Here is a 72,089-nt window from a genome sequence, read left to right on the forward strand (position 1 = left end):
TGGGTTTTACTGTTGGGGGTTGTTTGTATTTTTTTTACAGGTAAAAGAGCTATTTTGGTAATAATTGTAATTTTTATTTAGAATTTTTTTAATTATATTTAAGTTAGGGGGTGTTAGGGTTAGACTTAGGTTTAGCAGTTTATAACTTTAGTATAGTGGCGGTGACGTTGGGGTGGCAGATTAGGGGTTAATAAATGTAGGTAGGTGGCGGCGATGTTAGGGGCGGCAGATTAAGGGTTAATAATATTAAACTAGTGTTTGCAATGCTGGAGTGCGGAGGTTTAGGGGTTAATATGTTTATTATAGTGGCGGTGACGTTGGGGGTTAAGTGTAGGTAGGTTGCGGCGACATTGGGGGCGGGAGATTAGGGGTTAATAAATATAATATAGGTGTCGGCGATGTTGGGGACAGCAGATTAGGGCTTACTAAGTATAATGTAGGTGTCCGCGATGTCCGGAGCGGCAGATTAGGGGTTAATAAATGTAGGTGTCGGCGATGACGGGGGTGGCAGATTAGGGGTTAATAAATGTAAGATTAGGGGTGTTCAGACTCGGGGTGCATGTTAGGGTGTTAGGTGTAAACATAAATTTTGTTTCCCCATAGGAATCAATGGGGCTGCGTTACAGAGCTTTACGCTGCTTTTTGGCAGGTGTTAGACTTTTTTTCTGCCGGCTCTCCCCATTGATGTCTATGGGGAAATCGTGCATGAGCACGTACAACCAGCTCACCGCTGACTTAAGCAGCGCTGGTATTGGAGTGCGGTATGGAGCTCAATTTTGCTCTACGCTCACTTCTTGCCTAATAACGCCGGGTTTAGGAAAACCTGTAATACCAGCACTGTAGCTAAGTGAGCGGTGACAATAACGTGCAAGTTGGCACCACACCCCTCATAACGAAAAACGCGTAATCTAGCCGTATGATTGTTGCCTTTCTTACTATTAAGCTTCTGTACCTCTGTTCTCTGGATATTACCTTTTGCAGTCTTACATATATATATATATATATAGCAAAACAGGAAACAGCACTCTCTGGACTTAAGTAAAAAACAAGTAGTTTATTCAGTAACGTTTCGGGGAATGCTCCCCTTCATCAGACCAACAACATACAAGTGAGACAAACATTTAAGCATACACAAACCCCTCCCCCTAGTGCAAAAAACCGCCAAAAATGGTTGCCATAGCAACCAAGCAACCAGTTCAAAGTAAATACATTTACCAATGCAACAATGACATCAAAGAAACCAGATCATTATGGTTAATTAGCATCAGGTCAATTAGCAAATCAACACATCATCCTACCACATAATACACCTGCTGTATATTAGTACTTCTAATACCCCAGTGGCAGTGTGTCCTTTTAAAGAGACATATCACAATATTATTAGCTAAGTACAGGAACACAAGAATGTGTAGAAAAAAGGGGTTGAAAAAACGTTTAGTTAAACATCGGCACCTCATCATATTGAAATGCAATTCACGTAATGCACTTATAGTAAATGCCTAACTCATAATACCCGTACTGCATAGTCAAGGGTCATGTGTACCATAAATGCTATAGAAGCAAATAGCAGCAAACTCGTTATACAGATACCTCAAACGATGTGACCGTATTACATGCACAAAGTGTAGCACGACCTATGTAATCACCCTGTTCAGCATCGGACCAACCTCGCGCTGAATCTAGCACAGTTACTAGCGGAACCACAAGGGATATGCGCATGCGTGGAAACCCGGCGCAGTCCAGCCCCCAATGCTCCAGCTAGGTACCCAATAGGATAGAAAGGACAAGCCCCCACACAGGACAAACAGAGTTATTAAAATGGCATGGTAAGAGGGCCCCAAGGTACTACTAAGGGAAGGAAGGGTCCGGGTCATGAACATAATAAATGCAGCAGGATATGCAGTAGATAGTACAACACCCCTAATACCCAGATATCAGGAGTCACCCACTTAGGTCTCGTAACCCAGCTAGTTCAGTCTGACATACACGATGAGAAGGGTATATGCGTCTGTCATTTCTAACCTGTCAGCACCGGTCTTGCGGTCAAGGCACCTATTGTCCGTGCATAGGCAATTTTACAGGGTCACAAAAAGGATGTCTATAAGTGTGCGCATGCGTGTAAGCCATGCCCAGTCAATTATTACTGTGTAAGGCAAGGTCCCTGATAGGCCGTCTGGGACAAGCCCCTATCCCTGTGTGAGTGACAGTTTTGCTATGAGATAGGGGGGCAGGGGTCCAAAGTCAAAAGATATGTCGGTCACAGTATGTTTCAGGCTGATGCTGTGATTACAGGTTTGCTAGAGCCCGGTGGCCCAGAATTATAAGGATCGCTATAAAGGAAAAGAGACCCCTAAACTAATGTGAATAAATACATAGTACAGGCAGGTCCCATCCCCCTAGATACAGAAAATACTAGTGCTAACAGGGTTCAGTAGTGCAAGGTTAGTAGCACCAGCACTCAGTGATGTGTCAACACTACGGTGTGCATCAAAAGTAACATCCACTAATGTACATAACAGAAACAACCTAAATAAGGGTACACCCATTGGGCACCCCTCCTGGAGGATAAATATGGGCAGAGCCTACAGCCAATCAGCAACCAGACTTCATGAACCCACTGTGGATAAAAGAATGCAAACATAGTATCAGATACTGTACAAACTAAATTAATCCCCTTAGACAGATACAACCAGATACCTTAGAAGTGTACACAGCTTAGTTAAAAAAAAACATCGGCACCTCAATATGATGAGGTGCCGATGTTTAACTAAACGTTTTTTCAACCCCTTTTTTCTACACATTCTTGTGTTCCTGTACTTAGCTAATAATATTGTGATATGTCTCTTTAAAAGGACACACTGCCACTGGGGTATTAGAAGTACTAATATACAGCAGGTGTATTATGTGGTAGGATGATGTGTTGATTTGCTAATTGACCTGATGCTAATTAACCATAATGATCTGGTTTCTTTGATGTCATTGTTGCATTGGTAAATGTATTTACTTTGAACTGGTTGCTTGGTTGCTATGGCAACCATTTTTGGCGGTTTTTTGCACTAGGGGGAGGGGTTTGTGTATGCTTAAATGTTTGTCTCACTTGTATGTTGTTGGTCTGATGAAGGGGAGCATTCCCCGAAACGTTACTGAATAAACTACTTGTTTTTTACTTAAGTCCAGAGAGTGCTGTTTCCTGTTTTGCTACATTTCAACTACTCTAGCACCCTGGCCCTTGGAGAACTGTTTGTGAGAGTGCAACTGACTCTTTTTGCTTGGATACCCTCCTGATGCACCCACCAGCAAGTGACACATCAGATCCCTCACTCTGTTGTACTACCGGACTTGTGTTTTAACATTGTATCATCACCACGGTGTGGGTATTCACTGGGGACTAATTGGTACTACTAAAGCAACAATGGAGCACATTGAACCCACGCAGGCCACAGCCACTATTCCAGCTGATGTGGAGGGTGCAGAGACACTATCCATGAGTGACTTGGATGCAGCAAGGATACTGTTTGACACCTTACTACCTGAAGATCCAGCGGAAAATGCTGTGACTGTGTACAATCAACTCATCAAATTGAAGAAAAAAGAGGTGGATCTTAAACTTCATGGCATTTACCTTTCTGAGTACCATAGGAAGAGACTCATACCTAGAGGCTTTAGAATCAACAATGTGCCCACCATAGGCAGACAGAACTCTGACTTCTGCAGGAAATGGGTAGCGATATTGAATAAATGTTCCCTTGATTTGATCTTGCTAGTGGTCGAGGAAGTCAGATGTCAGATGCAAAAAGCAAAGGATGATATCAGCATTTTGGAGGAAGTTAAAGGCCAGATCCTGATGCAGGACAAATCAGAGAACTGGATGGACAAGATTAACACACAACTACGGGAATACAACAATGCCTTAATTGCCTTCAAAAACAAAAAACTTGGTTATGTTATGGAGGATTATAAGGATAAAAAGGTTTACCGATGGACACTTGGACCGGTTGAAAGAGCCCAGTACCAGCCAAGAAGACAAAGAAGGTTTAGAACATATGCACACCGACAACTGAACACGGTGGATTCAAGTTCTGGCTCTGACACGGATTACTCGGGTGACCGGCCACAGGAGAATGAGAACCAGCACAGCACTCAGCCTTTTTTAGGCATTACCACCCGCTCCAGGGGAAGGGGCGAAGACCGCATACACGCAGGGGCGGATTTTGGAAGAAGACCCCCACTACCCCGCAGGAGGAGGAGGATGTAACGGTCAATCTTAGCCAGCATGTCCTGAATGACAACGAAAGGCGGGTACTTATGAAGGGCCTCTCCTTTGTACCCACAACTAAGGCTGATGACTTCACTACTTATATTGACAGTATGCGTTTCCAGAGGCAGCTGAAATTGGGTGACTTTTTCCAGGGAAAGGGATTGGAAGAAAACAGACACCCCTTTAAGAAACCAAGTACATTTGAACCACCCACGACGAATCCAAGTATTAGAACTTATACTCGCCTTATCCAACAAAGATTGGGACAGAGGGAGCAAGGCCTAACTAGAAATAATATGACAACAACTGACTGGGAAGCTGTTCAATCCCTTAGAAATGACTCTACCATTGTCATACGCCCAGCGGACAAGGGTGGTGCGGTTGTTCTGCAGGATTATCAAGATTATAAGACTGAAATAGATAAACAACTGGCGGATGTCTCAACCTACAAAGCCTTACCTTGTGACCCCACGATTACCTATAAAGCACGGATTGACTCAGTTATTGAACATGCAGCACAAATGAACTGGATAGACCCTACCACCAAGGAATGGCTAACCACTAACAACCCAGTCAGGCCAATTCTCTATACACTCCCCAAGATACACAAACAATTGGTACATCCACCTGGACGCCCCATTGTCTCAGCACGGGGGTCACTCCTACAACCCCTGGCTAAATATGTTGACTCTATGCTACAACCACTGGTTGTAAACATGCGCTCATACTTAAGAGACTCCACCACACTCATTGCATATCTCACTGACATATCTGACATAGAACCAGGAGACGTGCTTGCCAGTCTTGACGTCACAAGCCTCTATACTATTATACCGCACGAAATGGGGATGGAGATAATTACCAACTGCCTTGAAAGATGCCCATATGTGGGTCCCCCTACCAGCTTTATTATTGAACTTCTATCTCTATGTCTTAAGCTGAACTACTTTAAATTCGAAAGGAGATTTTATCTTCAGCTCATGGGAACGGCCATGGGCTCGAATATGGCACCTGCTTTTGCAAACTTATTCATGGAACATATGGAGGAAAAGGTGTTCAAGGTATATGACAATCAACAAGTACGCTTTTACAAGCGCTACATTGATGATATCGTTGTGGTCTGGAGAGGCACGATTGAGTCCTTTGGCGAGTGGGTCAAATCCCTGAACACAATAGGGGGACAGGTTCAATTGAAGGAAGTGTCCAGCTACAATGAAGTGGATTTCCTGGATCTAAGAATTTATAAGATAAACAACAGATTGGGTACCACCTTATTTAAAAAGTCTACCGACAGAAACACACTGCTACATGCTTCTAGTTACCATCCAAGATCACTCATAAAAGCCATCCCTAAGGCACAGCTGCTGAGAGTCATCCGCAATAACACATCAGAGGAAAACCGTGAGGTACAACTGAAAGAAATGGAATCAAGGTTTTACAGCAGAGGATACAATGGTAACACTATAAAGGAAGCAAGGGCCCAGTTGAGCATGAAAATGCCAAAAAGAGACCAACAGAAGAGGATGAATTTTGTCACTGCATACACCCCTAGCACGAGAACACTAGGAGTTACTTTAAAAGAGAAATGGGATATTGTCCAGACTGATCCATCATTACCATACCACGACTATGGACCACCCAGAATTGGATATAAGAGGGGAAGAAACCTAAAAGACATCTTAATGAACACTGATCCAACTGATAGCTACAGCAAGGTCAAGACAAACACCAAAAGGGGCTCCTACAAGTGCCCGAGTTGTGTAACGTGTAACGCCATGCTGCAATGCAAGCAATTCAAACATCCACACAATAACACGAGCTACAAGATCAAGCATTTCCTTACGTGTACCACAAAATTTGTGGTGTACATGCTGAATTGCAACTGTGGCCTATTCTATATAGGTAAGACGTCAGATGACATTAAGAAAAGGATGGCTAATCACAGGAGTGCCATCCGGACGGCAATTGAGAAAGGCAAGAGTGACCAACCTGTGGCCAGACATTTTATGGAGAAGGGTCACTCTGTGGCGGACCTGAGATTTAAACTCATCGATCATGTACCCCCAATGCCTAGGGGAGGTGACAGGGACACCCGTCTCCTACAGAAGGAGGCCGAGTGGATTTTCAAACTTGGCACTATACACCCCAGAGGTTTGAACATGGGGATAGACTGGCATTGTTTTTTATGAACTAAGCTGTGTACGCTTCTAAGGTATCTGGTTGTATCTGTCTAAGGGGATTAATTTAGTTTGTACAGTATCTGATACTATGTTTGCATTCTTTTATCCACAGTGGGTTCATGAAGTCTGGTTGCTGATTGGCTGTAGGCTCTGCCCATATTTATCCTCCAGGAGGGGTGCCCAATGGGTGTACCCTTATTTAGGTTGTTTCTGTTATGTACATTAGTGGATGTTACTTTTGATGCACACCGTAGTGTTGACACATCACTGAGTGCTGGTGCTACTAACCTTGCACTACTGAACCCTGTTAGCACTAGTATTTTCTGTATCTAGGGGGATGGGACCTGCCTGTACTATGTATTTATTCACATTAGTTTAGGGGTCTCTTTTCCTTTATAGCGATCCTTATAATTCTGGGCCACCGGGCTCTAGCAAACCTGTAATCACAGCATCAGCCTGAAACATACTGTGACCGACATATCTTTTGACTTTGGACCCCTGCCCCCCTATCTCATAGCAAAACTGTCACTCACACAGGGATAGGGGCTTGTCCCAGACGGCCTATCAGGGACCTTGCCTTACACAGTAATAATTGACTGGGCATGGCTTACACGCATGCGCACACTTATAGACATCCTTTTTGTGACCCTGTAAAATTGCCTATGCACGGACAATAGGTGCCTTGACCGCAAGACCGGTGCTGACAGGTTAGAAATGACAGACGCATATACCCTTCTCATCGTGTATGTCAGACTGAACTAACTGGGTTACGAGACCTAAGTGGGTGACTCCTGATATCTGGGTATTAGGGGTGTTGTACTATCTACTGCATATCCTGCTGCATTTATTATGTTCATGACCCGGACCCTTCCTTCCCTTAGTAGTACCTTGGGGCCCTCTTACCATGCCATTTTAATAACTCTGTTTGTCCTGTGTGGGGGCTTGTCCTTTCTATCCTATTGGGTACCTAGCTGGAGCATTGGGGGCTGGACTGCGCCGGGTTTCCACGCATGCGCATATCCCTTGTGGTTCCGCTAGTAACTGTGCTAGATTCAGCGCGAGGTTGGTCCGATGCTGAACAGGGTGATTACATAGGTCGTGCTACACTTTGTGCATGTAATACGGTCACATCGTTTGAGGTATCTGTATAACGAGTTTGCTGCTATTTGCTTCTATAGCATTTATGGTACACATGACCCTTGACTATGCAGTACGGGTATTATGAGTTAGGCATTTACTATAAGTGCATTACGTGAATTGCATTTCAATATGATGAGGTGCCGATGTTTAACTAAACGTTTTTTCAACCCCTTTTTTCTACACATTCTTGTGTTCCTGTACTTAGCTAATAATATTGTGATATGTCTCTTTAAAAGGACACACTGCCACTGGGGTATTAGAAGTACTAATATACAGCAGGTGTATTATGTGGTAGGATGATGTGTTGATTTGCTAATTGACCTGATGCTAATTAACCATAATGATCTGGTTTCTTTGATGTCATTGTTGCATTGGTAAATGTATTTACTTTGAACTGGTTGCTTGGTTGCTATGGCAACCATTTTTGGCGGTTTTTTGCACTAGGGGGAGGGGTTTGTGTATGCTTAAATGTTTGTCTCACTTGTATGTTGTTGGTCTGATGAAGGGGAGCATTCCCCGAAACGTTACTGAATAAACTACTTGTTTTTTACTTAAGTCCAGAGAGTGCTGTTTCCTGTTTTGCTACATTTCAACTACTCTAGCACCCTGGCCCTTGGAGAACTGTTTGTGAGAGTGCAACTGACTCTTTTTGCTTATATATATATATATATATATATATATATATTCATTAAAATTATGGGGGGAGATAAAAAAACTGAAATTAAAATCCTCCATTCTCAAAATTAAATCAATGTAAATATTTGCATAGGAAATTAGCACATCTAGGCAAGAATCCCCGCTTGCTTTTCCTCAGAAATACCTCATATACAATGTTACCAATGCACAAGAGAATTCTGGGTAAGTTATGCAAATTAGATATGCAAATTCTCATTTTTTTTGCTTCAAAAATACTGTTTTAACACAGCTATCCTTTTAACAGGATTATTGCAGCAAATCAGAAATCACTCACTAGACAGCCTGTTTCGTTCTATTTGGAACTCATCAGTAGGAGATAGATTTCTGGTTGCTGCATTGATAAAGCTATTTTCAAGGTTAAACCAAAATTCATTAAAATTATGGGAGGAGATAAAAAACTGAAATTAAAATCCTCCATGTCTCAAAATTAAATCAATGTAAATATTTGCATAGGAAATTAACACATCTAGGCAAGAATCCCGCTTGCTTTTCCCCAGAAATACCTCATATACAATGTTACCAATGCACAAGAGAATTCTGGGTAAGTTATGCAAATTAGATATGCAAATTCTCAGTTTTTTTGCTTCAAAAATACTGTTTTAACACAGCTATCCTTTTAACAGGATTTTTGCAGCAAATCAGAAATCACTCACTAGACAGTCTGTTTCGTTCTATTTGGAACTCATCAGTAGGAAGATGGGAAATTAGGTATACAGGGGAATATAAAATAATCCAAAAAGGAGAAAGGAAAGAAAGAAAAAAAGGGGAATAATATTAATGACAAAAGTGTGGACATAGGCTTACCTGCGTACCTATGCATAGAGAGTGTGGAATATACAATGTAATTGACTACAGTATGAAATGGAATTTTATTCATTTTAAACAATATACAACAATAATAATTGGGGACTCGCAGGACCCCTGCACATTGTGATACACATCATATAAATAAGCACTTAAGCATGAGACATGCAACTGATACATTCAAGGTTAATATAGTCAAATAGACTAGGACAAAAATGAATGACCAAAAGCATTTCAAACCTCAATTATTTAAATGAATACATCTCCTCAATTTAACTAAAATCACTCATGAACAATCATCTTAATATAGGAGAAAAATATTAGTGAACCTCTTTTCTTATTATTAATAATGACAATGATATATGAATTAGGTATATAATGGAGTAATATAGTTTACACAAGAGCCATTTTATATTTCTTAACTAAATTACAGTTAGAGTATGGCCGTTCACTTCCAGCTAACATAGTACAAGCAGCATGCTTAATATACCTCTATATAACATAGATGCCATCTTCCATGAAAAACACTTATTTTATTAGTCTATGTTTCCTACATAGTTACTGTCTCTATCCTCAATAAGACACCAGAGGAGGGAAAAGACATAAAAAGTAATAACAAGTAATCTAGATGATAGAATGCTAAACAAAGACTCTAGAAAATTCTATAACATGTCTAGAGGTGAACTGGCTATAGTAATGGGTTCAGACTCATATAATTCCAGTCACAGTGTTCAATAGTGGCTAATAAATGTGAGGGTAGCACAGGCCCTCCCAAGTGGTTTAACCTATCCCCACCTTCCAGGTACTAGGCAGTCTTTGTGGTTTAAAGCATCTTACCCCCGTATGCATGGAGGAGGGACACTGAAAGTGTGGGGAGACACTCTTTATATCCATATCTAAGGCTACCTTGTTCAAGGAGGAGTGTCCCAAGGCCAGATCTCCAGATCGCATCTGCTGTGCGTAGTATACTTGCCACTTTATACGTTGCAGCAGCTGTCCCTTTGTCGTTACGGACAAGAATTCAGTGGCCAAATAAAAATTTCCTGCTAGTGCTGCTCCAGCGCCATTTGTCCGAGCATGGTAGTCCAGATCTGACATTCCCATGTAGGCTCCGCACTGTGTCTCTGGATCAGCCGCACTTGTCTGTACGGTATTAACCGGTATAGCAATCATCCCAATAAAGGCAGTGCTCACAAGGCATGATGCGGCTTGGGAGGGAAGTCTATTTAACATGGTCAGGTTTGGTAGCATGGCACTCTGTATCCAAGCTGGCGATGGGGTCACATCTTGCCGGGTATTCTTTAGGGTGTGGGACCCTGATGCCTTCACCTCAGGGCTCGACTCCGCCGGCAATTGCGCCCGGTCTGCTGTCTCCCACTCTGGATCACACGGGCCTGCAGTGAGACCCTGTGGCGCAGCAGCAGTATGGGCCCTGTAAATTTGAGCGTGTGGATGCTCCGACCCCACTTGCGGTTGCAAAAGAGGAATGTCCATGTCCCTCGGCTGGCAGCAGACAGTAGGCTCTGTGAGTACAGTAATATGGTCATTTGTTTCAGTGAAAAGTAGCATGCTGAGATCCTTTAGCAGCTGCTCGTAAGATTGCTTGATCGCGGTCTCCATTTTGCGCTCCCATACGCCCACTGCATCCAAGGCGTCCATGATAGGAAGTCATTTGCTGTAGTAGTAAGTAGTACTACTCGTAACCCCAGTCTCCTAGGGGGGGAATATGCAGCAGCCCCGGCTCCACAAACCGGCAAACACTGTGTGAGCGCAGCAGCCGTGAGGCCTAACTGTAGAGCATAGGCAAAGATTAATCCTGAAAGATCATCCCAGGGTTGACAGATTCTTGAATCTAGTAGTGATTAGCTAGGTTTTAGCTGTTAATTAAACTCAATTCTAGAGAAAGGCAATATAATTATCAGGTGAAACTCCAGAATAGAGCCAGGAGCTCCCTCAAGACACGTCTTGCCGCTACAGCTGTAGGCTCTGCCCCCCTTAGGGAATGTTTTTATTAGTTTTCTAAGTTGCAAAGTGTATTCCTGGGTGGGATCCTTTTCCAGTTTATTGAAATAAGTTTGATCTGATAATTGTCTATTTCCCTCTGTGATGTAGTCCTGTGTATTCATGATCACCACTGCTCCTCCCTTCTCCGCAGGCTTAATGGTAATATTTTCATTGTTTTTTAAGTTTTTTATAGCGTTTTTTTCTAAATGTGAAATGTTATACATTACTTTTTTCTACTGTGTGTTAAGCAGGGATGCTGTTCTTAACCGGAAGCTTTCACTATAGCTGTCCAATTTTGTGTTGCGTCCTGGTGCAGGTGTGAAGATTGTGTTCTTTTTCATTCCATTGTAGTCCTCCATAGTGCTGGTATTTTCTTTGTCATAAAAAAAATTATTTTAGCCGCTATTGTATATATATATATAGTCATATAGTCATCAGTCTCTGAAGAAGATGGACATATTATAAAGTAATCCTTTGAAACGCGTTAGTCTAACCAAGCTTTGATTGTTTTATACCGGATGACCCGGTTTGCTTTGAACTGCTTACGCTTATTTGGAGGCATTGGAAATTGCTATAAGTGATTGGACACTTGTCTCTGTAAACTGCTTAGTACGGCTTTTACAATACCTCATATTTGTTTGAGGATACTAAATGTAAGCAGGCATTTTATTGTTTTTATTGTGAATAAAGTGTGTTGTTGTAAACTGTATCACACTATTTGTGGCTTTTCCTTTTCATATTTCTAACTTTGGGAGAAAAATCTTTGGGGGCTCTATCATACTCTGGGAGAAAAAGATTCCATATCCGAGAAGAAGGAAAGTTACTGATCCATACGGTTAATCTGGAAGCCTACCATATACCAAGAGGGGAGTCGGTTGCATCTATTCAGATAACAGCATATACCACGGAAGTGCCCCCCTGCAGTGCTAACATCTTAGCTCATAGGATTGAGGTTATATCTTGTAAGTGGGAAATTTAGAGATATATACAGGGAGTGCAGAATTATTACGCAAATGAGTATTTTGACCACATCATCCTCTTTATGCATATTGTCTTACTCCAAGCTGTATAGGCTCGAAAGCCTACTACCAATTAAGCATATTAGGTGATGTGCATCTCTGTAATGAGAAGGGGTGTGGTCTAATGACATCAACACCCTATATCAGGTGTGCATAATTATTAGGCACCTTCCTTTCCTTTGGCAAAATGGGTCAAAAGAAGGACTTGACACGCTCAGAAAAGTAAAAAATAGTGAGATATCTTGCAGAGGGATGCAGCACTCTTAAAATTGCAAAGCTTCTGAAGCGTGATCATCGAACAATCAAGCGTTTCATTCAAAATAGTCAACAGGGTCGCAAGAAGCGTGTGGAAAAACCAAGGCGCAAAATAACTGCCCATAAACTGAGAAAAGTCAAGCGTGCAGCTGCCAAGATGCCACTTGTCACCAGTTTGGCCATATTTCAGAGCTGCAACATCACTGGAGTGCCCAAAAGCACAAGGTGTGCAATACTCAGAGACATGGCCAAGGTAAGAAAGGCTGAAAGACGACCACCACTGAACAAGACACACAAGCTGAAACGTCAAGACTGGGCCAAGAAATATCTCAAGACTGATTTTTCTAAGGTTTTATGGACTGATGAAATGAGAGTGAGTCTTGATGGGCCAGATGGATGGGCCCATGGCTGGATTGGTAAAGGGCAGAGAGCTCCAGTCCAACTCAGACGCCAGCAAGGTGGAGGTGGAGTACTGGTTTGGGCTGGTATCATCAAAGATGAGCTTGTGGGGCCTTTTCGGGTTGAGGATGGAGTCAAGCTCAACTCCCAGTCCTACTGCCAGTTTCTGGAAGACACCTTCTTCAAGCAGTGGTACAGGAAGAAGTCTGCATCCTTCAAGAAAAACATGATTTTCATGCAGGACAATGCTCCATCACACGCGTCCAAGTACTCCACAGTGTGGCTGGCAAGAAAGGGTATAAAAGAAGAAAATCTAATGACATGGCCTCCTTGTTCACCTGATCTGAACCCCATTGAGAACCTGTGGTCCATCATCAAATGTGAGATTTACAAGGAGGGAAAACAGTACACCTCTCTGAACAGTGTCTGGGAGGCTGTGGTTGCTGCTGCACGCAATGTTGATGGTGAACAGATCAAAACACTGACAGAATCCATGGATGGCAGGCTTTTGAGTGTCCTTGCAAAGAAAGGTGGCTATATTGGTCACTGATTTGCTTTTGTTTTGTTTTTGAATGTCAGAAATGTATATTTGTGAATGTTGAGATGTTATATTGGTTTCACTGGTAAAAATAAATAATTGAAATGGGTATATATTTGTTTTTTGTTAAGTTGCCTAATAATTATGCACAGTAATAGTCACCTGCACACACAGATATCCCCCTAAAATAGCTATAACTAAAAACAAACTAAAAACTACTTCCAAAACTATTCAGCTTTGATATTAATTAGATTTTTGGGTTCATTGAGAACATGGTTGTTGTTCAATAATAAAATTAATCCTCAAAAATACAACTTGCCTAATAATTCTGCACTCCCTGTACACAAAGCAAGTTCTCAGGCTCACATAAGAGTAGTAATTGGAAATATCATCTAGAATATTGTATAGAGAAGTTTTATTTGACTTTATATCTACACTGAATAATCGTCTACTTCAAGTTTCCTTTTAACTCCATTGTCAATACTCAGTTATATATATATATATATATGTGCTTAGATTAACATTCCAACATTTCTATCTTTTATATATCTTTTTATTATATATATATTTGTTATATATGTGTTTCATTTTCATTTTTGAGAGAATTTGCTGGAATACTTCATTCCTGCATATACTTTCTCTTAAAGGGATAGCTGCTTTAATTTCCAGTTATTTTTAGATAAACAATTACATTCCTCTTTCTGGTTCCCTTGTTTTTGCGCCCTTGCTTCCTCTTTTAGTCCAATATATATAGTCATACATATATATACATCTTTAGACATGTGTATGTATGTATCTCTATGTTAAAGCTATTTGCTTGTCTTTCTTTTTTCTAACACCTGAGACCTCATATCTTTGAGCCCTTATATATATATATATATATATATATATATATATATATATGTGTGTGTGTTTGTGTGCCTGTGTGCATGAGTCTGTGTCTGTGTGTGTCAAATTGATATAGCTCAAATGCTTATACTCGCAGCTTCACAGTAAAAATCTAACTGTGACTGTTGTTACCTGGCTGCTCCTGCTGGCTAGCTCCTCTATCAATGATTGTACTGGACCGGGCCCGGTGACATCATGACAGATGCTGATGTTAGCAGCAGCAGCTGAGCTTTTTCACATATGCAATATACACTTCTGTAACAAGGCTGTTTAACACGTTCACACACTAATGGCACAGCCGTGGCACCCCCCAAAAGGCCAGTCACCTTGATGTTACAGTTAACCTCACTCAACTGTCAAACTCACAGGCACTGCCCTCCCCACTTCCCAAAATTATTAGAGACCTATGTTTGCCAGCATGGAAATGCGGTATGGCTAAGGGAGTCAACTGTCAGCTTCCAAGATGGCGGCACAGTGCAGACTTCCTGATGTAGCAGCAGACTGCTATTCTTTAAATCTGTCTGAAGCTGCTTCATTCATCAGTAATGGAAGGGAAGGAGGGAAGTAGAGAACAGCTGCTGGTGTGACATGCAGGACAAAAAAGAAGAAGAGGACAAGAAAAAAAACTGCACTCTGACAGGCCCCTATTATGTGGTTACCTGTGTCATCCCCTGATGGAGGCCCTGGCAGCACGTCAAAAAGTGCCCTCTTCTCATCTTCCCTAAATCTGCTGCCCTAGGCATGGGCTTTGTTGACCCAGGCTATAATATGCCCCTGATCGATCTATCTATCAATCATCTATTTATCTGTCTATTTATCTATACATACATACATATATAGATATACAGTATATATATATATATACACACACACATTTGTAGGATAAATTATGAATTTTACTATTCTAGTTATTTCTGAAAAGCAAAATATTTTCTAAAATTTCTAGTACTGCAAAAATATATTTAAATTTGTGTTGGTAACTGACAGGTAAATCAAAGAAATGTAAGATTAAATGATGGCAAACACCTACAATGGACTTCTTCACAGGGATGTGAAATGTCTCCTCATTGAAAGCTATTTCTCTACCATCAGCACTGACTCATAAATGAAAATGGAAAATGGTTCAACATGGAAAATAAAAATTAGCGCTTTGCATATAACCTAGGTACAGTACAACATAACATATTCAAACCAGAAATACTTCAAATATTTGTTACATGGGTGAGCTTGATGAATCTCTCAATTCTCTTCATCCTTTATATTCTGCACTGCAAAACCACACAGAGTATCCTCCCTGATTAGCCAAAGAAATTAGCTGCTACTTCTTTGAAGATAATTTTGTTATGGGTTTTAATGATATTCAGTGAATTGACAGATTTAATTGTATACAAGATACATTTCTGTAAGACTTGACTAGAGAGCAGGTGGGGAGATTAAGGTTTCATCAAGTTGTATCATGTCTGATAGTTTATCAGTATTGATATTTTGGATGGACCTTTTCTTTTCACTATGATTGTGTGCCAAGACAATAAGCAATTGACACATATGTTTTCCCTAAAGAATTGTAATCTTTCTCCTCAGTATTGAGACAGTATTGAAATTCTGTCATCAAACTAAGTAGACTATAGTTCAGAATCACTTTCCTATTATCTTAAGATGAACACCTGTTTTAGCATGCAGATGTTTGTCTGCAAAAATTCTAAATTAGTATAATCATTTAGAGTGAAAGAATAATTAGTGGCGCTTTTTTAAATGTCCACCTGCTCAATATATTCTTGTCTTTTTTTCTGGTCCTATGAGTTTTCTGTTCTGTTAAATCATTTTCTAATATCTTAAAACTGACCTTTTTCATTAAAGTCAATAACACTATTCATGGAACTTTTGCAATCAATTTTGTATGACTTAATCCATGCTTATCAATGTTTGCAGTAAGATACTTTGGCATTTAATAATTTCCTAATCTTTTTTTGCTAAATTATTTTTTGTTAGTTTTACAAATTTGCTGTGTTTTAGCAAAACTTGCTTTTAATTGCTTTTCAAAAATGATCTATCTGTAATGGAAAAAATCCAGATTAATTTCCAAACTTACTTTTATGCATTTGTGGTGTTATCATCACCACTGGTAAATTATAAATGATATAGCAGATAAGAGAAAAAACAACATATGTATTGTTATCCCACAAACTATTCATACAGTTCTTCAAACAACAAACACTACTGTGATGAGATTAAATTTGTCCTGCTTGTAATTACTATGATCTTTTGCAGGAGTATAATTGCCTTCTTCTTCAGTAAGAAGGTACATGTACTGAATACGTTTTTTTTGTTTTTTTTGTTAGCAACATGGGGCCGATATTTTGGGCAGAGATTTTGTACACCAGACTAATTGTACTAATTAATTCATACCAAAGTGTGAGAGTAATGTTTGTACAATTAGGTTGTAATTTTGTAATTCTGTGAAGACTACAGAGACACAGCAGTTGCAAATTTCATATAAAGTGCAAAATAGGATTTATTCAAATTAACCACATTTAAATTTCAAATAGGGTTTAGTGATAAGACATAGAGGAGTTCAATACAATACAGCACTTCATCTATTATAAAGGTGTTGGTGTGGAAAATAAGATGAAGTCATTCTTTTATGTTACAGCATTATTTATATTTAGTAAAAAGTAGCATAACATTTGTTAGACTGTTTAAGTCACTGATGGTAACCATGATGACATTCAATTGTAAAAGCTCAACTACAGTGCATATAAAACTAGTCATTGATATATAAAAGTAGGGAATATATGTCAAAATATATGGGATTGCACGTTTTTTTATATCTATACGTATCTGTCAGTCAGTCTGCCTATCTATTTATCTATAGAATACACATGGAAAAAGAGGACAAACAGAAATATTAATAACTCAAGTGAATAATTTATGTAAGTGTATAAAACCTTTTGTTTGCTTTAAATATATGTACTTGTATCTACCAAAACAAACAATACATTTACAGTGAATATAGGGTAGAAATAACTTTTTCGCTCCGTGCTAACTGCACTCAAAGTAAAATGTTAATGTTGCCTGCTTAGTTAGCACCCTTTTTACAAGATGAAAATAAAAACATGAGACAGTCCAATGTGCGCTAGTATATATTGTATATACAGATATATTTATATATAAAAATATATATTTTAACCATTTTATGACAGGGTTAATTTGTCTAAATTGGTACCATGTTCCAATGTAAACAAATTGAAATCACGTGATCGTGCACATGATTGTGAGATTTCAATAATGGGATTGGGCCAGGGGGGCATCTTTATGATGCTAAGCACGCCCTCCAGACCGCGATCGCATCCTGGAAGCGCCGTTGGCTTCAGAAAAGCCTAACGGCTAGGACATTCTATTCCGTCCTAACGGCGCTAAAGCCCTGCGTGGTTAGGATAGAATTGAACGTCAGAACCGCCTTAAAAGGTTAAAATAAAAAGGAAAAACAATGTCTATGTGAAGACCATTGAAATATAAAATATTTTATTTAAAGCACATTAAAGGAATAGTCTAGTCAAAAATTAAACTTTCATGATTCAGATAGAGCATTTAATTTGAAGCAACTTTCTAATTTACTCCTATGATCAAATGTTCTTTGTTCTCTTGCTATCTTTATTTGAAAAAGCAATATTGAAAGCATAGGAGCCTGCCCATTTTTGTTTCAGGACCTTGGTAGCACTTTCTGATTTGGTGTCTAAATTTAGCCACAATTCAGCAAGCGCTACCCAGGTGCTGAAACAAAATGCTTACATTCAAATAAAGGTAGCAAGAGAACAAAGAAAAAATGATAATAGGAGTAAATTAGAAAGAATGCTCTATCTAAATCATAAAAGTTTAATTTTGACTAGACTATTACTTTAAAACACATAAAAAATGATATGGCATGTTTCAAGGTATTTGACTGTGAAGTATATATATATATATATATATATGTGTGTGTGTGTATAAATGTATGCATGTGTATTTATGTGTTTATATGTGTATATAAGTATGTGTTCTGTGCAACTTGTTTTAACTCTTACAATTTACTTCAGGTTTGAAGTTGCGCTAAATATTCTAGTGCAGTTTCGGCTTTCACTTGCGCGCAAAATATAACTTTCAACTTTTAATACTAGTGCAAATTAGCATGGTCGCGACATCCATTGAAAGTATAGGTTGCACTCGAGCAATATTGCATGCGCTAACCCTTTTCTGGTTAACACACTTTACCATGGACTTGGACGCTAATGGTAGCGCAGTGAAGTGAAATTGGTTTATACCATGCTCTATCATTAGCACGCCACCTATAATCTAGCCCCTAATGCTTAAGGAACTGTAAGAATAAGACCAAAACATAACAATTATCAGCATATAAAGATAGCTAAACTATGGATTAAAGACTTATCTCTATTAGTAGAAAGTGGATTGGGAATAGCTCCTTATCATATTTACATGTGCACCCCAAAGGGAGATGTGATTGTGGCCTACCAGTAGATCTCTATGTGCTTCAAAATTATTTAATGATTCCCCTATTTCCCTAACTCCAGCTATGATAATATGACCTTGAAATAAGAACAAATCTATCAATGGGCTTGCACAAGTATATGCCTATATGAGCTCAGTTGTAAAATATGTATTTTACATGCTGGTTTGGCACAATGGTATGATAAGATTTAGTGCACAACAGATCATGCAAACAAACTTCACAAAACAAATAGACCCATCACACTAAAGTACAGGATCTATATCTACGTAAGTAAAAGCGTATACTAGTGAATATGAGGGTTGTAAAAACACACAAAAGGCAGTCTAATGTTTGTTTTTATCCCTCCCTCACACACCGCGCCATTCGACACAACTCTTCTAACATTCTCAAATTATCTGGTTGATTGGCAACCTTACCATGTAAATGCAGTGTATACTTTTTCAGTATTGGAAATATAATTAGGTTTGTAACCACTTTACTTGCAGAGGATATGTCTATTTGAAGTATATTTAAGAAAAAAAAAAAAGAAATACTTTTTTGTTGATCGTTAGAATTTCTCAAGTTGTTTTACTGACCCTGGAAAAGAGGAAATAAATCCGGTATGGATCTTCATTTAAAAATACTGGCACCCCCCACTGTATATTGTAGCTTTCTATTTTTTGTATTCATTTAGAACAGACATCCTCAAACTTGGCCCTCCAGAGGTTTTGGAACTACATTTCCCATGATGCTCAGCCAGCTGATATGCTGGCTGAGCATCATGGGAAATGTAGTTCCAAAACTTCTGGAGGGCAAAGTTTGAGGATGTCTGATTTAGAACTATTGATAACATTGGTCTTCTGTGTTTTGTTCTTTCATTAAATTGGACAAAATAGACAATCACCACAAACTATGAAAATTTCAAGGAAATTGAAAAAGTATCTTTTGAGTTTATAATATGCGTAGCATTAAAGTAAAATATTTTTTGATTCAGATATAAAATACAATTTTAAGCAACTTTTTACTTCTATGATCAAATTTGCTTTTTTCTCTTGTTATCCTTTGTGAAGAAATAGCCATGCACATGGGTGAGTCAATACCATAAGGTAAATATCAGCAGCTCCAGAACCTACATAGCTATGTCTTTCAACAAAGGATACCAAGAGAAGAAAACAAATTAGATAATTGGAGTAAATTGGAAACTCGTGTAAAATTGAAAGCTCTATCTGACCCATGAAAAAAAAAAGTGTTTCATGTCCCTTTAACAAGGTTCCCATATATCAATAATTAGGCATGGCTATAAGCAAAACTACTGTCCCAACCTAAAAAAACAAAAATGTTATGCTCGAGCCAGATTTAAAATTCTTACTTAAGTATAAACTAAAAGGACAATTGCTGGTTTCAGCGGTCTGTTAATAGAAATTAGGAAAGCCTGTAAGGTGCATTTTTTTATTTTAAGAAATTGAGGCAAAATAAATAAAAGTAATTACAATTACTATACAAAATCAAACATTTTGTTTTGCAATCTTTAAACACTGTCACTCTTCTCAAGATCTTATGTCCCATAGGATAAAAACAAAAAACAGTAGCTTAGTTTTTACTTTGTCTAATTTTCTGCTTTTCCTGTAATTTAAGTACGAAGATCTAGTTGTTCCACTGAGCCCAGAGAACCTAGAGCACATTTAGTAAGATCCAGATCACTGACCCGGCAACATTCTGCAAAGTGATTGCTTGATCAGGGCAGGAGCCCATATAAGTCACTTAACTAACTAAAGAAAGTGAGATAAAATAAAGAATAGCCCACTAGACATTTAAAGGATATGTCTCTGTAACCTTAACTCTATAATACATATATCATATCTATACTGTTTACTCCCACTGTATCATGTTGAATAAAAACCTATAGAAAGACATTTTATAAATATAGTTTTTATTTTATTATATATAAAACATTTTATCACTGAATTTTAAAAGTGCTGTGAAGTAAAAATATGGTGACAAATGAAAATATAAAAAAAAATTGAATAATTGATGATTTCACACAAAATATGCTCAAATACTAAAATGTATGCAAGATATTTCCTTGCATCTGGGGCAGAAACAGTTAATTTGGTGTTCACATGACATACTTCCTCTACTGTGGCTACATTGTATCCCTTCAGTGAAGTGGAAGATTTAAATTCATATTTCTTGGTGTGCGTGAAATCTCTTTTCAAAGCTTCATACAAAAATGACAGATGGTTTTTAGTGATTTGCTTGATATGCACCATAATCCTCTGGTATTTTTAATGTACAAGATCCAGATTAAGTGGTTTTCAGGTAGACCAGCAACAAGGCTCATGCAATTAAATGTACCTCTTTCACCTCTTTTTGTGGATACCATTTTTAACTATTTACAAAGAAAAATGGCATCCTAGGTGCTGTGGTAGGATAATATCCTTGCTCATCTTAGCAAGTGTTGGGGGAAAATGCATTTTTCTTTTTTTTTTTTTTAGGTGACACAGAATTGTTAAGATGGCATCATGGAGTGACAAGTGACAAGGCATTAGAAAGAGAAACAAAAAAGATTTATATTGAGGTTTGTATCCTGTATTAAAACTTCATATGTTTATTTATGTACAGAAAGTACAACATTTGTAAACTTTGGTTTAAAGATTCACGAAACCCAAAGTTTTTCTTTCATGATTCAGGTAGAGAATACAATTTAAAAAAAGTTTCCAATTTACTTCTATTATCAAATTTGCTTTGTTCTCGTTTTATACTTTGTTGAAAAAAATAACCAGATTGGTAGCGTGCACATGTCTGGGGCACCACATGACAAGATATAGTGCTGCCATATAGTGCTCTTGCTAATGTATAACAATGTTGCAAAATTGCTGCCATATAGTACTGCAGACAGGTGCACACTCCTGAACTTACTTTCATGCTTTTCAACAAAGGATAACAATAAAACAAATACAATTTGATAATAGAAGTAATTTTAGAATTGTATTCTCTATCTAATTCATGAAAGATACATTTTGGGTTCTATGTCCATTTAATTAAAGCACGATTAAAATATGAAAGCATTTTAAATATTTTTTTCCACACTGTTAGCAAAACATAGCTTTATACAGTTATTAAAGATTGTAACTTATTTAGCAGATACCAGCAGTTTAATTTGCCCCCTTCACATCCTTTCAGAGTGTTGTCATTATTGAGCTTTCAATATGCAGGACATTTAGTCAATGTGGATTACTCCATTTTCAAAGAGTAGTGACTGCTAGTGATGCCATCCACAGTGTAAGCAAAACTATTGGTGCTTCCATGTGGGGTAATATGTGTTTACAAAACTTACTTCTATATACGGATCTAAATAATCAAAGTGCTTAAATCCAAGCGGTTAGGAAGGTAGAATCACAACAAATTAATATTTTCTGCTTAATAAAAACAGAAAAGGATGCAGAGCGACCACGGGATTTAAAGTACGTATATATTTATTGATACTGACACAGATACAATTGCACTTACTCGGATAAAATAGTTTATGCATATATATGTATCGATACAAACTATCTCTTGAGAAAGTCCGTTTTAAGAGGGATGAAACGCGTAGAGGGATCCTGTGTACGGATTGTCTATGTAGTTTGTCAAGCTTGCTGGTGTGGGCTGGAATCCCGGGCACAAACAAGTCTGTGGATGACTTTGATTGGACAACAGCTTAGCATACATTGGTAGTGTACCAGTGATTACCAGTTTTAAATTGAGTGTGAAGCAGATGTGCGTGTATATACATATATATGAATACAAATTTTTATCTGAGTAAGTGCAATTGTATCTGTGTCAGTGTCAATAAATATATACGTACGTTGAATCCTGGGGGCACTCTGTGCCCTTTTCTGTTTTAGATATCTGCTCTACAGGGCTTGCAACGATTTTTTAGAGATATTGTTTTAGTTCTTAGCTTGTGATTGAGATCCATAGAAAAGCAGCTCTTTTTGTGGTTTTCTGCTTAATTAAATAAAATATTTTAATAGCTGTACATTTCGATTTTTTATAACAGTGCACACAACTGCTTGTTTCTAGTTAGTGTTCATTCAAGACAGTTAAAAAGTATCAAACTAATCAGAGCAAAAATCATAATAAATTATTACTACTTAACATATCTATATTTATACATTTTGAACAAGTTCTATGATTTTGTATGATGTTTTAGGGACATTAAACACTAAATACATTTTATATTTTTAGCATTGAGGCTGTTCCCTGCCTCCCTCACTGCATTGAAGTGCTGACAAACGTGCAGAAAAAAACCTCACAGCACAATTACATACCTAGTTGCAACATTTATGGCTGCTCCTCTGGGACTCAGGAGGATAAAAATGTCTGTCCGCGTTTTGTGTGAGGGGCCACGCAGAGAGGGTTGGGGGGAAACCATGCAATTATGGCTGTCTCAGTGGGACAGAGGGACAGAGCTGAGAATCCAGGATTGTCCTGTATAAATCGGGACAGTTGGGAGGTTTTCAATTAGAACCATATTGTTAGGAAATTATTAGTTCACAGTTTTTTACTGGCACTGGATTATTAGTGTACTTTGATAAATGCAAAAATATAAGTTAAAATAATAAGTTAAAAGTTATATCACATATGACAATATTTAAAAAAAATATATTCAATTAAGCGAAATTATGATTGTTAGAGAAAAAAATATTTTATTCAGCTTACAAGTAAATATTAGGCCATTCATGTAAGTATGAATTTTTGTGTTGTTTATTAAAAAATGATCGACAATGTTCTGTGTTTGATTTTTTTGTTACCCAAAGTTAAGTAACTGATATTTTCTTGTGATCCAGAACATATAGTACAGGCAATGTTAGCACACCTTTAGAGTCAATAGAAGAATTAAGAAAAAAAGTGATTGCCACCAGCAGTAGCAGCTGATCACAAGCTGACAGGGTTGTCTCTATAATTGGACCAGATTGGACAATGGTTCCCAGGTGGCATTTGACAGGAGTTGCATATAGACGGAACATATTCTAGCTAAAAGTGTTTTTTTTTAAAGAAAAAATACTGTCATATGAGGTTCATCAGTTTGGTAAATAATAATACAAATTACAATAAAAGTTCAATAGATACATATTCAAGAAACTTTTCAATACCTTTAAAAGACCAATTTTGCTTTTTCAAAGTTAACACCTCAAGGCATTTGATAAAGACTTGAGATGGCCATTTGGACACCATTAAAAGTGTTCCAATGTTTGTAATGCTTCCATATGGCCTGTCACCCAGGCTGCTTAGGGGTTAACTGCCTGGGTTGCTGGGAACTGTGCAGCTGTCTGTCAGTGTTCAGGGCTGTGGAATTTACAGTGACTTAGGGGGTGTACCCGGTCCAGTCTGAGAGTGCGGTCCATTCCTGTGTTTTGTCTCTATATGAATAGATATGCAAGTATATGTATTTACAGATATTATATATATATATATATATATATATATATATTTATATATATATATATATGTCTTTACAATAAAAAAACATATTCCTGTATGTGACGAACATTGGAATGTGAAATATTAATAACTAATGTCGGGTTAGCGCACGAACGATAAGTGTTGTTGTTTTTTCTTCTACACTCTCCTTTGAAGTCTATGGGGTGAATACGTTAGTGCGGTTGCAATATCCGAAGTCTACTATATATCTGTATCTAGCTATCTTTTTATCTTTCTATCTATATATCAATAGTTATCTATCTGTATATATCTAACTTTATGTCTGTCTATCTGTCTGTCTAAAAAATTAAATAGCTGAGGTGTTGAGCTTGAAAAAGCAAAATTGTTCTTGAAAAGGTGTTGAAAAGTTTATTGAATAAGTATTTTGATTGCAGAGAACTTTCATTTTAATTTTAGTTATTAATAATAAAATAATAATAATAACTTATTATTATTTACCCAGCTGGTGGATCTCTTATGAAAGTATTTTTTACCCTTTTAGCATTCACTGAGGGGCCTGACAAGGACTGCAATTAGAATCTTGCTCCACCAAAGAGCTTTAGAGAATAAGGCCCTAAAAGTGACCCACCCACCAGTTCAAATCAATGGTTACCCCCTTGCCTTTTATTTAAATGTAATGTGCTAGGTAAATAATAATATAAACCATAAATATATTATATGTTGTATAAATATTTAGAATAAATGTTGGTGTAAAAAAGCAATAGCCAAAACTTTTAAACAATAAAATGGAACAAATTAATGTAGCTGAAAAAGTATACGTTATCTTACGCAGTCAATTGAGAATATTATTTAAATGTATGCTATCTTTCACATCTTACATGTTTGAAAAACTCAAATTGCCACTGCTGTAAGAATCCATTTAATTTTTTTTCCCATTAATATTGCTGTTCTTCAACACTCATTTGAAAGGTAGATGGATTTTATTTCTCATAAAAAAGAACATTGTAGGAGAAAAAATGCTGGATGTGATTTCAAAAAATGTCAAAATATGTCAAACGTAGATACCACTCAAGAATTTCATTAACTGAAGCTTTGGTGATAAGTGTCATCTCGTCAAAGACCCTCCCATCTATCCCAATACATACCAAATGTACTAATTTCCTTGCTGAGCTTGATGTTTATTGTAAAGCTGAAATTGAAAATGGGCCGTAATGGAGTGAGCTTTAGTCCAGGACCAATTCTGAATCTAAATTACTTGCTTCTTTCAAAAGAATCGTCAGAGTAAGCCTTATGCATCTTGTACGTAATCAACCCTTACTGTGACCCTAAATTCAGCAGTCTTCCTAGATTAATAATAAAATCCTCAGTTCAAATAATTAGTTGCCCTTAACACAATATTCATTTTAATTCTAATGCTGAAGATTAGAGAGCAAGATATTATTTTTTTCATGCTCTGCATGTTTTAGAGCACCTCTTATTTATGAACTTTGACTTGTGGTAGCTGTGCTTTTTTCCAGTGATCAACATTTGTGGTGTTATCGAATATACACAGTATATGTCTATCTGAGGGTGTCATTTTAGTTACAACTTATTTGAAGCTAAAACATCAATAAAAAACAGAAAGACTTTATAGTGAAACTCTTGACAATAGGTATCAACGCACAAAAAGCAAACAAATATTTTATTATTTATTCACTCTATTTTGGCAACAAAATACAAGACAAAATAGGTAAAAAGAAGAAAGGAACTACATTTTTTTTTTTTGTTAAGGCAAACTTTGATGTAAGTGGGTAATTATACAAGAAAATTATACATTTCATAATAAGGATAATTAAAGTTTTTAGAATGCTATTCAAAAATATTGTTCCAAAACAAAGAAATGATGAAAAAAAAATCAGTAGAGCTGAGAAATGAGAAGCAAAAAACACAATAAAACAATATGCAGGTACTTCCCGATTTCCCCCAAAATATTTATCCAAAAAGAGATTAGTGTGCTTCTTCTAATCTAGCATCATTAGTTAAAGGGCCATAATACCCAAATGTTTAAACACTTGAAAGTGATGCAGCATAGCTGTAAAAAGCTGATTAGAAAATATCACCTGAACATCTCTATGTAAAAAAGAAAGATATTTTACCTCAAAAGTTCCTCAGTAGCCACCTCCCATTGTAAAGGATTTCTAAGCAGCATTTTAGTGTGTCTGTCCTGGGACATCTGAAGGGATGAGCATCGTGCACTCTCATATTATTTCACCAATCAGGTAAAGGAAGTTTACTATGAAATCTCATGAGAGTTAAGTCAAATCTCATGAGATCACAGTAAGAGTTCATGACCTCAGCACTGCTGATGCTGATTGGCTGCTGTTCATTTCTTCAGCTAAGTATAACTTTTTACACAGAACTTACTCTGGTGAGCTGAGGAAATTGTGAGGTAAAATATCTTCCTTTTTTACATAGAGATGCTCAGGTGATATTTTCCTGTCAGCTTTTTACAGTTATACTGCATCAGTTTCAAGTGATTTTGCATATGAGTATTATGTCCCTTTAAATAATACTTACAGTGTGGAACATAGGGACAATGAACTGATTTGTACTTAAAGCAGTTAAAGCCTTCATTCATTATTAAAGCCTTCATTATGGGTATGCTGCATATCACTTGGTATGTACTAGTTCTTGGCAGGGCATAATGGTTGCTATGCATAATATTCTGGGATTTGGTTTACCAAGCAGTTAGAATAGGTTGTCACTTTGAATAATGGATTGGCAAAAAAAGAGGGAATTTGGCTACAACAAAAAGCAACACACAAAGGGCTACATTACGTGGTGTGCTATTTTTGCTTTTCCGCTCACACACAAACTTCGCTACAAGTACGTTTTTAACGCAGGTGGGTTAGCATGCGTATTAAAAGTTGAATGTAAAAACCTGATGCGTGCTAACTTTCAAACTTCATATACTGCGACACGTTAACTTCTTTTCTCCCTAGACCTCAATGGAGATGTTAAAAAATAATAATACTTATTGCTCACACTAACCGGACACCTCATTAGACCAACAGCTCTAAAACTAAAATGAGATATAAATATTTTACATTCCAATGTTCTTCACATAGAAGAAAATGTTCTTTTTCTTTTTTAAATATTTATTTTATTTATATCTATACCTATATATCTATATGAATATATACAGATATATATATATATATATATATATATATATAAAGTTCAAATATATTTATATGAGTAAATATATGTTGCACACAGCAGAGCTATACGAGATGCTGTATTTAAAGTAGGGGATTGCAGCACTCAGTAATTACTTCTCAAAATCTAATATGTAGAAACAAGCTGAAACAAAGTATCAAATTAGAGGCTCACACACAGATGGTCCAATTAACGTGTAACACATTTATTTATACATGTTTAACCTAAACCTAAATATGCCACTGCAGTGGAAACCTGAATCAATACCTAAACTCATGAGTGCAAGGTACATAAATGACAATCTCAATGTTGCAAAAAAAATGATTCAATAAAACAAAACATAACATAAGGAATCAAATTGGAGTTGAAACAAAATGTCCCAAATAAAGCAAAAGTTCCACAAATCTTGTGTTGGTTATGGTAAAATTATCTTATTGGCAAAATAGCAACATATGAGTTCATCCAAAAAAGGTACTGTTATTGGAGAAACAGCTGACAGATTCGAGGTAAAATCGTCCTCCTATGTCAGCACTTGTAAACCATGAGTGTTTGATAATACATCAGGCTATTTCCAAATTGCGGCAATAAAGGATAAAGAAAAACGTATACAACCTCTTCCAAGTAAGGATAGGTTCCAGGCAGCACAGACCGGGTTTCGGTTTCTTTAGGCACTGACTTGAAGCATACCATATGAAGTGAGCCAGGACTTGGCATCCGGCTTCTGTCTCACCCAGATCACTCGTCCCGTTTCTTAACACCTTCGTTTGTGCAATCTGAACTTTGAGACTTATACTGGGTAGATCCACTTTCATTCGCCTCTGCCGACCTTTATCCAGAAACAAAGTGTTATTTATCAACACCAATCCAAGTACTTGCTTACTGCCGCTAAAACTTTCGAATGACTGTCATTCGAAAGATTTAGCGGCAGTAAGCAAGTACTTGGATTGGTGTTGATAAATAACACTTTGTTTCTGGATAAAGGTCGGCAGAGGCGAATGAAAGTGGATCTACCCAGTATAAGTCTCAAAGTTCAGATTGCACAAACGAAGGTGTTAAGAAACGGGACGAGTGATCTGGGTGAGACAGAAGCCGGATGCCAAGTCCTGGCTCACTTCATATGGTATGCTTCAAGTCAGTGCCTAAAGAAACCGAAACCCGGTCTGTGCTGCCTGGAACCTATCCTTACTTGGAAGAGGTTGTATACGTTTTTCTTTATCCTTTATTGCCGCAATTTGGAAATAGCCTGATGTTATTATCAAACACTCATGGTTTACAAGTGCTGACATAGGAGGACGCTTTTACCTCGAATCTGTCAGCTGTTTCTCCAATAACAGTACCTTTTTTGGATGAACTCATATGTTGCTATTTTGCCAATAAGATAATTTTACCATAACCAACACAAGATTTGTGGAACTTTTGCTTTATTTGGGACATTTTGTTTCAACTCCAGTTTGATTCCTTATGTTATGTTTTGTTTTATTGAATCATTTTTTTGCAACATTGAGATTGTCATTTATGTACCTTGCACTCATGAGTTTAGGTATTGATTCAGGTTTCCACTGCAGTGGCATATTTAGGTTTAGGTTAAACATGTATAAATAAATGCGTTACACGTTAATTGGACCATCTGTGTGTGAGCCTCTATTTTGATACTTTGTTTCAGCTTGTTTCTACATATTAGATTTTGAGAAGTAATTACTGAGTGCTGCAATCCCCTACTTTAAATACAGCATCTCGTATAGCTCTGCTGTGTGCAACATATATTTACTCATATAAATATATTTGAACTTAATAAAATATTTGGGGTCTGCACCAGGACCTGGTTTAACTAGCGTTATCCAGGTTTATATTTGTATCAGGCAATCTACCCAAAAGTGGAAATATGGGAGCCTGACTGCTATATTTCTCTCCCTAAACTTTCAATTAATATATATATATATATATATATATATATATATATATATATATATATATATATATATATATATATATATATAAATAAATAAATAAATAAATATTCTTACCTCTGTGATTACCTTGTATCTAAGTCTCTGCAAACTGCCCCCTTATTTCAGTTCTTTTGACAGACATCCATTTTAGCCAATCAGAGCTGGCTCACCTGAACTCCCCATTCATGAGCACAGTGTTATATATATATAATGTAAAGATAAAGTCATTTTTAAAATTTATTGAGAATAGCTTACATATACCGTATTTTTCGCTCCATAAGACGCACCTGACCATAAGATGCACCTAGTTTCTCTTGTAAGGTGTATCCAGTCCACGGATTCATCCTTTACTTGTGGGATATTCTCCTTAACTACAGGAAGTGGCAAAGAGAGCACACAGCAGAGCTGTCCATATAGCTCCCCCTCTAGCTCCACCCCCCAGTCATTCTCTTTGCCGGCTCTAAGCACTAGGGTCTCTCTCGGGAGGGTAAAGTGAATGTGGTGTTAGAATTGGAGAAAGGATTGTCAGCTAGTTCCTTAAAAGGACAGATATCTGCTCTGTCTATCCTTTTACACAAGCGTCTGGCAGAGGTACCAGACGTTCAAGAGTTTACTCAGGCTTTAGTCAGAATCAAGCCTGTCTATAAACCTGTGGCTCCGCCATGGAGTCTAAATCTAGTTCTTTCAGTTCTTCAAGGGGTTCCGTTTGAACCTTTACATTCCATAGATATTAAGTTGTTATCTTGGAAAGTTTTGTTTTTGGTAGCTATCTCTTCTGCTTGAAGAGTCTCAGAATTATCTGCCTTACAGTGTGATTCACCTTACCTGGTGTTCCACACAGATAAGGTAGTTTTGCGTACCAAACCTGGTTTTCTTCCTAAAGTTGTTTCTAACAAGAATATTAACCAGGAAATTGTTGTTCCTTCTCTGTGTCCTAATCCTTCTTCGAAGAAGGAATGTCTGTTACACAATCTTGATGTGGTTCATGCTTTAAAGTTCTATTTACAAGCAACTAAGGATTTCAGACAAACATCTTCCTTGTTTGTTATCTATTCTGGTAAGAGGAGAGGTCAGAAAGCGACTGCTACCTCTCTTTCCTTTTGGCTGAAAAGCATCATCCGTTTGGCCTATGAGACTGCTGGCCAGCAGCCTCCTGAAACTATTACTGCTCATTCTACCAGAGCAGTGGCTTCCACATGGGCTTTTTAAAAATGAGGCGTCTCTAACTAGCGAGGTCAGGATGGTTTCTACCCGCCTTGCAATTGCGGAGCAGAGAATTTCTGGGGTTGAGGACAGGCAACAGGAATCTGAGATCTCACTAAAGAATCTTCTGAAGCAGAACCAATACTTGCAGGAAAAGGTGGAGGACTTAGAGAATCGCAGCAGGCGAAACAACCTCAGAATAGTAAGAGTACCAGAAACTGTTAAGGATAAAGATCTGCTTGATTTTACAACCTCTACACTTCCCACGCTCCTTGGTATGCCTAAGGACTTTCTACCTCTAGACATTGAGAGGGCGCACCGCATCGGCCCTGACAGACACCTGGATAATTCTAAAGAGAAACCCAGTCAAGTAATCTTCAGATGCCTGAATTATCAGGACAAGGTGGCCATACTGAGAGCATACAGGGCGGCAAAGGAGATAAGATATGAAGATCATCACCTCCTACTTTTCCAGGATTTCTCTGTGGAGGTGATCAGAAGATGCAAGGACTTTGCGCCACTCTGCTTTCTCTTCCATGAAAAGGGTCGCCACTTTGCCCTGTTATACCCGGCCAAGCTCAAGCTGCAGACTCCCTCTGGTCCTAAGATCTTCCACTCTCCTGCTGCAGTGCAGGCTTATCTGACTTCTGAACGTAGACAGGACAATGGCTGATGTGTTTCCTGTTAAATGTTTGTATCTCTAACTACTATCCATGTTTGGTTACAAAATGTATAATGTTCTTTCTTTGCAGACCTTTTTTCAGTTGGTTCTCCTCCTTGTCCTTTCTGTGTTTGAATGGGAGCACCTCCATAACTGGATCCCTTATGATGGGGTGGTCCTCCCAGCTCTTAGTCACCAATTTAACCTACGGTGCTATCACCACCAGTGCCAGCCCCCCACTTCTGTGCCTGAAGCAGACCTTTGCCCTCACCCCATAACTCTAACCCCACACCCAGTTTGGTTACCCTATCATTCTGTACACTGTTCTGCCTTGAATACATGTATTTGCCTCATTTACCTAAATAGCCAAAAGGTGGGTAGGAGACTACTCAGGGATTTCTGTACGGTGCCATGCCCCTATAGCGAGGTGATCACCCCAGTCCTTAACCGCCGACCTAACTTGAAAAGTTCTGAATTAGAGCACCGGCCCCCCGCCTTAACTCCTAGGGGAGGCAAGCACCCTCAGACCTCAATCTCAGCCTTACGCACAGATTGGCACCCCTGTTCCCTTGCTCTCTGTTCCAACCAGTACATTGGTACTCATGCTGTGTACTTACATGGAAAGAAATTTAATTTAAGATTATTCAGAGAATTTTGTAATGTGCAGTTGTTTTCTTTTTTTGCATCTGTTGAACCAGGGCTGCTGATGATATGTTTATGTTGTACTGACCCTTATTTCTCTTCCAGCCACTACCAGTTGGATACTCAGGGACCTCCGGCTATGCCCCCCCATGGTGATCCATTCTGTGAAACCTTGCCAGCCTACCTCTCTACACAGTGAGTTTTACTCCACACTAGGTTCAGCTTGGGGATACTCTTCCTCCTTATTCGTGCACTACACACTACTCACACACACTAGACTACTTACCAGTAAGGGACTCTACACACAAGGTAAAAAGTATTCATATGCACGCCCTCACATAACCATCCTACACCATAACTATGGCCTTACCTATTAGGATAACATCATGGAATGTGGGTGGCATTACCTCGCCTGCAAAAAGAAGCATTATCTTGCGGCACCTAAATTCTTTACATACAGATGTAGCACTGTTGCAGGAAACCAAATTAACAGCCGAGGAGCATGAGAAATTAAAAATACGTTGGGTGGGACAGGTTCTATGCTCTCCATCTGAGGGCAGAAAGAAGGGGGTAGCCATTCTAGTCAGGAAGGGCCTTTTGATATAATTTACGCAGACAGAGTTAGACCACGGAGGTAGATACATTATCTCTCTCTTGCATGTTAACACACTCACATACACCATTTGCAACATTTATGGCCCCAACGATTTTAACCCGGACTTTTGGTCGACCCTTCTGGCAAAATTATCGGCCTACAATAGCCCCATAATCATGGGTGGGGATTTCAATTTAGCCCAGGCGCTTCCATTAGATAGATTCAAAGACCCCGCAGCAATTAAAATACCACTCAAAACACATTTAGTGACGCACAAGAGAGAAGTGCCTCTGATTAACTCATTTAAAGAAGCATTGAACCTGATTGACGTTTGGAGGGTGAGGAACCCAGATGGGAGGGACTTCACTTGACTATCTAAAACTCACCACACTATATCAAGGATTGACTACTTTCTCACTTCCAATGAGCTTACACCCCAGATTCACTACTCAGATATAGGGCAAGTTACGGTTTCGGACCACGCCCCGATTACCCTAGGGCTACAGCCCACCCCTGAGAGACCTTTGAAGAGATTATGGAAATTCCCCACATACCTTTATTGTAATATGAACTTCCGTCAGCATTTAAAATCTTCCTGTCTACATTATATAACTGACAATGAGAGTCACAGAACTACCCCAGACTTGTTCTGGCATGCCTCTAAGGCAGTGATGAGGGGTCACATCACCTCATTCACAGCTCATTACAACAAAAACAATAAAAAAAATGGACAACCATTTTCTCTCACAACTCACTGACGCCTATAATGACTACCTCTGTAACCCCACCCCCTCATCCAAGAAAAAGTACTATGAGTTTAAACAAACCAGGGACACTTTCTTGGCTCAACAGGATATCAGGTTTAACACACATAGCAAAGGCAAATTTTACAGACATGGCAATAAATCTGGCAAACTTCTGGCCAAATTGGTACAATCATATAGGCCTAAATCCCACATAGCAGCCATCAACTCCCAATCTGCATTAACCTCTAACACCAAAGAAATTATGGCAGAATTTGTGAGGTACTACACCACCCTATATACCAGCAAGCCGATTAATCATGAGGAAAAACAGAAATTTTGGGGATCAGTGGAGCTCCCAGCCATCTCTGAGGAGCAGAAATCCAGCCTTAATGCCCCGATACAGGTGCAGGAGGTGATTAAAGCTATATGAAACAGTAAACTCGGGAAGGCCCCTGGCCCAGATGGGCTGCCCTCGGAATATTTTAAGTTGTTATGTGAAGAAATAGCTCCTACGTTGTCTTCACTATATTCGGAATACCTAGGGGGCACTACACAGATGGACGCTCGCTTCTCAGAGGCGAACGGCTGCCTGATACCCAAACCTGACAGGGACCATACCCAAACGTCGTCCTACCGCCCAATCTGCCTACTCAACGGGGACTACAAGCTACTGACGAAGATCCTAGCGGATCGGTTAGCTGGAGTCTTGCCGTCTGTTGTTCACGCAGACCAAACCGGCTTTGTCAAGGGCAGGTCCTCCGTGACCAACATCAGAAAAACCCTGGCAATAACATTGCATTACTGGTACAACACTCGCTCTCAGGTCCCCTCTAAACGAAATAACGCATGTCTCTTGGCGCTTGACGCCGAGAAGGCATTCAACAGGATAGAGTGGGATAATTTACATACGTCGCTAGAAAGATTTGGGATTACAGGAAACTTTTTTGATTTCCTTCACAGATTATACACCAACCCAAGGGCCTCCCTGATAGTAAACGGTGGCCTCTCCCCATCTTTCAGACTGCAGAGGGGTACTAGGCAAGGCTGCCCCCTTTCCCCCCTGCTGTTCGACCTGGCCATAGAGCCCCTGGCCTCATATATTAGGCAGCACTCAGAAGGACTAGATGTCCTTGGTCACAGGCATCACTTGTCTCTGTACGCGGATGACTTGCTGCTATTCGTAGGCAATCCACATAATAACTTATGCCCCCTCCTAGACATCATTGAAAGTTTTGGCTCTTTCTCGGGCTATAAAATCAATATAGACAAATCAGAGGTTACTTGGCTGCAAAACTCCCATAACACTATACTAACAGACACTGGCCTTAGGATTACGGAAGGCTTATTTAAATACCTAGGAATTAAAATACAGGCCGACCCCTCCAAATTATATAACCTTAATCTCACTTGTAATGTGGCGAATATCAAACAAATGCTCTTACACTGGGCGAAGCTTCCTCTATCCCTGTCGGGTAGGATACACCTGTTTAAGATGGTGGCCTTGCCCAAGCTCCTTTACCCATTACAGATGCTGCCCCTGCTCATGACACGTAGGGACTCTGACTCACTTCAGGCCTCCCTGGGACACTTCATTTGGCAAGGCAAAAAACATAGAATAAACAAATCTGCCCTATTTATGCCATTGAGTGAAGGGGGACTGCGTCTCCCGAATATTCTCTGGTATAACTGGGCTGCTTTATCCAAAATTATATTAGACTGGCTGGTGGGAAATAGCCACTTTACCATACCTGAACTAGAGTCCAGACTGATCAGACCGATACACCTGGCTTTTCTGCCCCATGCGACCTTCCGCTCCCTTCCTCTACATTTACAAACTCACATATTATTCAGGGACCCCCTGAGGGCCTGGTTCAAGATCTGTAAATCGCTGGGGGTACAAAGTTCAGTGAGCAAATACTTGCCTATTCAAGGTAACTTACAATTTTTACCTGGCTACACAACGGAGGTGTTTGCCACTTGGCAACAGAAGGGTCTCACTAGACGTTATCAGCTAGTTAACCCATAAACTCTTGAAATTTTTCCCTTCCAGGAGCTAAAAAACACATATGACCTCCCTAACTCACATAGGTTTGCATATTTCCAAAGCAGACACTACCTGTATAAACTACTATCAGACAAACTACTAACCAACGGACCTTCTGCTATTGACAAATTGTGTACCCTGGCCAGGCTGGGATCCTACAGGCTCTCACATACTTATGACCTGTTTCTTAAACACCTGGAAGAGCGAGCCTTGCAGGGAATCCTGAGGAAATGGTCAGACTATAGAGACCTCTCTGTGGACCCCGACCTTCTGAAAGCTAGTTTTCAGAAGGTACATATTTGTACAATCTCTGCAACATTAAGAGAAACACATATGAAACTTCTACACCAATCCTATATCACTCCCAAACTTCGCTCCAAATGGGTTATAGGAGCTGAGGATATCTGTAATAAATGTAGATTCATGCACCCAGACTGGACCCACTTATTATGGGACTGTCCCAAACTGAAAAAATACTGGCACAGGGTTTTGTATTGGTTAACAAAGGTGACGAGACAACAGGTGACACTCACAGCACAGCACGTCATATTCCAAATGCCAGGAGATAGAGTATACAGGTTTGACATTTTCATATCCACTATTCTTATGTTGGCCAGGCAACTTATTCTGGCTGGGTGGAGTGAGAGGAGGACCCCCCCCTTTCAACAGTTAATCAATAAGATACACACTCAAATGTTAGTTGAACAGGCAGACACAAGGGGGGACGTGGAGAAACGAATTAAGAGATTTCTACATAAGTGGGAGGCCTACCTGCTTTTCCTACCACCTAGTGTTAGGGACAGGGTAATTTTCCCGTTTAGAAACAGCTCCTATATTATAAATGAGAACCTCAAGGGTAACTGGTGCTTGTCTGTTGGTTAGTGCTACATAAGTCCCAATGTACAAAGGCAAATATAGGTACTTATCGCCGACTTATGGGGGGTGAGCTGGAGGTACTCCGGGTAAGTGTTAAATTTATATGTTCACTGTTTATTTGTGCATTTTGTTCTGTTTCTTTTTTATGTATATATAAATGCCTCAGGACGAGGTGGGTCCGCACCTTTACATGACTAACTAAGGATCTTGCCACGAGACGTATTGAATGTATATATTGTTATGATGAATATTGTGTAACTTCCTGTAGTTTCTTGTCATTTCATTCTACTTTGAGTGGTCATGTGTGTGGTGGACCTTTTTGTCCTTGATATAAATAAAGTTATTAAAAAAAAAAAAATGAGGCATCTGTTGAACAGATTTGTAAGGCAGCGACTTGGTCTTCACTGCATACTTTTTCCAAATTTTACAAATTCGATACTTTTGCTTCTTCGGAGGCTATTTTTGGGAGAAAGGTTTTACAAGCAGTGGTGCCTTCCATTTAAGGTACCTGTCTTGTTCCCTCCCTTCATCCGTGTCCTAAAGCTTTGGTATTGGTATCTCACAAGTAAAGGATGAATCCGTGGACTGGATACACCTTACATGAGAAAACAGAATTTATGCTTACCTGATAAATTACTTTCTCTTGTGGTGTATCCAGTCCAAGACCCGCCCTGGCAATTAAGTCAGGTAATTTTTTTTTGTTTAAACTGCAGTCACCACTGCACCCTATGGTTTCTCCTTTTTCTTCCTAACCTTTGGTCGATGACTGGGGGGTGGAGCTAGAGGGGGAGCTATATGGACAGCTCTGCTGTGTGCTCTCTTTGCCACTTCCTGTAGGGAAGGAGAATATCCCACAAGTAAAGGATGAATCCGTGGACTGGATACACCACAAGAGAAAGTAATTTATCAGGTAAGCATAAATTCTGTTTTTTAGAGGAGGAAAACAAGAAAAAACTGCCCACACTCCTGAGTCTACCTACTTTCAACAAAGGATACCAAGAAGAGAATGGAGTAAATTTTAGAGTACAAGTAAATTATAACATTTCTTAAAATTGTATGAATTATTTAAGAAGATGTTGCATTTCATTGCCCATCACTGCTTTAGTGTAATCAGATTCAGCAGGCAGACCCTAAAGGCAAACAGTTATCAATGTTATCAGTGACTAAAGCTGTGGGAGTATATAGGATATTTTCCTTTTATTTATGCAGTTGAGAGTCAGTGGTAACAATTCCTTCTCTTGTATTATCACAGTAATTAAACCAGTGCAAATGCAAAAAGAGTCTTACCGCCGCCTCCTCCTCCTATCCTGGCCGGTCTTAAGGTAGGGGCCACGTCTAGTGCTGGGGTTCCGCTCTTAAGATCCTAACTGGGATCCAACCTCTGTCTGTATTTTCAGCGTTCTCCCCCTCCTCTCAGCTCTCCTTACCGTCCTCGGCCATGTTTGGGGGCGCGGTCAGAACTCCACTGATTGACACGTCCAATGACGTGTACTCTCCTGGACAGCTGCTCTGTGTGCCGGTGCCCTATCCGGCTATTGTATCTGGACAGCTTGTAATCTCCAAGGCTCGCCGTGCTCACTGGGGTCAAAGATAGCCACAACAGTAACACAATAAAGGAGCACCAGCTGACATGTATGCAGCTTATGAGTACGGCTTTGAGCCGAAACATGTCAGTTGCTATTTGCTGACCAATCTCTGTACATATACCATGTTTGTGCCTTGAAGAGGATTTTAAAATGCTAAGGTGAAAATAAAGTATGACTTTTTAAACTACAAATCCCGCAGCCGGTGCTCCTTTATTGTGTTACTGTTGAGACCCTAAAGGCAGACTTACAAAATGGATGCTCCTTCCACATTCAGACGAGTTCACACTCTCCAGTCTGATGTGTTGTCTTTGCCCGCGCTCTCTCAACTGAGCAATGAGGGCAAATTGTCGTGCTGAGGGCTCCAGGCTAAACAACCCCCATTTGGTGCGCGGGAATAATTAACAAGTGCACGGGGTCATTAAAATCAATGCGCTGCTGGGTGCATATGAGGGAATATTTTTTTTATCAGTCACATTCGCTCCATAAGATGCACAGACATTTCCCTTACTTTTGAAAGGGAAAAAAGTGCGTCTTATGGAGCAAAAAATACGGTATATTACATCGCTTCATTAATGAGTATCCCTGCCCTTAATAATTATAATTACATTGGGTGCCCAATACATGATATGTCATACATAAAACGTGAGCCACTACCAATGAAAAAAAAATTCAAATGTTAAGACTTAGGAAATACACTTGTAACATAGTTTATGTAAATGTTTGTAATTCTAAAAGGTTCTCATGTCTGTTTTGTAATTGTAAAATATTCTCACCCATATAGTACAAAAACGTCTACAAGGGAATACAGATGGCGCTTCAGGGCATTCAAGAGGCATAGCCAGGATTTTTCACCTACATTTTTTAGACCCTGTATGTGAAATTCAGAAAGTCTTCAATGTCCTTGTGAAATATAATGGTAATAATGTTGTCCTTTATCTTTTATTTCTTTATAACCATTTTTAAGTTTCCTTTTTTGTATATGTTAGCATGAACTGATGTATAGAGTTACATTTTTTTTACTGATTAGATTTTAAAGATGGTTTTGTAATGCTGGTAACTTGCGTAGCTTATTAGAATCTTTGTATAAACACTTTGAATAAAGCACATTTTCCTGTTGTTTACACTTGCCAATAATTTAGATCTAATTCCTCTAGTTTTCTTTATAGTATTCTACCCAGAACAAATGTTTTTGAGGGGTTTAATTTTTTTACATAAATGTTATAAGATGCATTGAAAATAGTTTTTCTTTAGATCACTGGTTTTCAAACCTGCCCTCGGGCCTCCCTAACAGGCCACATTTTGTGGATATCTGAACTGGAGCACAGGTGAAGTAATCAGCTGATTAGTAAACCTAATTATTTTACCTGCTCTCATGCAAGGTAAACCTGAAAATCTGGACTGTTGGACAAGTTTGAAAACCAATGTTTTAGATGATGCTATTTGTTAAAGCAAGAATCATGTCAAGTATCAATCTGACTGGCAGCCTCAAACTTTGTAGGAAATAGAGGACAAAAAAAGAATATCACTGAGATAAAGCAAGAGTTTGGGAAAGACTGTAGAATTGTGGTGCTCATGAAAGTGTAGTCTATTTTGTAGAAAAGTTAAAGGGATATGAAACCCAAAAAACATTTTTGTGATTCAGACAGATCATTCAATTTTAACAAAGTTTCCAATATACTTCTATTATCATATTGGATTTGTTGAGTAGATACCTATGTAGGTGTCTGGATCACTACATGGCAGGAAATAGTGCTGTCATCTAGTGCTCTTGCAAATGGATAACCTTCTTGAAAAACTAGCCAGATAGTGCTCCATAAATGGGCAAGCTCCTAAACTTATGTCTTGTTTTTTAACAAAAGATACCAAGGAAATGAAGAAAAGTTAATAATGGAAAAAAGCTGTTTAAAATTGCATTCTATATCTGACACATAAATGAAAAAAAAATGTGTTTCATGTCCCCTTAATGGATATTAGATTAGAATGTATATTAATTTTAGTTTGAACTGAATATCTTCAAACTGCCTTTCACAGCCACTGTTTTATTGAATAAAGGTAGATTATTTTGGAGAGATGAATTTGTGGCCTTTAAACTTACTGTCATGTGTGTAACTAGATCTCTCAGGGCCTCAGGGCAAAGGCTGTGATGGGGCCCCCATATAATCAGAGCCCTTTCTGGCTGTTTGCAATAATCAGAAGCTGAGCTGGCAGACACATAGGTGCAAATTGAGCTACTTCTATGTGACTATTATTTATCCTTATGGTTAGTCTGTTCCAAAGAGTATTCACTTGCATAGCCTTCTTGTAAAATCATGGTGGCAGGTTTTTCTGTACACCAACACTGTGATGGCCATCTTGGAAAACATGCCACCCTATTGTAAAGGAAAATACATACACTTTACTTAAACTGGGAGCCCTTCTTTTTTAGGAGGGGGCTCAGAAGGGCCAGATATGATGCAGATGGAGCCTGGGCCCTACTAGACCCCTCTGTAAAAACATAGCTACTGATTAAAGGGCCAGATGGGCCCCCTAGAGGTGTGGACCCTGTCTCAGTTGAGACCTATGAGGCCTATATAGTTACACCCCTGCTTATTGTGATTTGGGAAAGGATCTGCTAACAAGATAAAGTTCCCTCCATCTTCAGATTTGTGGAGATGTTTTGATAGTCAGGCAAATGTGTTTCATTTTGTTATATCATAAACATTATTTAATGTAACTCATTGTTCCTCCATTTTCATAAACAGTTATGAATCAAATATCTGGATTTTGTACACCTCTCTGGATTTTCTAATCTAATCGCCTTTGAAAAGGGACAACTGCTCCAATTTTTAGATAAAAGGTAACTGATAAACCAATAGCTAAGTCATGTATTGCTTTTTGAGCTATCTGTTTAATGTGTGTAAGGATCATACTTTTCTTGATGAGATTGTTGTACACATGAATATTCGAGGAGAGCAGTACAATATATGTAAGCATCACTCATAGTGCCAGTCCATCTTATCACTCTCTAGGCGGGAGCTGTGTTAGTGGTAGAAAGACATGAACACCTAAGAATATGGACAGAAAATGAACACACCCTTCCCAGCCACAAATATTTGTACTGAAGAAAAATCACTGTTTATTATGAGTCCTTTAAGTGATTAAAAATTGCAATGTAGTCTCTCACAAAAAAAAAGGTTGGACAATCCTGGTATAAAAAAACATACTGTAATTGAAGTAGATGAACATCTCTGCATAATAGCTGTTATCGTTGCATACCAAAGGAGTAATGGGTGACTGAAAAAGGCAGACAATTACAACTATACTGAATTAAATGTTTCTTTACCGTTAGTGACTTAATGTCACAAACGTTTGTCTGTAAACAGATACAGTTAACAATATATAAGTAAAATGATAACACAAATGCAAAAATACACACAAGATATATATATATATATATATATATATATATATATATATATATATATATATATATATATATATACCGGTATATATATATATATATACACACAGTATAAATATGTATATAAATATATATATATATATATACAGTATATACAATATATATATATATATATATATATATACAGGGAGTGCAGAATTATTAGTCAAATGAGTATTTTGACCACATCATCCTCTTTATGCATGTTGTCTTACTCCAAGCTGTAGAGGCTCAAAAGCCTACTACCAATTAAGCATATTAGGTGATGTGCATCTCTGTAATGAGAAGGGGTGTGGTCTAATGACATCAACACCCTATATCAGGTGTGCATAATTATTAGGCAACTTCCTTTCCTTTGGCAAAATGGGTCAAAAGAAGGACTTGACAGGCTCAGAAAAGTCAAAAATAGTGAGATATCTTGCAGAGGGATGCAGTACTCTTAAAATTGCAAAGCTTCTGAAGCGTGATCATCGAACAATCAAGCGTTTCATTCAAAATAGTCAACAGGGTCGCAAGAAGCGTGTGGAAAAACCAAGGCGCAAAATAACTGCCCATGAACTGAGAAAAGTCAAGCGTGCAGCTGCCAAGATGCCACTTGCCACCAGTTTGGCCATATTTCAGAGCTGCAACATCACTGGAGTGCCCAAAAGCACAAGGTGTGCAATACTCAGAGACATGGCCAAGGTAAGAAAGGCTGAAAGACGACCACCACTGAACAAGACACACAAGCTGAAACGTCAAGACTGGGCCAAGAAATATCTCAAGACTGATTTTTCTAAGGTTTTATGGACTGATGAAATGAGAGTGAGTCTTGATGGGCCAGATGGATGGGCCCGTGGCTGGATTGGTAAAGGGCAGAGAGCTCCAGTCCGACTCAGACGCCAGCAAGGTGGAGGTGGAGTACTGGTTTGGGCTGGTATCATCAAAGATGAGCTTGTGGGGCCTTTTCGGGTTGAGGATGGAGTCAAGCTCAACTCCCAGTCCTACTGCCAGTTTCTGGAAGACACCTTCTTCAAGCAGTGGTACAGGAAGAAGTCTGCATCCTTCAAGAAAAACATGATTTTCATGCAGGACAATGCTCCATCACACGCGTCCAAGTACTCCACAGCGTGGCTGGCAAGAAAGGGTATAAAAGAAGAAAATCTAATGACATGGCCTCCTTGTTCACCTGATCTGAACCCCATTGAGAACCTGTGGTCCATCATCAAATGTGAGATTTACAAGGAGGGAAAACAGTACACCTCTCTGAACAGTGTCTGGGAGGCTGTGGTTGCTGCTGCACACAATGTTGATGGTGAACAGATCAAAACACTGACAGAATCCATGGATGGTAGGCTTTTGAGTGTCCTTGCAAAGAAAGGTGGCTATATTGGTCACTGATTTGTTTTTGTTTTGTTTTTGAATGTCAGAAATGTATATTTGTGAATGTTGAGATGTTATATTGGTTTCACTGGTAAAAATAAATAATTGAAATGGGTATATATTTGTTTTTTGTTAAGTTGCCTAATAATTATGCACAGTAATAGTCACCTGCACACACAGATATCCCCCTAAAATAGCTATAACTAAAAACAAACTAAAAACTACTTCCAAAACTATTCAGCTTTGATATTAATCAGTTTTTGGGGTTCATTGAGAACATGGTTGTTGTTCAATAATAAAATTAATCCTCAAAAATACAACTAAAACAGAAACATCTGTGTAGAAGAAATAAATCTGGGTGAGGAACAGCCAACTCTGCTAACAAACAGGTAGATTACGAGTTATTCGCACTATAGGTAATTTAACGAACGCAACAAAAGTTGCGTTATTTCACCCTCTATAGTACAGCCATTACAGCTTTTGAAACAGCCGGCTTGTGAGTGCGATATGGTGGTTTTAAGCTCCATACCGCACAAAATACAAGCACAGTTTTGACGTGCTTGTGCACGCTATCCCCATAGACATCAATGGGGAGAGAGTGTCAGAAAAAAACCCACTTGTGATCGCGGAATAAAAAGCTCCGTAACGCAGCCCCATTGATGTCTATGGGGAAAAAAAGTTACGTTTAAACCTAACACACTGACATAAATCCTAAATCTAAACACCCCTAATCTGCTGCCCCTGAAATCGCCGACACCTACATAATGTTATTTACCCCTAATTTGCCACCCCCGATATCCCCGCCACCTAAATAAATCTATTTACCCCTAATCTGCTGCTGCCGATATTGCCACCACTATACTAAAGTTATTAACCCCCATTCCCCGGCACCCCAACATCACCCACACTATAATAAATCTAATTCTGCTGCTCCCCGACATCGCCACCACTAAATAAAGTTATTAACCAGTAAACCTTTGGCCTCATACATCACTACCACTAAATAAACCTATTAACACCTAAACCGCCTGCCCCCCACATCACAACACCCTAAATTAAACTATATTAACCCCTAAACCTAGCCCTAACCCTAACGTATAACCCTAACAGTAACCCTAACCCTAACAGCCCCTAACTTTAACACGATTAAAATAGAGCTAAATTAAAGTTACAGTTATTAACTAAATAATACCTATTTAAAACTAAATACAAACTTACCTGTGAAATAAAACCTAAGCTTGCTACAATATAACTAATAGTTATATTGTAGCTAGCTTAGGTTTTATTTTTATTTCACAGGTAAGTTTGTATTTATTTTAACTAGGTAGACTAGTTAGTAAATAGTTATTAACTATTTACGAACTACCTAGTTAAAATAAATACAAACTTATCTGTTAAATAAAACCTAAGCTGCCTTACACTAACACCTGACATTACAAAAAATAAAAAACACTAAAATTACAAAAAATAAAAAAACTACCATTACAAAAAAATAAGAAACAAAATTATCCAAAACAATAATAATTATTCCTATTCTAATACCCTTTAAAAAAAAAAAAAAAATACCCCAAAATAAAAAACCCTAATCTATAATAAACTACTAAGGGCCCTTAAAAGGGCCTTTTGTAGGGCATTGCCCTAAATATATCAGCTCTTTTTCTACAAAAGAAAAACAAATCCCCCCTAACAGTATACAACCCCCCACCCCCAAACCCACAAAATAAAAATTAAGTAAAACCTAATCTACCCATTGCCCTGAAAAGGGCAATTGTATGTGCATTGCCCTTAAAAGGGCATTCAGCTCGTTTGCTGCCCATTAGAAATAAAAAATGGATATTCTAAAAAGAAAAACCCACCCCAAAATAAAAAAAAACATTAGACAAAGTAGCAAACAAATTATCAAAAATAATAACAATTATTCCTATTCTAATACCCATTTTTAAAAAAAAAAAAAAAAACACCCCCCAAAAAAAACAACCTAATCTACAATAAACTACCAGTATCCCTTAAAAGGGCATTTTGTATGGCATTGCCCTAATTTAAACAGCTCTTTTATCTGAAAAAAAAAATACAAAGACCCACTAACCCTAACCCTAACCCCCCCAACCCACAAAATAAAATAAAAAAACTATCTAAAAAACCTAATCTACCCATTGCCCTGAAAAGGGCATTTAGCTCTTTTAAGAAATGCCAAATATGAATCAGCCAATAGGAATTAGGGCTGCTAAAATCCTATTGGCTGGTCAAATCAGCAAATAGGATGAGAGCTACTGAAATTCTATTGGATGATTTGACGGATGATCGCATGAAGAGGACCTCCACATCAGATCGATGGACCTCCGCCTGGACCTCCGCCTTGGACCTCCGCCTGGACCTCCGCCTTGGACCTCCACCTGGACCTCTGCCTTGGACCTTCACCTGGACCTCCACCTCCGTGCATCGCCATTCTGCATCCTCAGGGATGAAGAAGATTCCGGTCCCGCAATGGATGAAGATGGAGCCGCCTGGATGAAGATGCTGCCTGGATGAAGGTGGAGCTCCCGGGATAAAGATCCTTCAAGCAGGACTTCAAAAACTGTTAACTGTTTTGTGCATATGTTAGAGTGTGCTGTTTTATATAAGGAGTTTATTTAAATCTGTTTTCTTAGTCATTGTTTGGAAGTGTTTTTGTGATGCCAGTACCTTTACAGTGGAATAGTATTCTGCTATTTTTGAGTTTTGATGTTGCAGAAAGTTATTTTTCAGTTAGATATTAGTTTCAGGAATTAATTTTATTAAATCTAGGCCACAGTCTCAGAATAAAAAGAATCTTCATCAGGGAGTTTTATGTGTTGATTGCGTGTTATTTGGATGCTTGTGATTGGGGATATTGTGTGATTATGTTGGGGTTGTTTAGAGTGAAAGGTGATGTTTATAGTGTGAGAGATTACATAAGATCGGCTCTGTGTAGGGAACGTTTCATGGGAGTTGGAGACAGGGTTGTAATTGGGGTTAAAGGGACAGTCTACACCAGAATTTTTATTGTTTTAAAAGATAGATAACCCCTTTATTACCCATTCCCTAGTTTTGCATAACCAACACAGTTATATTAATACACTTTTTATCTCTGTAATTATCTTGTATCTAAGCCTCTGCAAACTGCACTCTTATTTCAGTTCTTTTGACAGACTTGCATTTTAGCCAATCAGTGCTTGCTCCTAGGTAACTCCACATGCGTGAGCACAGTGTTATCTATATGAGACACATGAACTAACACCCTTTAGTGGTGAAAAACTGTCAAAATGTCCTGAGAGAAGAGGCAGCCTTCAAGGGCTTAAAAATTAGCATATGAACCTCCTAGGTTTAGCTTTCAACTAAGAATACCAAGAGAACAAAGTAAAATTGGTGATAAAAGTAAATTGGAAAATTGTTTAAAATTACATGCCCTACCTGAATCATGAAAGTTTATTTTGGACTAGACTGTCCCTTTAACATTACAGGTTCTTGGTTAATACTGGTTAAGGTTGATTGTAGTTGGACAAGGTTGCACTTAAGCTTAATAGTGGTTTGGATGGGGTGGGGTTTCGTTTTATTGCAGTGCAGGAACTCTGTGGTTGGTGTTAAAGACTTTTACATTGTTATCTATGTAATAAAGGTACTAGAGTGAGAAGTTCCTCATAGGTTGGTTAGATCCTCTATTATTTAGTGACTCTAATATTATTTATTATATATTATTTATGAAGTGCCAACATATTTCGCAGTGCTGTCCATGGATACAATTCATTTAAATAAAACAATAATATAAAACTTGTAAGAGACAGGACAAAATTTACAAACACATACAGGAGGAATTGATTATTTAACACAATCACTAAATAATAGTATGATCAGTCCACTTAAGTGGAGTCATTATGAGAAATCTGTTGTTGCTAGATTGTTTTCATTATGGCTCCAGTTTAGCATCCTGCATAGGACATAGTCAGTAAGATCTCTAGCAATTGAATTGTAATGTGTTTTGAAATGCTATAGGTACATGGTAAACTGTTAACCTCAAATGTGTCACTAAACAGGCTCTACAGGGGAATAGGCCATTAAGATTATTGCTAAAAAAAATAAAAAAAATTCTGTGTAACCTTATTTTTCTCCTAAACAAAGCTCACTGCAGAACTTTCAAGAATATGTTGAGAAATTACTCTTGCACAGGCCACCTGCTGTATATTTCAGGGAAAAGTCATCAAACTGCTAATGGATTTCGCTGAAAAGAGCCCATGGTTATAATTGCATAACCTTCATCAGCAGTAATATTTTAAACACACTCTAAGACTGAAATTTAGATGGAAATATGCAAAGCAAGTCTGCAACAGCACTCAGAAAAGCCACATTCAAACAAGAATGAAATGCATAGAACTTTCATTGCTTTGTGACAGCTTTGCCACTGTACATCAATGTTGGTTAGTTTATATAAAACATGAAAAAAATACATTTACATACCCTGCTGTTTAACCCTAATCTGCCAGTGGTCAAAAATAGTTTAAAAAACCTTAACTAGTCACTTGCTGAGATATTTGAATTCTGACCGATTAAAGTAATGTATATATAAAGTTAGTGCATAAAGCATAAATGTGCACATTGGACGATCTTGCAGCTATGTAGGAATACATTTGTTTTTTTTTCATGTGTTCCTTTTGTTCTATATTACCAATAGAATAAATGCATCAAGATAAATCCTTGAAATATACAGTATGGAAGAAATGTAACATTGTCTTCTCATTACTACAGACCAGTCCAGTATAGCTTCATTCTCTTGGTAAAACTGTTCCTTGCATGTACATTCACACATTAATACCTGGGTTGATGTTGTGATGCGTAATACTGATAGTGGTGTGTATACATAATGAGCTCACCAGATGCACAGTGGAAATGTTGCCTCTTAACAAAAGTATTATTTCATGGTGGAAGGGCAACTGACTGCAGGATTGAAAAATGCTATTTTTTTATGATATTTGCACAGTTTAGTTTGGTTCCCCAGCTGTGGTCTGATTACTCACAACAGAAAGTCTCTCCAGGGGAAGTCATAATGAGGAATGCATTCTCTGAGCTAAAAGAGCCTTCACCACAGTGAAAGTAATTATTCTGTAGTGAATAAAACAATCATCCAGACAGTACAAAACCCTGACCCTTATATAGTAAGGCATATAAGAAGGTCAGTAGGGGTTAGTCTAAATGTTGTTTTCAATAATTGTTCTTAGTTGTAATACCTTTCAGTGAACCAAAGTATCCAGAAAGCAAGATGCTGGACCTCCAAGGTCTCCTCTTTAGATGTAATTAAAGGTAGTTTTTTTCAATAAAAAGAATGTTTTTACTACTCGGTGGTCTGCCATTTATTAACTCAATGAGTGTTGCACTCACCTTGGCAATGGCTAACAAATGTGTTTAAATTTGAAAAGCAAGAAAGTATATGATGAGGATCCAGTCACACTCTTTTTCAATTATTATTAGAGATGGGAGTATTAGCATAAAATATAGGAGCCAGAAGGATAATAAGGAGCTGTGGACTCCTCTGTCCCAGGGTTTTTGAACAAATATTCTGGGATTACTATAACACAAACACATTGAGACAAAGAAGACTATAACGTTATAGTACACATAAAATATCTCAATGAGGTAACAGATTAAGCCACTTAGGGCCAGATTACAAGTGACGTGCTATTTAGTGTCACATTTAGTTAGCTTTTTGTGCGTGTCAGGCAGTGTGCGAATTACAAGTTGAAAGTTAAAAGTTTGCTCCTGAGGGAAACCCAATGCACATTACACAACTTAGAATAATGGCCATAAAGTATTAAGTTTGTGAATCCAGAAGGTTTCACGTTGTCTCAGTTTGATAATTCTATTATACTCTGTAGATGATGGAATGTAATACTTTATACTTAATACTTTATGGCCATCTGGCCTTAATTCCAATTTGGACTTAGCTGCTTTCAACTAAACATCCTACTAAATACTGATTTTCCATTCCCATACCACCATAACCACAGGCGATTCTGTTTTTATTTGGTGTATTGTTGGCATTATATATGTCCTATTACATTTTGGGGTTCCCCACTCATATTGTCATCAATAGTTTTCATTGCTTATCCTATACCCTGTCAACACATTCATTATCCTTATACACTTTTTTTCAGTATCTCCTCTGATATTTGTTTGTATCTGATATCTGTTTCAGGTTTTTTACTAATACACACATATTATGGTGTTTATCATTAATACACATATATTTACACATTTCCTATCCATTCAGCCTTGTTCAGAACCCCTCCCCCTTCCCCCCCCCCCTCACCGTACATTTCACACCTTATCCTTCAGGATATACTATCACCGTACATTCCACACCTTATCCTTCAGTATATACTATCACCGTACATTCCACACCTTATCCTTCAGGATATACTATCACCGTACATTCCACACCTTATCCTTCAGGATATACTATTATGTTTTTGAAATTCACATCAGTTTTATATCCCCTCCTTTGGTCACTTCTAGATATTTCATCATTTTATATGTCATGTAATTTTTATGACTATATGTCAGGTTTCTTATGCTTATACATACCGATGGGAAGCTCCTCCTGTTTTTTCATTTTATCATTCTTTCTAGCTTCACAGTTATACCATACCCCCAGTCCAGTGGGTTACTCTTCATTTATTATTATTATTATTATTATTATTATTATTATTTATAGCCTATTCCAACAATTATATTTTGTTATTATTACCTTTTTAGGAATTATTTTTATCATCCTTTAGGCCACTGTCACACTTTTAAACTCTCACAGTCATACAATTTTTTTGTGTCCAGCGGCTTTTATATATTTTTTATTTTTTATTGTTGTCATTTTTACTTTTACATTCCTTAGCTTTAGTTTTTTTACTTCTTGTATACTTTGTAGTCATTTTCTCCTACTAATTTACACCAGCAACAGTGCTTTTACCTCCTGAATATATCATTATATTAGATCAGAGTCATCTTAACTGCCCATTATATATTTATCATTAAATATACACTGTCCAGTTATTATTTTAGTATCCTCCTTCATTTATTATCAAGACTAGTCTGCCGCTACACAATTCTTCTTCTTTTTTAGTCGATTGTTATTGATTTTATTATGTAACTTTTTTTATACTGTCAATTTGTTTTATTCATGATTCGTTTTTCCTGTTTTTTTACCTGAACCTTGTACATCCATTGACATTAAGTCTTCTATCGTGACAGCTATACACTTTGTTTTTACTTGTATACTTTGTATCAGATGTATTGTTGTTTTTTATTGGCGGATTTTCCACCCAATCATGTGTCTTCAGTGTGTTTTAAAGCCCACATTAGGGCCAGACTTGTTATATTACCTGATGAAACGGCCAAAGAGCATAATGGCCGAGAAACGCGTTGTATTGCTCTGATTAAATGCAACTTTTCTGCAATACATCTGATTCTGCTGTTACTATACAGGGAGTGCAGAATTATTGGGCAAATTAGTATTTTGACCACATCATCCTCTTTATGCATGTTGTCTTACTCCAAGCTGTATAGGCTCGAACGCCTACTACCAATTAAGCATATTAGGTGATGTGCATCTCTGTAATGAGAAGGGGTGTGGTCTAATGACATCAACACCCTATATCAGGTGTGCATAATTATTAGGCAACTTCCTTTCCTTTGGCAAAATGGGTCAAAAGAAGAACTTGACAGGCTCAGAAAAGTCAAAAATAGTGAGATATCTTGCAGAGGGATGCAGCACTCTTAAAATTGCAAAGTTTCTGAAGCGTGATCATCGAACAATCAAGCGTTTCATTCAAAATAGTCAACAGGGTCGCAAGAAGCGTGTGGAAAAACCAAGGCGCAAAATAACTGCCCATGAACTGAGAAAAGTCAAGCGTGCAGCTGCCAAGATGCCACTTGCCACCAGTTTGGCCATATTTCAGAGCTGCAACATCACTGGAGTGCCCAAAAGCACAAGTTGTGCAATACTCAGAGACATGGCCAAGGTAAGAAAGGCTGAAAGACGACCACCACTGAACAAGACACACAAGCTGAAACGTCAAGACTGGGCCAAGAAATATCTCAAGACTGATTTTTCTAAGGTTTTATGGACTGATGAAATGAGAGTGAGTCTTGATGGGCCAGATGGATGGGCCCATGGCTGGATTGGTAAAGGGCAGAGAGCTCCAGTCCGACTCAGACGCCAGCAAGGTGGAGGTGGAGTACTGGTTTGGGCTGGTATCATCAAAGATGAGCTTGTGGGGCCTTTTCGGGTTGAGGATGGAGTCAAGCTCAACTCCCAGTCCTACTGCCAGTTTCTGGAAGACACCTTCTTCAAGCAGTGGTACAGGAAGAAGTCTGCATCCTTCAAGAAAAACATGATTTTCATGCAGGACAATGCTCCATCACATGCGTCCAAGTAATCCACAGCGTGGCTGGCAAGAAAGGGTATAAAAGAAGAAAATCTAATGACATGGCCTCCTTGTTCACCTGATCTGAACCCCATTGAGAACCTGTGGTCCATCATCAAATGTGAGATTTACAAGGAGGGAAAACAGTACACCTCTCTGAACAGTGTCTGGGAGGCTGTGGTTGCTGCTGCACGCAATGTTGATGGTGAACAGATCAAAACACTGATAGAATCCATGGATGGCAGGCTTTTGAGTGTCCTTGCAAAGAAAGGTGGCTATATTGGTCACTGATTTGTTTTTGTTTTATTTTTGAATGTCCGAAATGTATATTTGTGAATGTTGAGATGTTATATTGGTTTCACTGGTAAAAATAAATAATTGAAATGGGTATATATTTGTTTTTTGTTAAGTTGCCTAATAATTATGCACAGTAATAGTCACCTGCACACACAGATATCCCCCTAAAATAGCTATAACTAAAAACAAACTAAAAACTACTTCCAAAACTATTCAGCTTTGATATTAATGAGTGTTTTGGGTTCATTGAGAACATGGTTGTTGTTCAATAATAAAATTAATCCTCAAAAATACAACTTGCCTAATAATTCTGCACTCCCTGTATACAGTCACCATGTTCTAATTACTATTAGCCCCTCTTACAGCACCGGTCTTATCGAGACCTCACGGATCATCCTCACAGGTGCTGTGTTACATCAGGGTGCAGTCCTTTGTAATCACCTGTGAAGCAGATCACCTGTTCCGAATTGATTCGCACACTCAGTGTGCAGAGGGATCGCCTCCACTGCAGCTACCAGGAACAGCTGATTTTCCATCTTCAGCGGGCCACAGTCAGGATCTATCCCCCAGCGTACTGACTGCGGTAAAAGGTCAGCCTGCTCGTATGCACTAACTGTTAGTACCAACTCTCTTGTGAGTACCGCTCCATTGTTGCTATTCCCCCCTGGTTATCCATTTGTCATTACGATATTACACCATCAGGCGCTCTCTCCTTTCTGTCTCCATTTCTTAGATCACCCGACTCCCCACCAGTCTCGAAGAGGAGCTGCCTTCACCCTTCGAATTGGTTTGGTGATTGCACTATTTTTTAACACTCTAATTCAGGATTTAAATATCCGGTTGTTTTTTAACCGATCATTTTTTTTACATCACTGTTATTTTCTACTGGATTACCCTTTATTTATTTATTTTTACACCTTGGGACAATAATACTATTAGACATTTTTGAAAACTGAAATATTTATTCATTTATTTTTACACACTGGTTATATGATATTATCTAGTGTTGTTTGCACTTTTTTCCACAGCACCGTTTTGCAATTTGTATTTATTGTATATTTGCAGCACTATATGCATTGTTAGGTATAACTGAAATATTTATTCATTTATTTTTACACACTGGTTATATGATACGATCTAGTGTTGTTTGCACTTTTTTCCACAGCACTGTTTTGTAATTTGTATTTATTGTATATTTGCAGCATTATATGCATTGTTAGGTATAGCTATATATGCTTCCAGTTTTTTAAAACACATTTTGTTTTTTTAACACCAACACCAGCGCACCCTATTGTATGCTTTATTGCATACTCCTTACTAACACAGTGTTGAATTAGTGTACATGAAGAATTATTAATCTTAAAGTGCGTTCTTAAAATATTAAATATGAAATATTAAAAAATATTAATTATACTTATTAAAAATTATTATACATACTGTAAAAAATATATATATTCTATGGATTATTCAGATTTTTTTACAGTATACATAATAATTTTTAATAATTATTGTTAGTATTTTTTAAAATTTTATATTTAATATTTCAAGAACGTGTTTTAAGTTTACTTATTCTTCATGTGTGCTAACTTGATGGCGTGTTAGACCTAAAGCGTGAACAATTAATCATGTTACGCATATTTTATATTGCAATGCTCTTCATAAAGAAAAAAATGTAATTTTATTATTAAACTAGTTGATTAGCCTGCCCAGAGGGAAGTCTAATTTTTTTTTTAGGCTACAGATGTAGAAATATCCTATTTTGTAACTCTTTTATTTAAATATTTAAGCTACAGGTGTAGCAATACTGTCATTTTAATAGACTACTGTCTTAAATATATAAAAAATATTTTCTATATAATAAACTACATATATAGCCACACCTTATATGGACAAACTAATGTCCTAAATAAATACAAAATTTCTCCTCTTTAAAGTATGTCTACTTTAAGTATATTTCTTTATATACAACATTTTTAGTAAAACAGGCATCACTTCCAGTTATTAATTTCCCTTGTTCTTGCCCATCTATGGCTCTGGCAAATAGATTCCAGCTCTTTCTAAAGTTTGTCCCTGAGCTTTGTTAATGATCATAGCGAATGCTAATTTAATTGGGAATTGTCTTCTTTGTAATACAAAAGAAAGTTCTGTATTACTTGGGGCTAGGTTGATTCGGGGACTAAAAACATTTTGCTCTTCAGCTGTACCTGTTAATACTTGTGCAATAATTAAATTTTCACGTAATGCTTTCACAACAAATCTGGTGCCATTACAAAGACCTCTTTTGTTGTTAATATTACGCAAAAGCATAATAATACTACCTATTTTGAGATTGAGTTTATGAACTGGCATTCCAGAAGGAGAAAATTCATTTAAAAACTCAACTGGGTAATTATCCCTATATACCTGTGATTTATCATCAATGGAATCTGTACTTAAGTAAGTAGAGGTTTCACCTTCTAACAAACTCAGAATTTCCTCATTGATTTTATCAACATCACTATTTTTTTGGACATAAAATGGCCATTTTTGAAAACTTAAAAGCATCAGAATCTTTTAACTCTTCACCATAAATCTCCTTTACAATGGAGTCTTTGCAGATCATTTGGGATGGATCGACACATCGGAGTGCATCACTGGAAGACATGGTTGATTCTTCCCAAATAATAATCTTTGCAGTATGGATCATTTGCGCATCATTAGAAGTTTGCCTCATGGAAGAGGTTGAAGTATCAAACAAACAAAGGAACTGGCAACTTAAACTGCGAGTGGTATGTTCGTCCACCTTCAAGCAAATTTGCCGCAATACCTGTTGAAGCAACTGGTAATGCTACCTCACTATTTCCTATAAATGTCCTCAACAAAGTCTTGTATAGGTGGGTTTTACAACTGCCACCAGTTCCATCAAGGAAATAACATTTTCTGATGCAGCAATGATTTCTTAAAAACTTTCTCTTTGAAGGTCATTAAAAGATGCCTTCATTTGAACTCCAGTATAACATTCAAAAGAAGCATCATAGAGATCTCTGGGATTTTCAAGTAAATTGTTTGGAGGATTTGGTAAAACCAACATCTTGACAAATTTTTCCATGAACAATTAAAATATCATGAATATCTCTAAGTGCATAATTTAAACAATTTTGAAACTCTGGTGTGTGACCTGGATGTCTTGAAAAATCTTTTCAAAAAAATCTTTAGCATTTGGTGGAGATGCTAAAGCAAAAATATGACCAAAAAGCTCTCTAAGCAGTCGAGGCATCATTTCACTTGCAGCTTCATGAAGACTTAAATCCCAAGACTAATCATCTTCAAAAAGACAAATTTTTGAGCTGCTTCTTTAAATGAGAGAATTTGAACACTGTCAACTATTCGAATATCTTCAAAAGAAGTTGCTCCTTTAACATGAAGTAAAAGCAATTGTAAACAAAATCTCTCAACATCTGAAATTACACTTACAGACTACAGAGTACATACGACCAATAGTTTTATTTGCTTGATCTTGTACTCTTTTTTCCATGTTGTTGTCTTTTGATGGAAAACGAAATGCTGAGGAATATCAGTGTATAGATATGCATGAGCTGACAAATATTCTATGTTTAATTTAAACCAAGCAGTCAAAGTTGTGTCTCTATAATGTGTTCTTTCTACTGCAGTTTCAATATTGTCTTCAGTAAAATATACTGACTGTTCTCCAGGAAGGTGAACTTGTAATCGCACAATCGTATGCGATTGATGGTGCATATGAAAGCCAAAAAGCCGCCATGCTGCTTCTGGAGCACTAACATATCTAGAATGCATAAATGACATTATCTCATCATGAAGAAGTGTTTCATTGTCTTTAATTGCAATATTTGCACAGTCATGCCCTTTATAAATATATTTAAATATGTACTTTAAACTTTTTATAGAAGCACAGCTTTTAATATTAATATGACAGTTGTATTTTAATGTCAAGTATGGGTTGTATGGTACAACCTAAGAGTTATCAATTTGTTTACCATTTATTTCAATTAAAAGACTTTTTTTTACTTCTCTTGTAACGTGGATAACCATCTACATTGATTAAAGTTTCTTCTTGGAAAGAAGACCTTACATGGAGATCTTAGATTATGCTCCCCAAAAGGCCCATGTATCATGTAACCGTGGATTGACTCCAATGTCAGGTATTTCAGCACAAATAAAGCTATCAATTACTTGTGCATTTTTAGGCTTATCTTGTGCAGATAATATAAGCAAAATATGTGCATGAGGTAATCCACATTTTTGAAATTCAATTACATGAACTTTGGAAGCTGGTTTACCCAAAACATGTTTCTTTGTGATATCATCAAGAAGATCTTGAAGTTTAAAATGAAAAACTCTTGCCACTAAATCAGGTCGAAAAAAAAAAAAACAGCTTGACCTTCTTTCAGATTTAAAACAATTTCAGACCATTTTGGGTTACATGTCATAGTTATGAAAAAATCAGGCTTCCCATACTTTCTTACAATAGCCATGGCATCTTCGTAATTCTGTACCATGTTTCTGGGACTACCTTGGAATGTAGATGGAAGTATAACTGCTTTGCCTGGATGTAAGCCCTGCTCTGCAGCTACACTTTGAAGATGGTCCATTAGACCAGTATACTTTTCAACCCTTAATTTTGACTGCTTTTGTCTTACATAGTTTAAACGATTTCCTTCTGTTCTAACATATGCATCTACAAAGTACTGCAGAGTCAATTTGCCAGCACTCAGAATTGGGTTAAACTCGTGACGGATGGAAAGTATATATCCATAAAATTGCATTTATGTGACCCTTTCTCTTGGCTTTGCTAAGGATTGAGTTCTTATATTTCTAACAATAGTAGGGTTGTAATTAAGTTTCATTTTAGGTGACCAACTTTGATCCCCAAAAGGGAAAATAAGTGGATACAACATTGGCTCCAAATTTGAATCTAAAATACTTATCCTTTCTGTTTTTTTTTTTCATTGTTAGGACTTCAACAATGAATAATAAGATCTCGCTCAGGAGGAGGTTCACCATCTGCAATTTGGAAAATAATAGCTACCTCATTACACAGAGGAGCATTATATCTATCTCGTTTTTGCGATCTTGTACTATTGTCATGGTCACAGTTGCAGGTGTAACACCATTTTGAGATGCATCTTCTAAACATTCCTGTTCTACTTCATACAACATTTTACATGCTTCAGCAAAAGGATTGTTTAAAGCTATAAAATAACTATAAGCTATAAAAGCTATAAAATTAATTAACTCATTAATTCAGGGTTGCAATTTGTATTTTCATCAATCATAAGGCGCTGTTGTGCAGCCTCATCTGGATCAAGAATATATAGTTGTGTAAACTTTCTATTATCCTCATTGGAAGGATGAAGTGATCCAGTTCTGTGATATATTTGTCCATTAATTCAAAAACAGTAAGGACCATAACCAGGAGGAGGAGCAATATTCACCCCATTGAAGCAAATACTAATGAATTATTAAAAGATCTAATATTTTTTTAATTTTTTTTTAATGTTTATGACTTCCTGTCATTAAACTTTCTATTAAAAGAGAAACTTTAAAAGCTTCAATATTTACTTTTCCTTTGCTGCAGCATTGACTAAATAGTTTGTCTGATGGCTGCTCTTTTGCAAAATGTACAGCAGTACAGTTGGTGCATATAACATTTAGCTCTCTTGAGCCAATAGGATTTCACTTGCTCTCATCCTTTTGGCTGTTAACCAGCCAATAAGATTTCACTTGCTCTCATCCTATTGGCTGATGTGAAAATGTCAGCCAATAGGAATGCAAGGTACCCCAATAAATATGGGGTACCTTGAATTTAATCACTAGTGTGCGACAGATGATCGCATGAAGAGGAACCTCCACGCCGCCGAGGAGCACCGCCGTCGGGAACCACCACTAAGGACCATTGCCGCCTCTGAGGATCGCCACATCGGGAAACACCGCTCTGCTCCACGCCGCCTTTGCTGTGGATGAAGAAGATGGACCTGGAAGAAGATCTTCTCTGCCAGACTTCAGGACCCGTGAGTATCTATTTGGGGCTTTAGTGTTAGTTTTTTTTTTATTTTTATGTTTTTTTTTATTTTTTAACTAAGGTTTTTTTGGGGCACTTTGCGAAAGAGCTAAATGCCCTTTTAAGGGCAGTGCAAAAGAGCTAACTGCCCTTTTAAGGGCAATGCCCATACAAATGCCATTTTCAGGGCAATGGGTAGTTTAGGTTTTTTTAGTGTTAGGTTTTTTATTTTGGCGGGTTTGGTGGGTGGGGGGCTACTTAGTATGTTTAATTCACAAAAGAGCTGTTTAACTTAAGAGCTATTGGTAGTTTAGCATTAGATTAGGGGGTGATTTTATTTTGGGTGTTTTTTTATTTTCATAGGGTTTAGGTTTAATTTTTTAAACTTTGATAATTTGTATTTTTATTTTCTGTAATGTTAGCCTTTTTCATTTTCTGTAATGCTAGCCTTTTTTTATTTTTTGTAACCATAGTTTTTTTTTTGTAAACTTAGATTTTTTTTAAATTTATTTTTAAGTAATGTAGTTGTTTTTTATTTTAAGTAAATAAGGGGTTAATTTAGGGGCTGTTAGGTTAGGGGGTTCATTATTTAAGTTATTTATTTGCGTTGTGGGGTTGGCGGTGTAAGAGTTAATAGTTAAATTAGATTACTGCGTTAGTGATGGATGGCGGTTTAGGGGTTAATATATTTAGTTAGTAGTTTGCAATGTTAGGGTTGATAGATTTAGGGGTTAATCATTTTATTTGCTTTGTAGGGTTGGCGGTGTAGGAGTTAATAATTAAATTAGTTGACTGCGTTGGTGATGGATGGCGGTTTAAGGGTTAATCATTTTTAATTAGTTGATGCGGGTGGTTAGTTTTTTTTTATATACTTGATGCGGGCAGTTAGATTTTGCTTTTGTAATGCTCCATTTGCCTTCGCTGCATCCCAGTGGATTTCGAAAATGGTGGGTTGTTAAAGACTCTACCTTCGGTGGATTCTTTTACCACCCTGCCATTTTTGGAATCAACCGGGATGCAGCTAACAAATTATTTTGGCCTTGCGCTGCCAACATTCCATTGAGGATGCGTACGCAACTGCCGACAGCGACGGACATTACAAATGCAATTATAGTATAGATATATATTTATATATATATATATATATATATATATATATATATATATATGATAATCTTAATGTAAAATAGATATCTATACCTATAAATCTATATATCTATATATATATACTGTATATACCGTATATGTTGCGGGTAAAGTCCGAAATTGTGTAATCTTAGTATTACCCGGATAGAGCTGACATTACCCAAGTGGCTCTGGGTAAAGCCTGATTTAACATGATAAATCTCCTCAGAGTGCATTGAGTCACAGCATTACAAATATATACGATGCACTGTAATTCACACATCTTCACTATGTTTTTGCCTCCAGTAGGGAGGTTCAAGGCGGGCGAAGCCCCCCTTGTTAACCCCATTCCTCAAGGTTCACTTGGGGTGGATGCCAGAGGATCGGGGGGACGCCTTCCGTCAACTTCCTAGGCAGAGGCAACAAAAATAGTTTAGATGGGGGATTTACATTACTTTGTGCTTTACCTAGAGCTGCTTGGGTAATGTCAGCTTTACCAAGGTAATCCTAGGATTACCCAGATTTCGGACTTTACCCGTAACATATATATATATATATATATATATATATTAAGACATGTATATGTATGTACTGTATATATACAACATAGCCCCTTGCAGTCCAATGACTTGTCATATACCATATACATTTGAGCCCTTATAACTGTTCATTTTATTATTTCTACGAATAATTTTTATCAGATAGTGTTTATATGTGCTTAACTCTAAATTTTAATGTATTTATGTTGTGGTTAGTGCACCTTTTTTTAACGCACTACCCTTTACACAAGGATTCAAATCACGCTTACAAGATGAGCATAAAATGCAATTGTGCTCTCGCAATCGTGTTTACTTTCAACCTGTAATAGGAGAGCTACTTCAGTTGTGTGCAAAAAAACAATATCGTTGCAAGTAACAGATAGAATGCCACTTATAATCTAGTCCTCAATTTATTATTAAAACATTTCTTACAAAAAAGAACAACAAATAATAAAATTATTCACTACTAAATTAAAATTAAGCTAAAAGCAAAAACTTTTAAACAACACAGTTTATTTATATTGAATGGTTGTGAAAGACTAAATATATTATGCCCCTTGCAAGGTTATAACTATCTATCACCTAGATTACAAGTCTTGTTGGTATAGTTGTACCGCAAGCCTTTTAGCCTGTAACGCAACATCAGTCCCGCGCTAAAAAAATTAAGTTTTTTCATGGAATTCCCATAGCGCTGCCATTACGAGTTTTACGGTGAGGCTAAAAAGCTTGCGTTACATCCTATAACGACAAGTTCCGTACCGCCATCTGAGAGCAGTAGTTATGAGTTTTACGCAACAAAACTGTTACATAAAACTCATAACTAAACTGTTACAAAGTACACTAACACCCATAAACTACCTATTAACCCCTATTCCGTCGCCCTCCCGCATCGCAAATACTATATTAAAGTTATTAACCCCTAATCTGATGCTACCGACATTGCCGCCACTAATAAAAATTATTAACCCCTATTCCGTTGCTCCCCGACATCGTCGCCACTATACTAAAACTATTAACTCCTATTTCCCCAGCACCCCAACATTGCCCACACTATTATAAAGATATTAACCCCTATTCCGCCGCTCCCTGACATTGCCGCCACTAAATAAAGTTATTAACCCCTAAACCGCCAGACCCCACATTGCATTCCTATTGGCTGATTCGAATCAGCCAATAGGAATGAGAGCTGCTTAAATCCTATTGGCTGATTTGAACAGCCAATAGGATTTTAGCAGCTCTAATTCCTATTGGCTGATTGAAAATTTTCAGCCAATAGGAATGCAATGGTACCCCCAGTATAAAAGGAGTTCCTTGCATTTGAATCCTCATTGTGCGGCGGACGATTGCATGAAGAGGACCTCCACATCGGATCTATGGACTTCTGCCTGGACATCAGCCTTGGACCTCCTCCTTGGACCTTCACCTGGACCTCCACCTCCGCGCATCAACCACTCCGCCTCCGCAGGGATGAAGAAGATGCCGGTCCCGCGATAGATAAAGATCAATCCGCCTGGATGAAGATGGAGCCGTCTGGATGAAGATGGAGCCGTCTGGATGAAGATGGAGCCACTGGGATGAAGATTGTTCAAGCCAGACTTCAACAACTGTGAGTACCTAAAGAGGGGTTAGTGTTTTAGATTAGGGTTTGGGCATTTGAAAAACAGCTGAATGCTCTTTTAAGGGCAAGAAAAAGAGCTAAATGCCCTTTTAAGGGCAATACCCATACAAATGCATTTTTCAGGGCAATGGGTAGATTAGGTTTTTTAGTTAGGTTTTTTTATTTTGTGGGTTTGAGGGGTGGGGGTTTGTAATGCTAGGGAGTGTTTGTTTTTATTTTTTAGAAAAGATCTGATTTCTTTAGGGCAATGCCCTACAAAAGGCCCTTTTAAAGGCTATTGGTAGTTTATTATAGATTAGGGTTCTTTTATTTTGGGGTGGTTGTTTTTTTAAACGGGGTATTAGGATAGGAATCATTTTTATTATTTTGGATAATTTGTTTGTTATTTTGTGTAATGTTTTTATTTTATTTTTGGGGTGGGTTTTTATTTTTTAGAATATCCATTTTTTTTTATTTTTAATGGGCAGCAAAACAGCTGAATGCCCTTTTAAGGGCAATTCCCATACAAATGCCCTTTTCAGGGCAATGGGTAGATTAGGGTTTACTTTATTTTTATTTTGTGGGTTTGGGGGTGGGGGTTTGTATACTGTTAGGGGGTGTTTGTTTTTCTTTTGTAGTAAAATAGCTGATTTCTTTAGGGCAATGCCCTACAAAAGGCCATTTTAAAGGCCTACAAAAGGACCTTTTAAGGGCCCTTGGTAGTTTATTATGGATTAGGGTTTTTTATTTTGAGTTTTTTTTTTTTTTAAACAGGGTATTAGAATAGGAGTAATTTTTTATTGTTTTGGATAAAAAAATTTTGTTATTTTTTGTAATGGTAGGTTTTTTTATTTTTTGTAATGGTAGGTTTTTTATTTTTTAAGGCAGCTTAGGTTTTATTTCACAGGTAGGTTTGTATTTATTTTAACTAGGTAGTTGGTAAATAGTTAATAACTATTTACTAACTAGTCTACCTAGTTAAAATAAACACAAACTTACCTGTGAAATAAAAATAAAACCTAAGCTAGCTACAATATAACTATTAGTTTTAAATCATCATTTCTATATACTGTATAGCTGTATATACTAATATCTTTTCTTATAGATATACAGGTATAGATATATATTTTATATTATTTTATTATATTTTAACATTATGACATATATATAGAAATATATATTTAATAATATTTATTTTTTTCTATGTGAAGAACATAGTAAAGTAAAATATACGTAACGCTTCAGATTTAGTTATTTAAAGGTGCGTTTTTTAAATATCCTATATAATAAAAGGCCAAGTGTTTTTGTCCGAAGCTGTCATGCACAGTAGAAACTGCGCGCGAGGACAAACACACCTGGTCTTAATCTAACTGACCTCACCTGGCATCTGGCCTGGAGTGGGCGTGGTCAAATGGACGTGATGTGGACGGGGCCGGGTGTGACGTGGAGGGGGCGGATGTGTCACGGGTGGGGCCGTGTGTGTCATGGGCGGGGGCAGGTGTGACACAGGCGGAGCTGGATGCCATGGACGACTGGCCCGTGAGAGACAGAGAGCTCTTAAGAAGGGGGATAGAGAGAGCAGAAGAGGGGGGATAAAGAGAGGGAGAGAGACAGCAAAAGAGAGGGGTATAGAGCAAAAGAGGGGGCATAGAGAGAGCAAAAGAGAGGGGGGAGAGAGAGCAAAAGAGAGGGGGGAAGAGAGAGAGCAAAAGAGAGGAAGAGAGACAGCAAAAATGGGAGGGGAGAGGAGAGAGAGCAGAAGAGGATGAGGGAGAGCAAAAGAGGGGGACAGAGAGCAAAAGTGAGGGGGGGAAGAGAGAGAGCAAAAGAGAGCAAGAGACAGCAAAAGAGAGAGAGGAGAGCGAGAGTAGTAGAGGGGGAGAGAGAGAGAGCAAAGGAGGGGGAGAGAGCACAAAAGAGGGAGCGAGAGAACGCAAAAGAGGGGGAGAGAGAGAGCACAAAAGAGGGAGAGAGCGCCAAAGAGGGGGGAGAGAGAGCACAAAAGAGAAGGGGGAGAGAGAGCGCAAAAGAGGGAGAGAGAGCACGCAAAAGAGAGGGGGAGAGAGCACAAAAGAGAGGGGGAGAGAGCACAAAAGAGAGGGGGAGAGAGCGCAAAAGCGGGGGGAGAGAGAGCAAAAGAGGGGGGAGAGAGCAAAAGAGGGGGTAGAGAGAGCAAAAGATAGGGGGGAGAGAGCACAAAAGAGAGGGGGGAGAGAGAGCAAAAGAGGGGGAGAGAGAGCAAAAGGGGGGGGGGAGAGAGCAAAAGAGGGGGGAAGAGAGCGCAAAAGAGAGGGGGAGAGAGAGGGAGCAAGGGTTGGAACCGCCGTACTTAAAAAAATTGGCCTGTGTACACAGGCTTTAGGACTAGTTAAATATAAAGGGCCAGATTACAAGTGGCGTGCTAATTAATGCTTGCTCTCGAGCGTTAGTTGTGCTAGAAATAAGCTTTTTGCACATATCGGATTGCACTTGTATTATGAGTTGAAAGTAAACTGTTTTTGTTTGCACGCTAAACCGACGAGCGCAAAAAGAGCTGAGAGTTAGATTTGCAACTTTGTTGCAGATCTAAGGGAGGGGACTCTACTCACAGTTAAGAAGGGGTTTCTGGGAGTTTGAGGCCCTCTTTCTGTTCCGGATCATCACCGATCTTCTGCCATCCACCCAACCATTAGAGAGGCAAACTAGTAATTGGAATATCAGTGTTAGTTTCCCCTGGCTCTGGACAGGGTTAGTCAACCTGTGGTCTTTGGGTTTGTCCAGGGTTTTCAGCTCCCCTCAGTACCGGCTTGATGTTCACCTGGACGGTCTGGGGTTCCAATAAGGTTTGAGCAGTGTTATTGCTCTTGACCAATTTTTACTAAGGTAAAACTGAGGCTTCTGGATAACATTTTTAATTGCTCTTCTGACATAAAGGAGTCAATTTAAAATTTTCTTATCCCATTTATCAGTGTTTTTTTGGCTCCAATTCGTGTTTTTCAAGTTCTGAGTGACTGGAAAAAGTTCTGATGACACCTGGACGGATAGGGGAAAACCACTTGTATGATGCATTAACAGCAATGGCTTCGTCAGTCACAATCCTCCAGATCACTAGAGTTGCCACCTTTTTTAAAAAAAAATACCAGCCATGCTCATTAGCATGCATTTGCATAAATTATAATACAGCATAACTAAGAAACTAACGCCTAGATTACGAGTTCTGCGTTAGCCTTAAAAAGTAGCGTTTAGAGGTCCCAACGCTGCTTTTTAACGCCCGCTGGTATTACAAGTTTGGCAGGTACAGGTGTACCGCTCACTTTTCTTCCATGACTTTTGGCTACCGCAAATCCCCTTACGTCAATTGCGTATCCTATCTTTTTAATGGGATTTTCCTAACGCTGGTATTACAAGTCTTGGAAGAAGTGAGCGGTACACCCTCTCCTGTCAAGACTTCTACCGCATTTAAAAGTCAGTAGTTAAGAGTTTTATGGGCTAACGCCGGAACATAAAACTCTTAACTAAAGTGCTAAAAAGTACACTAAGACCCATAAACTACCTATTAAACCCTAAACTGAGGCCCCCCACATCACAAACCCTATAATAAAATTATTTAACCCCTAATCTGCCGACCGGACATCGCCGCCACTTTAATACATTTATTAACCCCTAAACCGCTGCACTCCCACCTCGCAAACACTAGTTACATTTTATTAACCCCTAATCTGCCGTCCCTAACATCGCCGACACCTATCTACATTTATTAACCCCTAATCTGCCAACCCCAACGTTGCCGCTACTATAATAAATTTATTAACCCCTAAACCTAAGTCTAACCCTAAGTCTAACCCCCCATAACTTAAATATAATTTAAATTAAACGAATAAATTTACTACAATTAAATAAATTATTCCTATTTAAAACTAAATACTTACCGATAAAATAAACCCTAAGCTAGCTACAATATAACTAATAATTACATTGCAGCTAGTTTAGGATTTATTTTTATTTTACAGGCAACTTTGTATTTATTTTAACTAGGTAGAATGGTTATTAAAAAGTTATTAACTATTTAATAACTACCTAGATAAAATAAGTACAAAATTACCTGTAAAATAAATTCTAACCTAAGTTACAATTACACCTAACACTACACTATCATTAAACTAATTACCTAAACTACCTACAATTAATTACAATTAAATAAAATAAAATAAATTACGAAAAAAAACCCACTAAATTACAGAACATAAAAAAGAATTATAAGAATTTTAAATTAATTACACCTAATCTAATCCCCCTAATAAAATAAAAAATCCCCCCAAAATAATAAAATTCCCTACCCTATACTAAATTACAAATAGCCCTTAAAAGGGCATTTTGCGGGGCATTGCCCCAAAGTAATCAGCTCTTTTACCTGTAAAAAAAAAGAATACAATAACCCCCCCAACATTACAATCCACCACCCACACACCCCTACTCTAAAACCCACCCAATCCCCCCTGAAAAAACCTAACACTAACCCCCTGAAGATCACCCTACCTTGAGCCGTCTTCACCCAGCTGGGCACAAGTGGTCCTCCATAAGGCAGAAGTCTTCATCCGATCGGGGCAAAAGAGGTCCTCCAGACAGCAGAAGTCCTCATCCAGGCTGCATCTTCTATCTTCATCCTTCCGGCGCGGAGCGGGTCCATCTTCCATCCAGCTGATGCGGAGCATCCTCTTCAATAGAAGTCCTAACGAAGAATGAAGGTTCCTTTAAATGATGTCATCCAAGATGGCGTCCCTCGAATTCTGATTGACTGATAGGATTCTATCAGCCAATCAGAATTAAGGTAGGAAAAATCCGATTGGCTGATGCTATCAGCCAATCGGATTGAAGTTCAATCCGATTGGCTGATCCAATCAGCCAATAGGATTGACCTCACATTCTATTGGCTTTTTGGATCAACCAATCGGATTGAACTTCAATCCAATTGGCTGATAGCATCAGCCAATTGGATTTTTCCTACCTTAATTCCGATTGGCTGATAAAATCCTATCAGCCAAATGGAATTCGAGGGACGCCATCTTGGATGACATCGTTTAAAGGAACCTTCATTCTTCGTTAGGACTTCGATTGAAGAGACGTCTCAAGGTAGGGTGATCTTCATGGGGTTAGTGTTAGGTTTTTTTAAGGGGGGATTGGGTGGGTTTTAGAGTAGGGGTATGTGGGTGGTGGGTTGTAATGTTGGGGGGTATTGTATTTTTTTTTTACAGGTAAAAGAGCTGATTACTTTGGGGCAATGCCCCGCAAAATGCCCTTTTAAGAGCTATTTGTAATTTAGTATAGGGTAGGGAATTTTATTATTTTGGGGGGCTTTTTTATTTTATTAGGGGGATTAGATTAGGTGTAATTAGTTTAAAAAAATTTAATTTCTTTTTTATTTTCTGTAATTTAGTGGTGGTTTTTTTCCGTAATTTAGTTTATTTAATTTAATTTTAATTAGTTTAATTTAATTTAGTTAATTTATTTATTTATAGGGTAGTGTTAGGTGTAATTGTAACTTAGGTTAGGATTTATTTTACAGGTAATTTTGTATTTATTTTAGCTAGGTAGTTATTAAATAGTTAATAACTATTTAATAACTATTGTACCTAGTTAAAATAAATACAAAGTTGCCTGTAAAATAAAGATACATCCTAAAATAGCTATAATGTAACTATTAGTTATATTGTAGCTATATTAGGGTTTATTTTATAGGTAAGTATTTAGTTTTAAATAGGATTAATTTATTTAATTCTAGTAATTTTATTTAGATGTATTTAAATTATATTTAAGTTAGGGGGGTGTTAGGGTTAGGGTTAGAATTAGGTTTAGGGGTTAATACATTTAGTTATAGTGGTGGCAATGTTGGGGGCGGCAGATTAGGGGTTAATAATTGTAGGTAGGTTGCGGCAACATTGGGGGCAGCAGATTAGGGGTTAATAAATATAATGTAGGTGTCAGCGATGTTAGGGGCAGCAGATTAGGGGTTCATGGGTATAACGTAGGTGGCGGCGGTGTCCGGAGCGGAAAATTAGGGGTTAATAATATAATGCAGGTGTCGGCGATGTCGGGGGCGGCAGATTAAGGGTTAATAAGTGTAAGGTTAGGGGTGTTTAGACTCGGGGTTCATGTTAGGGTGTTAGGTGTAGACATATTTCTTATTTTCCCATAGGAAACAATGGGGCTCCGTTAGAAGCTGGACGCTGCTTTTTTGCAGGTGTTAGGTTTTTTTTAAGCCGTCTCAGCCCCATTGTTTCCTATGGTGAAATCGTGCATGAGCACGTTTTAGCCAGCTTAACGCTAGCGTAAGCAACGCTGGTATTACAGTGAGATGTGGAGCTAAATTTGCTCAATGCTCACTTTTCTGAGGCTAACGCAGCCATTCAGAAAACTTATAATACCAGCGTTGTTTAAAGTGAGCGCTGGAAAAAAAAAGGCTTGTTAGCAACGCAAGTCTTTACCGACAAAACTCGTAATCTAGCTGTATAGCTGCTAGGAGTGATTTTAAGTGCTAATTTGTTTATAATTAGAATCCAACAAACTTAGAAACTTGGAAGTACAGCCAGGTCCGTGTAATTACGGGTGTCTGGCTCCGTATTCACGCCTGTATACACGCCGTGAGAAGGCGGGTATAGGAGCACTGCTGCGGCTGCTGGAGTACACAGAAACCTGGTGGGGACAGACCGTTCCTGGTGAGCTATTTAATTAACATAATAAATGGTAATAATCACTCAGAAGTACACCAGAAAAATCCACCGGGCTCTTTTTCTTATCCTTGCCTGAACGGCAAGTCATGATATACTTTTGAACGGCTCTCCTAGCTTCTGAAATTGACCCTGCTGGGGATATATTTTGTATGGACTGGGTCACTGAATAAACCACTCTAACAGCCCTGATCTCAGATAAATCTAGTTGTGTGCAAATACTGAGTAATCAGGGTTACATTTTGGAGTAGTGGAACTCCATCTGGACTCTCTTATGGTATTAAAAAAGTTGTTTTGAGACTGAGCCAGGAAATAACTATCTTTGTAAATACTCTGATCAGTTTACTATAGGGCTCTTCAGAATGCATATAAGAGCTAAAGTACTAGTTTAGGCATATTATAGAATCTCCTCCTGTTTAACTATTAAGGATATAAGTTCTATTTTCTAGAGCATTTTTAGGTATACAGTTGTAACAGTAACAAAAGTTGTATAAGGTAACTTAATTACAATCTTTTTTTTTGTTTTCTTTTTCCTGTTACATTAGACAGTACCGCTGTGCCTAGATGTAATGTTCTGAAGGCAGATATTACAGCAGTCACACAAGAAAGGAATCTATTATTCGTATTGAAGCTTAGGCCTAAGTCTTTAGCCTTTATTGAACTGTGAAAGGTGTATTAGAATGTCTATGTATGTTGTTTATAAAATCCAAATGAGCTGAGTGTGGGTTTTAGAGTAACTTACATGTATATTTAAATTTTATCTGTCAGAAGGTTAGAATTTTTCTATAGCATTTGTATTAAGGGCTATATAAGGTAATTTAAGCACAGTTTGTTCTTTTTTTTTTTTTTTTTTTTTTTCCTTTGAAAGTAGATGGTACATTATTATTACAGGATTGATATATATGCTTAGCATTACAAACTAAGTTATAATCCTCACAAATCATGATTTGACTTGTACTTTAGTGCATTTTTTCTAGTTTCTAAGGAGTATACATATTAGGCACTTGCACAGAATTTAGAGGTCCATACAAGTTAGGGATATTTATTAATACTGAGTAACAAGGTAGCGTAAGTGGGGTCAGGATAGAGGTAGTATAATATACTTTCCGAAGTCCCCCATTTCTGGACCCCTTATACATAGTTTTGAGTTGGACTTTTGACACAATTTGCCTGGTACAAGGTCTACAGACATACTCTAGCACGTACATTCACTAATAGAGGCTGATTAGTGTGAACTTCACCTCTTTTCAGATAAACACATTCACTACAAATTCACCTAAGGTCATAGATCAGGGCGCACATAGTTATAGGGATTGATTAGAGTACACAATAAAAGTTCGAGTAATATAAAATGTGTATGGTAATTGTTTACTGACCGGAACAATTGAGATCCTAAATTTCTCTACATAATATATTATTTGGAAATTCACAGAAGGACACAGGTCAATGTCGCAGACAGTTAAGGGTTAATTATATTCTTCTGATAAGAACGGTCTTTTTTTTTTTTTTTTTTTCTTCTCTCTCCTGTTTTTGGTTTACTTATATCCTGCAATTCCAGTTGCCATTAAGCAGTAGTATATGGATAGATATATGCACCAAAAGGGCTCTCCCTCTACTATGCCTCCTAAATCCAAGGATAAGAGGGGGGGCAGCAGGACGCTGGATTCTAGCATTGATACCCCCTTAGATAAAAGCTCGCCATCCTTAATGGGTAGTAATATGGCAGAGTTTGCCGCTGAGGTGGCAAAAATCTTAACCCCCCCAATCTGAATCTGTAAAATCGGAAATTAGAACCGAAATTTCAAATCTCACTGTAGAAGTTAGACAATTCTCCACAAGGATTGAGGAAGCCGAAAACAGGATTTCGGATTTAGAGGACAGATTTAACGTGCAGGAGCCTATTACAGAGTCACATAGAAAAATTATTGCATCCTTACAAGCTAAGATCGAAGACCTTGAGGATCCCTCAAGATGAAATAATCTGAAAGTGATAGGCCTCCCAGAAACAGTAGAGTTTCAGGACTTGATGGCCTTTGTATCTATAACGCTTCCTCAGGCTTTGCAGATTCCAGCTCCTGCTGTCCCCTTTCAGATAGAGAGGGCCCACAGGATAGGGTCGCGTAGAGAAGTTAATGAGGGGAACAGACCCAGACCAGTGATATTTAAATTTCTCAATTTTCAGGATAAGATGCTATATCTAAAGCACTACCGAAAATGCAATCCCTTGGTGTTTCGCTCTTATAGACTGCTAATCTTTCAGGATTTCTCATCAGAAACCCTGGCTAAGAGAAGAGACATGTCTTTTTTTTTTTACGGCAGATTACAGAAGGGGAATTACAACATTAGATTGATTTATCCTGCGAGGTTGGTAGTTATGAGAGAGGGTAAATACCTTACACTTAATAATGTTGTGGAAGCAGAGACTTTCTGCAGAGAGGAGGGGGTCCCATAAAGTAGTAAGCAAGGAGTAATGTCTAATTTTACATCTTGTTTTGGGATTGCTATGCAGATGAATTACTGCAAGACGTTTTTTTTTTGTTTTTTTTTCTCCTCTCTCTTCCTAAAAAAAAAAAAAAAAAGAATCCAACAAACTTAGAATAACTTGCATTATGCTACTACATACATTTATATATTTATTATTTTTCTACATTGACTTGAACCTTAAAAATATAATCCAAATAGATAATGAATCATCAGTAATCATCAGTATTCATTTGTTTCCTTTATTTGTTTATTTGTAAGGGCTTAACATGCTCTCCCTGCTCTGATCTCTGGAGGGCAGCAACAGGTGAACTTTTCACCTGTAGCTCTTAAACATTTGCATTAATTTCATGAAATTAATGTAACTGTTTAATGAACATTTTTTTTTTTTTTTAACGTATTGAAAACCGAATAGTGCAGGCAACAAATATTCGGGGGAACAAATTTCCCTTAATATCCGAAACTAAACTACTGCTACACTATAGAAAAAAATGTATGCTAAAAGCAGCAGGGAGGTGGAAGGAGGGAGGGGAGGGAGGAGATACAGGGGGATCCTAGAATGGAGGGGGGGAATAAAGGCTAGGGAAAGGAACTTGGAGGGGGACATTTTGGTCTATGTACATGGACTTTAACACTAGTCTTCTTTAACACTTTCTTCTTAGTGAAGAACATACAATGGTTTCAAGTATTTCTATAATCAAAACAACAACAAAAATTGTGTTATTGTTTTAAAGGGATATGGTATGTGACAAGGTGATGGACTTGAGCTCAACTGTGTGTGTGTATGTATATATATATATATATATATATATATATATATATATATATATAAAACAGTTGTGCTCATAAGTTTACATACCCTGGCAGAATTTATGATTTCTTTGCCATTTTTCAGAGAATATGAATGATAACACAAAAACCTTTCTTTCACTCATGGTTAGTGTTTTGCTGAAGCCATTTATTATCAATCAACTATTTTTACTCTTTTTAAATCATTTGACAACAGAAACTACTCAAATGACCCTCATCAAAAGTTTACATACTCTGGTGAAATTTGGCCTGATAACATGCACACAAGTAGACAAAAAGGGTTTGAATGGCTATTAAAGGTAACCATCATCACCTGTGATCTGTTTGCTTGTAATTAGTGTGTGTGTATAAAAGGTCAATGAGTTTCTGGACTCCTGACAGACCCTTGCATCTTTCATCCAGTGCTGCACTAACGATTCTGGATTCTCGATTGAGTCATGGGGAATTGTCAAAGGATCTGCGGAAAAGGTAGTTGATCTGTATAAAACAGGAAAGGGATATAAAGAAAAGGAATATAAAACTATATCCAAGGAATTGAGAATGCCAATCAGCAGTGTTCAAACTCTAATCAAGAAGTGGAAAATGAGGGGTTCTGATGAAACAAAACCACGGTCAGGTAGACCAACTAAAATTTCAGCCACAACTGCCAGGAAAATTGTTTGGAATGCAAAGAAAAACCCACAAATAACTTCAGGCAAAATACAGGACTCTCTGAAAACATGTGGTGTGGCTGTTTCAAGATGCACAACAAGGAGGCACTTGAAGAAAGATGGCAGCAATGTTGAGTCGCCAGAAGAAAGTCATTACTATGCAAATGCTACAAAGTATCCCACTTACAATACGCCAAACAGCATAGAGACAAGCCTCATAAACGCTACATTTGGAGAGGAGTCAACAAGGCCTATGATGAAAGGTACACCCTTCCTACTGTGAAACACGGAGGTGGATCACTGGTGTTTTGGGGATGTGTGAGCTACAAAGGCATAGGAAATTTGGTCAGAAGTGATGGCAAGATGAATGCAGTATGTTATCAAAAAATACTGGAGGAAAATTTGCATTCATCAGCCCGGGAGCTGCACATGGGACGTACTTGGACATTCCAACATGACAATGATCCTAAACACAAGGCCAAGTCAACCTGTCATTGGCTACAGCAGAATAAAGTGAAGGTTCTGGAGTGGCCATCTCAGTCTCCTGACCTTAATATCATTGAGCCACTCTGGGGAGATCTCAAACATGCAGTTCATGCAAGACAGTCCAAGAATTTACAGGAACTGGAGGCTTTTTGTCAGGAAGAATGGGCTGCTTTACCATCTGAGAAGATAAAGAGCCTCATCCGCAAATACCACAGAAGACTTCAAGCTGTCATTGAGGTTAAAGGGGGCAATACACGGTATTAAGAACTGGGGTATGTAAACTTTTGATCAGGGTCATTTGGGTAGTTTCTGTTGGCATTATGATTTAAAAAGAGTAAACACAGTTGATTGATAATAAATGGCTTCAGCCAAACACTAACTTTGAGTGAAAGAAAAGTTGTTGTATTCTCATTCATATTCTATGAAAAATGGCCAAGAAATCATAAATTCTGCCAGAGTATGTAAACTTATGAGCACAACTCTCTCTCTCTCTCTCTCTCTCTCTCTCTCTCTCTCTATATATATATATATATATATATATATATATATATATATATGTATAT

The sequence above is a fragment of the Bombina bombina genome, chromosome 4, assembly GCF_027579735.1.
Source record: "Bombina bombina isolate aBomBom1 chromosome 4, aBomBom1.pri, whole genome shotgun sequence".
Taxonomy (NCBI): domain Eukaryota; kingdom Metazoa; phylum Chordata; class Amphibia; order Anura; family Bombinatoridae; genus Bombina; species Bombina bombina.